The following is a 50,570-nucleotide window of genomic DNA, read 5'->3' as shown; positions in this document are numbered from 1 at the left end:
TCTCATCTATATATATATATATATAAAAGCCTAAGTGACCGTTATGACTGAACAACGACTAGTCGCTATGACGCACACTGACCACTAGGGGCAGACGCTTAACACAGGAGCTGCCCCCTGGTGGTCAGTGCACTCCCACAACCAACCTCCCATGGCCAGCCAACCTCCTGTGGCCCCTCCCCCTGCCCAGCCCCCCCATTGGCCCCAATCAGGGGGGCCGGCCAGCCAACCTCCCACGGGCCCTCCCCCCTCCCAGCCGGCCAACCTCCCGCAGCCTCTCCCCCGGCCAGCCAGTCAACCTCCTGTGGCCCCTGCCCCTGGCTGGCTGGCCCCCTGATAGGCCTCAATCACCGGCCAGGCCAAGGGACCCCACCTGTGCATGAATTCGTGCACCAGGCCTCTAGTCACATGTGATACATGCTTTAAGAAGAGGAAGGAACACTGCCTTATGGTTGCATTGGGTGATTATGTAATTGCCTCTACATGTTGGGAGACTACTGTATAGCACATCTCTTCTCGTTGAACAAAACTGCCTTGCATCGCCAAAGCAGCAGCCCCGCCTCTCTATGATCACTCTGCTCTAGTTGTTAACGTCCTGATTGCTTTTGCTTCCCCTTTCAACATCCCAATTAGCTCTGCAGAGCTCCACACAGGTTCTCTTCCTAAAGGTCAAGTATCATTCTGTGAATTTAAGAACTACCACATATTCATTGGTTCCAGTATATCCGAGTACATCTGCCTTTACTTGTGCTGAGTTTCATTCCTTTCCTTTCTTTTCGTTGGTCAATTAACGCCTTTGTTTCCTTCTAACCATTAATCTGAAGTATCTCCTTGTTATACATCATTAGATTTCCTCTGCTTTATCTAGAATTGTTACTTGTCTTCAAATATTTAGAGGGTGGTTATGTGATCGAAAAACACAAATTATTAGGGATAGCTCTCAGGGAAGAATTGCAGGAACTAGTCACTAGAAATTATAATGAAATAGATGTTGGTTTATGTTAAGAAAGACTTTCAAACAGTGCCCTTCAGAGGTGGAAGAAGCTGCCTTACATAGAATAATTTATTAGAAGTATTTACACAAAGGCCAGGTGGTCATCGATTAGGAACAGCATTATAAATAGAGGAAATTGCATCACTAAACAAATGGTTGGGTCAAATGATCCCCTAGGATTCTTTCCTTTCTAAAACCTATGATTCCAAGTCATATGGTATATTTCTTTAAATGTGTTTTTGCTTGTATTTGAGACTTTCTTCAAATTTGCAATGCCTCTTTAGATTCCACATATGAATGAAATCGTATGTCTTTCTCTGACTGGCTTATTTAACTTAGCATAATGCTCTCGAAGTCCATCCATGCCATCGCAAAGGGTAAAATTTCCTTTTTTTTTTTTTTTTTTGGTCAAGTAGTTTTCTATTGTGATGTACCACAGCTTTTTTTTATCTGCTCATCTACTGATGGACACTTGGTCTGCTTTCAAATCTTGGCTACTGTAAATAACGCTGTAATGAACATAGGGACACATATAGTTTTTCAAAGTAGTGTTTCTGGTTTCTTCAGATAAATTGCCAGAAGTGGAATAGCTAGGTCAAAAGGCAGTTCCATTTTTAATTTTTTGAGGTAACTCCATACTGCTTTCCACAGTGGCTGCACCAATCTGTATTTCCAATAGTGCATGAGGTTTCCTTTTCTCTGAAACCTAGCCAACACTTGCTGTTTGTTCATTTATTGATCATAGCCATTCTGATAGGTGTGAAGTGATATCTCACTGTGTTTTTTTAATTTGCATTTCTCTGATGATTGGTGATGTTGAGATGTTTTCATATATCTATTGGCCATCTATACGTCCTTGTTAGAGAAGTGTCTATTCAGGGCCTTTGCCCATTTTTTTAATTGGGTTGTTTGTTTTTTTGGTGTTGAGTACTGTCATTTTTATTCAGTGTGAGATTGTCTATGAGGATGCCTATGGAATTAGAGTTGCATTAGTGAAAAGGATCATGCATATATGTAACTGATGTGCTAAGATTTTTAAATGATCAATTATCTTGTGACAATACATGTACTATCAGGAGCCTGAGTAAAATATGTATGATACTTGGGTATTAGCTAATCTGCCCCAAAGAAAATGTGAGATACAGCAAGTCGAAACCTTAGCACAAAGAGCTAACTGCAACCAGGGGACTGGAGGGGAAGGAGCCAAGAGAACAGATGGGCAGAAGAAGCAACGAGGTGAGCAACCATTTCTGTGATGGTGAGGCTTCTGCAAGTGATGCCACCATTAATGCTTGCCACCGAGAAAGGCTCGGCGTTAGTGTGTATTAAGGTTAGTTCTTGAGGTTATATGTCACATCACCATAAGTGATCTAGTTCTACCATTATTCATTTTACTTGGAATGCTATTCTAGGTGCCTAAATTTAACTTAAGAAATTTAATATTAGGGAACTTTCTAAACCATGAACAATACTCAGAGAAATGCTTTATTGAGTGAATTATTCGATTACCCCAAGTGCATACACGTTCTATATGGGCCTGGCATAAGGAAGAGGAATAGTTCTTGTGGTATTCGTTAAAGAGAGTTCAAGGTGTCTAGAAGCGAAAAACTCCAGGGGAAAGCCTACTTTAAGAACTGGCGTCTCTGGCAGAAGTCTCACCATCACAGAAATGGTTGCTAACCTCATTGCCTCTTCTGCCCATCTGTTCTCTGGGCTCCTTCCCCCTCCAGTTCCTGAGTTGCAGTTGTCTCTTTGTGCTAAGGTTTCAACTTGCTGTACCTCACATTTTCTCAGAGACAGACTAGCTCAGTGGTCGGCAAACTCATTAGTCAACAGAGCCAAATATCAACAGTACAATGATTGAAATTTCTTTTGAGAGGCATATTTTTTAAACTTAAACTTCTTCTAACGCCACTTCTTCAAAATAGACTCGCCCAGGCCATGGTATTTTGTGGAAGAGCCACACTCAAGGGGCCAAAGAGCCACATGTGGCTCGTGAGCCGCGGTTTGCCAACTACTGGACTAGCTAATACTGAAGTAAAACACATTTTATTCAGGATCCTAGTAGTACATGTATTGTCACAAGATAATTGGTCATTTAAAATTCTTAGCACACAGTTATATATTCATAAGCCTTTTCACTAAGCAACTCTAATTTCGTAGGCATCCTCACATTGAATAAAAATGAACAGTACTTGTTTCCTGTCTTCCGATCCTTTTTCTCCCATTGAACATACAGTAAAGGTAAAAAACCAACCACTTACAAAGCTAGCATGAAAGGGTTTGGACTCAGAAACCTCTAAAGCTACAGCAGCTCTACCTTCAGATCCCGAAACTATGGTAACCAACCGCCACGGTGAAGACAGCTGCCCGTACCAGTCTGTTTTCTAGGTCTTTACAGCTGAGGCTTGAATCACTGCTGTCCAATCAGCCAGTCCCACAGTCTGCAGTGAGCTCATGGCCCTTTATGGATACGACTGGCATCATTAGTTTCTAGATAAATGTGCACATGCGGCAACATTGTGGAGAGAAGGGATTAACTTTATGCTGTTCTGTTTTGCTATCATCGTTGTGTGACAAACTATGGCAGCACTCTCTATTTTATTATTTTAATTAAATTCCCAGGAGGCAGAGAAAAATGAGAAGATGTAATGTCCTGAACATAAAAACAGATGCTCTTATTTTTTTTCTCTCAATATGACATTTATATTTTTTCTCATAAAGGAGTATCCCAGAGATCATCTGTCTCATGGACTATAAATAAAATAAAGAGTAGGCTTCAGGATCCAGTATGTGTGTATATGTAGGGGGATTGTGATAAAAAGCTAGAATTATTCAATCAAATACCATTGAAATGTAGAAGTCAGCTTTATTATTTGGATGTTCCACATTTTTAAATGTGTCATTAAATAAGCTACACTAATTTGCATGTAACTCCTTCATTCATAGCACCTGAGATATTTAAAGAATAGAATGTAGTCGTTTAAAGAACCAATTCAGGAGTCAGACTACCTCATCTGTGCAACCTTGGGCAGGCTGCTGCTTATCTCCACCATGCCTCAGTTTCATCATCTCTAAAATAGGGGTAATGATAGTTTCTATTCCTTTAGACACTTACGCAGAGGAAATGAGATTGAATATATAATTCATAAGTACCTAGAATTTAGTGTTTCATAAATATTAGCTATTATCAATATAATTATCATTGTTTCCCTATTATTGAACTATTTGATATAAAATTGGATTTCAAAAATAGAAAGTTAAATAAATAAATACTAGAGAAAATGAAATAGGCACACAATTATTTCAAGTAATTAGGAAATAGAATTGTTGCCTTTGTAACGAGAAAGGGTCTTAGAGACCACTCAATGCAAATGCCACATTCGTTGTACAGCTGCAGACACGGGCACAATGGGAGCACTCGCTAACCCAAGGTCCTGGAGCTGATCTGGGGTATGGAGGCGGGTGGGGAGAGGTCACTGATTCAAATTCCTAGTCCATTTCTACCCCATTACACTAAATGCCTTTATGATTCTTATACTACAGGTGAAATCTGTTAAACACAGCTTTTGGGAAATATAACAACCTGTAAAATTAAGAAATCTAGTAAACAAGGTCTTCCTGTTACCTTAATTTTAATTTCTTAAAATTAAGAAATCTAGTATATAAGGTCTTCCTGTTCATGTGTGTTTACATGCCTGAGTGGGAGTGGGAGTGTGCACGAGTGTGTACATTGTGCTATTTAATAGGTGAATATGACAAAATAACTTCTTATCTTGATAATGTGCATTATATGTTTCAAAGGTATCAATAGGTGCCATTTCAGAGGCTAAGAGCATCGGCTTTGAAATCTGATCTACCAATATTCGAGTCTCAAATCCTGACTCTGCATTTTAATGATTGTGACTCAGTTTTCTTGTTTATAAAATCAGGGTAATAATAATTACCCTCATGGCTTTGCTGTGTGGGTAAAAATGAGATAACAGAGATGTAGTCCTTATAATACCTGGCAATAAACAGTAACTGTTAGCTATAATCATTATTGGTGCAGAGGGCTTCTGAACACAGATCTGTTACTAAACGATCTTAGTGATTTTCCAATATTTCTACGCACAGTGTTTCATTACTAGCTTTTCCACATGACTGGGGCCAAATCAAGAATACTTGTAAAGTCTAAGCCAGTGGTCGGCAAACTCATCAGTCAACAGAGCCAAATATCAACAGTACAACGATTGAAATTTCTTTTGAGAGCCGAAAACCGACTTCTGCGCATGGGGCACGAAGTTTCAATCGCACTGTACGTGCGCGCCCACACGTGGTATTTTGTGGAAGAGCCACACTCAAGGGGCCAAAGAGCCGCATGTGGCTCGCGAGCCGCAGTTTTCCGGCCACTGGTATAAGGGATTTTGAAAATACTGGACTTTCTAGAGATCTGTTCGCTCCTGAACTTCTCCACACCCCTGGTGTCTACGTCAATAGCAGAGTGCCTTCCTTGGCTGCATGAAGAATCACCCCAGGGAACTTTTAATTTCAAGTCCTCCTGCCAGTTACATTGGAATCTCTGAGGTGGGACCCAGGCATCAGGAGTTTGTAAATCCCCTTGGGTTTCCAATGTGTAGTCAAGGATGAGAACTGTTACTTGATATTAAGTCTGATTACAGGTTCTTTGCATGGCAGGACAGAACACAAATGTGCTCAGAAAGATGAAAAGCAAAGCTCTTTTTCACTTACTGCTCCAAATGAGAGAAGGCTGCCCTCAAAGCCACACAGGGGTTGTCCCCAGTGACAGGGTAATAGTAGCCTGGAACTGTAGGAGGTTTATATATGGCAAGTGAGAGAAAACAATTCCTTACTGTAACATTTGTGGGAGATGAAGATTGATTACTTCTCATATGTTAAAAATTAAATTGATTGGCTGTTTGGCTAGTTTATTTTATTAAACAGATTTGTTCTTTATTCAGTACATCATGGAAGCCTTTTAAAAATACTGTAATGCTGCTCTCAGAATTAAGGGTGGAATATGAAATAAAAAGCTTCCAAACCAAATATGAATCTTGAGTAGGGCGTAATAGACAGAATTTCAAGATGGCCCTAGGATTCCCAGTCCCTGGCATTCATGTCTGCCAATTATTCAATCAAACAAGAATCTAAGTACTGCTGTGAAGGGGCTTTATAGCTGTAATGAAGATGTCCAGTCAGTCAACATTGAGATCAAAAGATTATCAGATGGGCCTGATCTAATCACCCAAGCCCTTCAGAAACAGAGCGTTCTCTTTGGCAAATGGCAGAGGAAGAAGTCAAAGATCCGAAGCATAAAAGGATCTGGCCAGTTTACCATCGCTATCTAGAAGGTGAAGGCGACCACCCAGCAAGGCAGGCAGGTGACATTTAGGAGCTCAGAGCAGCCCCTGGCTGACAGCCAGCGTGGAAATGGAATCTCAGTCCTACGGATCAAAGGAACTGAATTTTGCTAATGGTTACAAATGAGTTTGGAATGAGATTTCTCTCCAGGGCCTTCAGATGAAACCTCTATCTAGTTGACATCTTAGCTTCAGCCTCGTGCCATCCTTGGCAACAGTCCAGCCATGCCACGCCTGGACTTCTGACCTACAGAACCATGAGCTAATTGATGGGTGCTGTTTTAAGCCACTGAGTTTAGTAATTCATTACACAGCAATAGAAAACTAATACAAGGAGTTTTTCAATGTATTGACAAGTGTTCTGTATTATTTTTTTCTTAACTTCCTTCTCTTTCCTCTGTGCACCTGGCTCAGAGAGTCCTTGTTTTTGTCATATTAATTGAAAGTACCAATTTTATTTATTAGAAAATTTATTTTACAGATGCCAGGGGTGACTCCTAAAAAAGCAATAGGACTTCCATACACGTATCTCCTTGGTCTCCACCATGCCAGCTCCCAGCACTTCCCAACTTGGAACCATAGTGACTCAGAATCATTAAAAACGTACCGAAGGTAACACAGTAAACAATGGAAGTTGGACTTAAATATCAAGCTAAATTTAAATCCAGCTCTGTCCCTAAATCATTGTTTGACCTTGTATAGATTTATTTTTCTGAATCTGTAACAGGGATTCTCAGCTGCACATTAGAATCACCTGGGAATTAAAAAAAAAAAAGTTCTTCCCAGGGGCGTGGCTCAGTGGTTGAGGGTTGACCTATGAAGCAGAAGGTCATGGTTTGATTCCCGGTCAGGGCACATGCCTGGGTTGCAGGCTCGATCCCCAGTGTGGGGCGTGCAGGAAGCAGCAAATCAATGACTCTCTCTCATTGATGTTTCTCTCTCTCTCCCTCTCCCTTCCTCTCTGAAATTAAAAAAAAAAATAATAAGTTCTGATAGCCAAATAAAACCCAAACATTTGTAATCAGAATATCTGGCTGTGCGCCCAGACATTAGTAATTTTTTAAATTCCCAGGTGATTCCAATGCACAACCAGGTTGGAAACCATTAGTCTGTAATAGAGAACTCAGACTAGATGACATAAAAAGCCTCTTATAGTTGTAACAGCCTATGAGTTTATGTTTAATAAATGGAAATAGAAAGAAACAAACAATATTTTAATGATGCCGAGGAGAAAGGGGTCAATTAAGGCTACAAATTTCAATCCAGAGAATGCCTCCATTTTATTATTTTAGCAACCATTTTATTAAGACACCTTAGATGTAAACGCTAATCTTCTATGTATATGACTTTGAGGAGGGTAGAATACATAACAAAAGGGAGAAGACTAAATGTGTATTTGTACTAGTGGAGATGGTGTGGGGGTAGAGGAAAAAGAAATGCAAAAACATTATATATGTATATAAAAATAGAGAGAGAGAGACAGAGACACAGACAAAGAGAGGCAGAGAGACTGGAAAGTAGAGAAATAGACAATGACATCTCCCTGATAGTGAATTGAAGGACATTGCAATGCTAAGATGTAATAGTAGCTGTTCATTGTTCCAAACCTTACATAAATTTGACTATTACATAAAGAGCCTTGTGGGGATAGGTGTGTTTTAGGGAAATCAAGAAAAAAAAAACAACTCTTGTTTTTCTTAGCTTAGTAGGCACAAGGCAGAGAGCAGAAAACAGCTCTGCGAAAGGAAATGCTATTGACATTAAGATTTTTGCAAGAAATATAAAATTAGACTAAAAAGTTACCCTCAAAGATTAAGCTCTTTGGGATTTCTGGAAATCTTCAGAGGTCATTGGCATCTCCTCTGAATATGGGCTGAGGGATCTAGACTTCATGTCACTCTTGGTGTCCTAATCTGTAAAATGGATTCAATAATGGGACCCACTTCATGGAGTTTTCTGAAGAGAAAATGATTAAATAGTTAGAAATTACTAAGAATAATAATTGGCACATGGTGTTATATAAATGTTTATTAAATTTAAAAAAAATAAACAAGCACAAAAGCTCCCTTCTGATTTTTCTTCTCATTTCTTGGCAGACTAAAGCTGTGAAAAGGAAACACTGAGCTCACTTTTTTCAAATTGACCTCACTTTTTCCTTCTCTCAGGCATTGATCTAGCTAAATAATGTATAGGTGTGTGTAATTGAGTGTATGGATTGTGAGCTCTGAGCCCCCAAGCTACATATTTCAACATAGAAGCCCGGTGCACGAGATTGGTACACTGTGGTGGTGGTGGTGTGTGGGGGGGTCCCTTAGCTCGGCCTGCGCCCTCTTTTATTATATAGGATTATTAAGGTCCTCAGCTCTTTCCATTGCATTGTCTTGTAGAGTTGCCTTTAACTCTATCTTTAGAGTTGAAAAACTGCCGTAGACACAACTACCATCAAGACATATAGTTCTGTGTGATATATCCCTGGTCTAGATGTTTTCAGTCTGTTTAATGCTGAGATGTTTTAGTGTGTGCAGTAAACACTCCTCCTTGCACAGCCTGGCTTTTTCTAATGAAGGGCAGATTAAGCTGTTAACTGGACAGTTTAAACTGGCCACACGTTTCTGGAGCTACAGGCATTCAGTTAAGCGGGGTTAGTGGTACCCTGAGATCATCTGCCCCCAGCCAAAAGGATCCTATACATTTCTCAGCTGTGGCACGCAGTAGTGATAGGGAGGAGGGGTTCGGGGAGGAGGCTGTCCAGTTAATACATTTTCAAGTCTATTAGTAACTCTCTAGGCTACTACACTGCATTTAGAAAATGACTACATATATTCATTGCCAAAGACAACATTATTAACGACCCATTTGGTCAGAAAACCAATCCCAGGAAGAAAGTTTAATTGTGTCACTTTTGAAACAGTCACATCCTTTCATGTACATGATGAAATCAAGTAAAAGCCCAGCTATTTCCAAGAGCTCCGGGAGGCATCTTGCCTTGTAGGCACTAGGCTTATAATACTGTAAAGAATGAAATCACTGTCGTTTGTTTTAGGGACAAAGCCTGTGAATCTTTGCAGGGTATACTTCCATCACCGTACAAAGATTACATTTTAAATTGTACCATTTAATAATTTTTTAGAGATTCTTGAATTTTTGCTGTTTGGCCTGCTTGCTCTCTCACCTTTTTCTATCCCAATATTCTCCCACTCTCACCCAGGTCATCTGCATTGACTGTCACAATAAACTTAATACAAACACCTTTCATTCAGAGCACGTGAGGCTGCCGTTTCCAGGTGTGTTCCCTTCTCCTGACCTCTTAGTGCCCCCTGCTGGACTCCCTTGGGAATGCCACCTGCCCTTAGACGAGCTTCTTGCATACACTCACAGATAAAACAGTGTCTAACGCTATGATCCCAGAAAATGGTTTTCTCCTTTTCCTTGGTTCACAGATTGATCCAGCCTATAAAAATTTACAGACTGGCGTTTTCTGGAGAAGCTTTTTTCTTTCTCAGTGCACCGGACTGAATGTTTGTGTCCCCCCCCCCCCCCCCCCCAAATTCAAAGGTTAAAGGTTAATTCCTAGTGCGATGATCTTTGCAAGTGGAGCCTTTGGAAAGTGGAGTGGAGTCCTTGTGAATGGACACTTGTAAGAAAAGACAGGGAAAGACGATCCCGCTCTTGGCCATGTGAGCACACAGCGAGAAGGTGGCTCTCTGCACATCAAGACATGGGTCCTCACCACGCCGCAGCTCTGCAGGCATTTCGGCCTTGGACTTCCAGAACCATGAGAGATAAATGTTTGTAATTCTGTGATGTCAGCCTGAATTAAGACACTAGTTAACTTGAATGAGTATCAAGGGATTGAAAGCAAGTTTCTGGATGTTGAAGTCATTCTTGTTTATCTTGCAGTGCACAAACAGGCATGCCTGAATTATGCCTGGGACACTGTAATGGCAATAACAGGAATTGTAACCCCACCAGGGAACTCCATGGTGACCGGTGGGGGTGAGAGACTGCTCTGTATCTCCTCTAACCCAAGGAGTGTGAGGCCCCTGTCTGCCCCTTCCACCTGAGATCCCAGAGTAATCTCTTCGAAGCTGAATCTTACCCCATCCACTTTTCGGTTGCTATGACATTTGCTCTTTTGATTTCTCCTTCTTGTTTCTCCTGCCTCCTCTATTCTTAACCCCCAACCCAGTTCATGGTGGGTTCTCTTTAGTTTATTAAATAGCTGCTCAGAGAACCTGGTATCATTTATTTTCTCCATATGTTCATGCTGCAGGTTGACTAAATTCCTAAAGATCCTCACCATCATTTATTAAAACTTGTCATAGAAACAATGAAGAGTTGTAAGACGCTTTTACTAAGCACAGGTGGTGTGTCTTGCTCTGTGCTAAGTTCTGTCAGTGGATTAAACATGTATCGATAGAAGGCCTACTCCATCCTAGACGCTGCAGAGAAATCAAGAGAGCATGCAGCAGTAGGTTCTCAAAAATGTATAACTCCAGGGAATGGAAGAAAGAAACTAATATTTATTGAACTTCTAACACATTATCCTCACAATGAACCTATAAAATAGTTATTATTGCTCTCATTTTACAAATAAAAAGAAATCTCGGGAGGTCAAAAAGATTAGAAAACTTGCTCCTCAACAGACTTCTCATGCCCTTTCAAGGAACTAACTACCTTCCAGGTATAATTGGTGCCGCCATTCAACCCTCTAACACCATAGATTAGCTTTGCTAATGCACCTTTAAATAGAAATAACTCTGTCATTTTATATGAGTCATGTCATTAACCATTTGATATTAAAGCAAATACACAATAATTAGAGGTATTTGGTTTCCTAAGATATTCTTTAGAGTATCTGTTTTTCGGAAAGTATTTTATTTTGAATTATCAAGATCTGAAAGATGACGTTCCACCAGAAGGTTCTAAAACGGAAAAGTAATGATGCTGAAAGAAGTCACTGTGTCAGGGGAGCAAGAGCATTATCACTGCACCATGAAATACTTCATGGCATCCGCCACAAACTCAGGGCTCACTTCCCTTATGTGTAACACAGTAGTATTTTATTATTATCAAGGAGAAATATAACTTTGCCTTTAGCCATCTTCAAATCTTCTGAGGGAGGACTATATTAAATATATAAACAGATGAGGAATAAACTTCAGCATTGTAATACATTATGAATATATTGGAGGCATAAAATCTATAATAAATGGATAGAAGCAGTACATTTTATATTTAAAGAGTGCCTGGTAATACTTCATTCTGGCTGTGCAATTTATAGATTTGGGAGTTGTTTTCCTTATCCTTCACTCAAAGGGTCCATCGATTTTCATGTTTTTTAAAAATATTGGATGATGAGTTTATCAGCGCCTGTTTCGTCTTCTTTAAAAGTTGGATGATGAATTAATCATATTTCCCTATTACCAACTTTTTTCCCCAAGGCAGAAAATGAGAAAAATAAGCTGATCTGTAAATCTAGAGTCCTCTGATTTATAAACCGTCATTACCCCTTGATAGTTTCTCCCATGAACCATGGACCCTGATAAGCACAGTATGAGAAAGGGGGGGGGGGGGATATTCTTGCACATATTTATTAAGAAATTGGGTGGATATGGCACTTTACTGGTAGCTGGTCATCTAATAAAATAAATATAATTCTGCCTTGTAGGAACTTAACATTCAAAATTAAATGTATCAAGCTTTTCTTCTATGGTAAACCCATAGGCAGCCACATTTACATTTGTGTAAGAATGGAAGGGAGCAGCCACAGGGATAGTTCTGAATGGTGGATGTTACAAAAGATTTTCTCATTGAACCTGCTTTTGCCTTCATTATATGTGATCCTGTCTGTTACTCTAATAATTAAGTAACAGACAGGATCACATATCCTACCTAATAATAGAGTAATATGCAAATTGACCGCATCTTAGCTACGCCTAAGCCACACCCACCAGCCAAGCCACGCCCACCAGCCAATCAGGAGCAAATATGCAAATAAACCCAACCAAGATGGCTACAGCCACTGAGAGCGGGAGGGAGGCTTGGGTTTCCGCGGTAACAAAAGAAGCCATCCTGTTGCCGACCTAAGCCTCCACTCAAGGCTACAAAGTTTCAATTACAGAAGGTGAATTAACGCCAACAGAAATCGCTGCTGGCCGAGGAGCGAGCAGCAGGCTTGGCTTTGCTCCAGGCTACAAAGTTTCAATTGTAGAAGATAAATAAATTCCAGATACCAGGGCCTCCTCTTGGGTCGCCAGGGGATGTGGCTGGCCTGCAAACCACCACAGGCCCCTCGCTCAGGCCGCCCCATGCCCCAAGAGAACCCCCACCCTTCAGAGCAAACCAGCTGGCCCCCACCCCTGTACCAGGCCTCTATCCTATCTAAGAGTAATATACAGATTGACCATCACTGCAACACACAATATAGCTGCCCCCATGTGGTCAAAGATCCTGCCCCCATGTGGACACAAGATGGCCACCACAAGATGGCCAGCAGGGGAGGGCAGTTGGGAGGCACCAGGCCTGCAAGGGAGGGCAGTTGGAGGCGATCAACCCTGCAGGGGAGGGCAGTTAGGGGTGACCAGGCTGGCAGAGGAGGGAAGTTGGGGGCAAACAGGCTGGCTGGGGAGCAGTTAGGCATCAATCAGGCTGGCAGCGGAGTGGTTAGGGGGTGATCAGGCTGGCAGGCAGAAGCGGTTAGGGACAATCAGGAAGGCAGGCAGGTGATCAGTTGGGAGCCAGCAGTCCTGGATTATGAGAGGGATGTCCGACTGCCCGTTTAGGCCCGATCCGGGATCGGGCCTAAACGGGCAGTCGGACATCCCTGGAGGGGTCCCAGATTGGCGAGGGTGCAGGCTGGGCTGAGGGACACGCCTCCTCCATGCACGAATTTCATGCACCGGGCCTCTAGTAATTAATAATTAAGTCACAGCACTTATATCAAAATAATAAAACAATTTTGGAAAGACCTAACTCATCAAGCGGAGAAAGTAACCACCACTTCAAGCAGATCCAACCTCAACTTCTCCCTAAATCCTACTTCAAGCTGATGTATGTAGTCACTTTGCTGACAGGTAAAAAGAAAACAGCTTCCCTTTCCGTCAAAGCTTTCACTCAAGCAAGGAAAACAAATGCTGTGGCTTCAAATTATTTATTTGCTATGGTGCAGGAATAGGATCAATAGAAGAGTAAAGCAAAAGGAAAAGATATTCATGATTAGAGTAGTTGCTGATTCTTAAAAAGAGCTGGATGCCAAAATTTTAACACAGTTTACCTCAAGACAATAAGAAGACTGTCAGGCTTATTTTTAAAATAAATTTCTTATCTGAAAGGCCTGGGCAAAGAGGAAAAACACAAAGAGAAAACCCAAAGGATAAAAATAAAGTTTCATAAGAGTGATGATAATCCAAGTTGAGGCAGACCTGATATAATCCCTTGAATGTGTAGCTAAGGCAGTTTTTGCTTTGATCCAGGCATGGTATCCCGAGGGCTGAAATTTACTACTGGAAAGCAGTGGTTCTCAGTGTGTGGTCCCCAAACCAGCAGCCTCAGCATGACCTGGAAACTTGTTAGAAATGCAAATCCTCAGGCTGCACCCCAATTAGAAATTCCGGGGGTAGAGCCTAGCATCCTCTTTTTTAAAAGCCTCCCCAGGGTTCTGATGCAAGCAGAACTTTGAGAACCACTGGTTGAAAGCAGAGGTCCACAAACTTCTGCAAAAAGCCAGAGAGTAGTTGCTTTAGATTTCCAAGTCCTGTTAGAACTACTCCAAAAGCTGCCAGAGGCAATCTGTGAACTATGGGGCATGACGGTGTTCCCATAAAATTTTGTTCCAGAAACTTGTAGCCGGCTGGATTTAGCCAAGGGCCTTTGCTGAGCCCTGCATAGGAAACTGGTGGGAGGAGGGAGCAGCAGGTCGCTCACTACGTCTCCTTTCTCTCCTTTAGCCTTTTGTTGGTCCTGACACCTGGTGATGAGTCCAGATGGCGCCAAAGTACCTTCCACTTGAGAACTGGAATGTGCGTGCACATCCCTGCTTCCACTTGAGAACTGTGCACGGGAAGTGACTGTTCAGGCACAGCAAGGAAAGCAGTGGGAAGGGGATGAAAACAAAACCACCTGTTAGTCAGTAAAATCCGGGCTAAGAAAGATAGTGGTTGGTGGTCTGTATTGTATCACTTGCCCCAAATGTATCCATTTTTTAATGCTAAGACAGGTGGAGTCAGCTCATGGTACAATGGCCTCTATTCTCTTTCCTGGTTCCACAACAGAAATTAGTGATCGATCATGGCCATCCGCTCCCCCTGAGCCTGGGCATGGCCTCCGATTCCTTTTGTGCATAGCCCTTCAGGAGGCTACTAGTAATAGACAGGCACTGAGCTTCACATAAAATCTACTGTGCTTCCTTGGCCAAGCTATTGCTGCTGGGTAGGTTTTATTAATATATAAATATGGAGCTGGAAAGTAGCTTAATGACACTGTCATTTTATTTAGTTTGTATCTTCCATAGTAGAACCCCGATAGAACAGGATGTGGAACAATTTAGTTCTCCTAAGATGGAGCCAAATGTGGGGAGAGATTATTCAAGGCAGTAGTTGGTACCTTTATGTTCTAAATGTATATCTCCAATCTGAATCTTTTTCCTGAGCTCCAAACTCACCTATCTAATTGCCTACTTGATATTTTCACTACTTGCATGTTCAAGAGACACATCTCAAAAATTTAAACCCCCTAGGGACTTCTTCTTCCTGTCCAGATGAAATAACAGGGGTTGGATTTAACCAGCAGCAGCAGCCCAACATTATACAACTAGCAAGCCAGACAAAATCCATGAAACAAGTTTTCAGACCTTGGACATGTATTATGTATAATGTGTTTACTGTCTTGTCTCTCTCAACTAGTACATTCGTTCCATGAGGGAAGGAATACTGTCTTTTGTTTTTACTGATGAAATCCCAGTGTCTAGAGAGCAATGGCAGGCATGTACTAGACCTCAGTATAAGTTTATTGAATGAATGGAGGAGGATGTGCTTGGCCAAGTCCCACAGCTGTAGTACATGCCATCTGTCACCAGAGGGCAACACAAGAGCATTAAGTTTTAATGATGGAACCCAGAGACACTGAAACCCAGATGCACACAGAGGAAATGAGGATTTGTCAAACCCAGGTCAAACCTAGTTAAACAAATCTAGCGGATTTTTCAAACCCAGTAGAGCCTGAATAACAAGAGAAATCAGGAATAATTGAATCAACCAGTGTTTTGCTCTGAGTGATTTTGAACGTCACTTCACAACACTTGGATTCACTTCTGGCCCTTTTATCCCATGATTCTAATTCAAACAGGGCCCCCTCTCACCTACCCCAACTTTAATTTCATATTCAGGCTAGAAGGTAAGGCAATGCATTTCCCCCTAACGTTGTATTTGAGCTCCCAGGATTCAGCTAACTACCCATAAGTTCAATAGAAAGACCCTTTTGTGTGACGTTAGACTATATCCATGAGTGAGCTTGACTCAACTTATTTATTCCCACATCTATTTTTTTTTTTTTGAATGAGGCAGAGTAATACTTCTGGAAAGGAAGAAAAGTTAATACCACTCAGGGAACCCCAGGGCTCGAAGACAGCGTCAATTAAATGCTATCGTTTCTTTCCTCGTTATTACTTTGGGGAGGAAACTAATGCACAGCAATTTGAGACATATCTGATATTGCCTCCCAGAAAAGAGACCATTTAAATGTATTCATCTGAGGAAATGACTAAATTTCTTTTCTGCATGATGGAAGAGTTTAATTTTTCCTGAAAGAAGCAGCATTTCTAAAAGAGATCAGGGGAGGGCAGTAAAGAGTTGCATAGGGGTAGCCAATGAAGTATCCCTACAATAAAGAATTATGTTTTAAGCTAATTTACTTTTGTTTTACTGTCCCCGAATACAATTATTCACCATTTTGTTGGCTTGAAAAAATTAAAGTGTCATAAAAGGGTTTATGGATATTAAGTTTAGTCATTGAGTTAGCATAGGACCTCAGAATGAAAAAGTCCCTGGGTTGCATGCTGCCATTGACTATAGCTTACTGCCTTATGCAAGATAATTCTTTTTTTTTCTTTTTCATGATTAAATATTTAAGTGACTTTAATGAAAGACATCCTTTTTATGGGAGCAAATGTATTCATTTCTATTTTAGGGTCATTTCTTTTCCAGTCCTGACATTTGACTTATTTTAGAATGTCTAATCCACATTCATGTCTCACAGAATTTTATTTTCTCATTGAAACAAACAGATGTGAAGAGATATAGGTTGCACTTCTCAGTACTGATTATTATTTTAAAGCAGAATCAACCTAGGAACTTGCTTTCTTTAATCTAACTCCATTGATGTATGTGGGTGTCTCTTGGGGAAAAAAAAAAAAAAAAAAATATATATATATATATATATATATATATATATATATATATCCATGCCATTTACTTGAAAAGCATTACATAAACACATCTGATTGTCTAATTCTCTGACAGAATAGAAGGTCAGGGTTTCTGGAATGAATCAAGGCATCCACCCAAGCTAAGATCCTGACTACCTTCTCATAATATCTAGTAATTTCCTTTGTAGCACTCATCAGAACTGTAATTACTTAATGATTTGTGGTTTTTGTTCTCTATCTTCACCACCTAGACCTGTACCACACCCTCGGGCCCTTTCAAATCTCTTCCCATTTATGGTTGTATCTCTGACAATGCACACAATGCCTGTTCACGTGGTAGGGCCTCAGTAAATATTTGTGAGTGAATAAATAAATTCTACTAGATTATAAACTCCAAGCACAAGAATGGTCTCACAGTCACCTTCAAATCCCTAGTATTTAGCACCTAGCATGATAGAGCCCATTTCTTGAATAAAGAGTTGTCTAATTTATTTATTCTCTCTACAGAATGCCACAGTGAACAAAACAAGTTTCATGCTATCATGAAAACATTCTAGTAGGAGGCAAGGGAACAGAGGTAACAAACATGTATGCATAAATAATTAAATAATTGAAATGTCAGACAGTGGTACGTGTGCTTATTATCCTCTTACAACAGGTGAAGAAAGCCTGCCTTGGGAAGCTGACAGCCAAGAGCAGAGCTGAAGGCGCCATTCTCTGAAGAGCAAAAGGAGTCTCCCAGGCAAGGGGATAGCTTGTACAAAGGCCCTGCGCAGGCGTTTGGCAAGTTCAAAAGGTCAGTGAGGCCAGAGGAATCACTGAAGGTGGACATGGCCATCCGCCCCTGCCACCTCTGCAATGGAAACTGAAGAAAAGCGGCTTGGAAAGCATGACACGAGGAATGCAGTGACAGAACAATCATCTAGTAGCAAACACAAAGGAATCCTGTCCTAAGCACCCAAAGGCAAGGTGTCCAATACTTTTAGCATCTGGTTTTGCCGCATTAAATGAAGAATCCCTCATCAAAACTTAGGGAAATATTATGTTTATAATGTTAACTGAAATATCAGGATACAAAATTGCTTAGACAGAATAAGTGTAACCAGCCAAGGACTATGCAAAGAAATAAGACAATGTTCATGCTCATTTCTTAAAGCATCGTTTAACAAATATTTAGTGAATATCTTCTGATGCTGGGCATCATTCTTGGTGCCGGGGTTACAACAGTGAACAAAACAGAAACACACCTGTCCTTGTGGTGTTTGTGTATATTACCAAAAGAGAGATAGCCAAAAAGTAAAAATTACACAGAGGATGGGATCATTCAGCTGTGACAAAGGCTCTGAATGAAAGATGTCAGGATCAACTTGGATGCCTTCCCAGGTCACCTTCACAAATAATCTGTCAGCCAGCCAACAGAGCAAACATAAACAGAGGTTTCCTTTAAGGGGTAAAACGATGAAACAATTTTCTTTTTCTGCATTTTCTTAATTTCTTTTGCAATGAGGATGTTATTTTACTTATGTAATCAAATTAACAAAATTTATTAAATAATACAGAAAGATATTCTCATTAGAATTGTAGTCACTAAAGATAAAGTTAGGAGCTCCTATTACCAAAGGAAAGAAGACAGGTATAAAGTAATATTATAAACTAGAGGCCTGATGCACGAAATTCGTGCAAGAGTAGGCCTTTGCAGCCTACAGATTCGTGCACAGGTGGGGTCCCTTGGCCTGGCCTGCGCCTTCTTGCAATCCGGGACCCCTCAGGGGATGTCGGATAGCCAGTTTCAGCCTGATCCCCACAGGCCTGATCCAGACAGGAGGGAGCCCAATCCTGTGCATTGAGCATCTGTCTCCTGGTGGTCAGTGCACATCATAGCAACCAGTCAACCTGTCGTTTGGTCATTTGGTCATTTGGTTGCTTAGGCTTTTATATATATATATATATATATAAGCTTTATTAAAAGTAACAGATTTGAGCCCTGCTTGGTTTGGCTCAGTGAATAGAGCATCAGCCTGCAGACTGAAGGGTCCCAGGTTCGATTCTGGTTGAGGGCACATGCCTGAGTTGAGGCCTTGATCTCCATTAGGGGGCATGCAGGAAGTAGCGGATCAATGATTCTCTCTCATCATTGATGTTTCTCTCTCCCGCTTCCTTTCTCTATGAAATCAATAAAAATATGTTCTAAAAAAAAAGTAACAGATTTGAGGTCTGTGATTGGATACCTCTGCTTCATAACTGGTACAAGTTTTCTCATAAACAAATCTCTCTTCCCAGAAGCATAAGAAAGCACACTTTATTGTTTTTAACACAGATGCTTTCTCTTATGATTTGTAAGGAGTCTATCACCAGAGATACTATTGTTAACCCAGTGATCAAAGACATATTTCTGCCATTCTATCATAGAGAAGCAGCAAGAAGTGCTTTCAGGAGTTGATCCACCTGTTATGGGGACATTAGTGGACCTCAGCAGCACGAAGCTCCTTATTTCTTTTATTGATATTTTTATTGATTTTAAAGAGAGAGAGAGAGAAACAGAGAAAGAAACATCAATTTGTTGTTCCACTTATTTATGCATTCTTTGGTTGATTTTTGTATGAGGCCTGACCGAGGATCGAACCTGCAACCTTGGCATATCTAACAACTGAGCTACCCAGCCAGAGCCTAAAGGCTCCTTATTTTAAAAACCTTCTTCATCTCACTCATTTATGGAATATAATGAACAACATAAACTGATGAACAAAAACAGATCCAGAGACAGAGAAACATCGATCAGACCATTAAACCTCAGAAGGAAGGTAGAGGAGGGTGAGGGTAAGGGAGAGAGATCAACCAAAGGACTTGTATGCATGCATATAAGCCTAACCAATGAACACAGACAACAAGGGGGTAAGGGCATGGGGGGGGGGGGGGCTGAGGGGGGTAATGGGGGAATAAGGACACATATGTAACACCTTAATCAATAAAGAAATTAGGGGGGAAAAAAGAAAAAGAAACCTTCTTCATCAAATGTTCAAACTCAGAGTCAAAACACTCTTGACTGCTGCAAAACCAACTGTGGAAATGGGATCAATAGTGACTCCAATCACTTCAGCAGGACATAGGGCAGATGATCGCTCCCATGTCTGAGAAGAGGAACGTCAGCCAGTAACCCTGAGAAGGGTTACATCCTCAGCATCCGGAAAACCAGCGTGTCACATGACTGTCAGATCCACCTCCCGCCAATACCTGCCTGACATTGAGGAACAAAACAAGTGAAGGAACGGGGACCAGCCACCGTTTACTTAACCACACGATCTGCTGGAAGCAATGTTCATACGAGGTCTGAAGGGAGAACGCTCAGAACCCTAAGAGAACAGGAAGAAACATACTATTTAATTTGATCAAAACCAAACAGAAGAGCTATTTTCTTTGTCTGTTAATGCACATACACATTCCTCGATAAAAATTAATATAACCACTAGAACAATGGGGAGGGTGTATTGCGGGGGGGGGGGGGGGGTTGTCAATACATTACCTAAACAGATAACATTGATATACTGGACCTAACTACACTGTAAATTGATTTTGCCTAAATTTCCTGTCTCTCTTTACTTCCCCCTCCTATTTTAGAAATTCAGTTTTAAAAAATGTTATAATGAATAGCATTCAGCAAGTCTCAAGGAAAAGCATCTCTTGCTATTTTCCCAGGCTTCCTTCTCTTTCCTTGAAAGACAAAAGACAAAAAAAAAAAAAAAAAAAAAGCAACAAGGAGAGACTGTTCGGCGCTGCCTGCAGGTTCCCCATGGTGCGATGCTGATGTAACGGGCCGGGGGCGCCCTGACTGGCTGCCTGCGAACTGGTCATGTCTTGGGTGGGGGAGGAGGACGGGGGGCTGGGGGGGGGGGGGCGGCAATCAGCTTACAACGAAATCACATCTGAGCACATGCTGCTGCCACAGAGGCCACCAAAGAGGCAGCCTTCAAAGCCCAGGAAGAGGAGAGGAGACCCTGGGGCCGCTGGAGGCAGGGGCTGCCAACATCCCAGCTTCTCTGTTTGGGCATCCTGCAGACCAGGGAGGGGGTTGGCTGATGGGACACCCTCGGAAGTGCACACTGGGAAAAAGCGCATGTTTAACATCAGGAGCGGGAGGCAAGTGCCAAGACACGGAATAAAGCCAGTGAGGAGATGAAGGGACAGAATAAGAAGGGAAAGGCAGGGTGATGTGGTAACACCAGAACTGAGGCTTGTTACCCGCCTCTCAGGCTTCCGGTGACTGAGGTGTAAGAATACCGCTCACAGCACTATGTACAATGGCAAAGCACTGGGAACAACCTAGCTTTATAGGGTTCAATACAGGGGTAAGTTGTTGGTTATATTATTCATTCAACTGCCGTGCCAGAGATGCCCCATGTGTTCGAGGACATTCGCTGGGCTACCCAACTCCCTCAAGAGACTGTGCCAATCAGTCTCCCCCAGCTGTGTGCGGGGTGGGCTGTCCTCAGCTCCGTGATCAGCTCTCAGCCCCGTGCCATCTCAGGCTGCTGCCTAGTCACATCCCTCCTTTCCTACAGTGACTCGGATTTGCATGTCTCCTCAAACACCATGCTGCAAAACCAGGCTCCTACGCCCTCAGCTGCCTTCCCTCCTCCACACGCCTCAGGGGGGAGTGAGGTCCTGAATCTGACAGCTGGTGGTACGGAGGGACCAGTGAAGGAGGTGGGGCATGTCATTTGGAATCCATGCAATATTTGGCTGTTTCAGAACCAGACTCCAGCAGGGGTTCACTTTCGGGGGGAAAAGCTGGCCGTGTGGGGGGGCAGAACCCCACTGAGGAATAAGGATTGGTCCGGAGGGATTCAAAGCAGCTGCTTGATGTTAATGATCTAGCTGTGTTATTTTTAATAATCTAGCAATATATTGAAAGCAAAGAATTAGAAAGCACCTGACTTATAAAAGGGTTTGTTATGCCGTCATTAGAGGTATCCACTTTCTCGACATTGTAATATTAAAATGTCCCTTTATTTTTGTCTCTGGGGAATTTTTAGATGGGTGAGAAGAATGCCTTTCTTTGTAAAGTGGGAAAAGGGTGGTTATGAAGGGGCAATAGAAGAAAAACTGGATCAATGCTTTTATCATAGGTGCTTCCCTCGATAGATAAATTTTGGAAAGAGTACACCTGGAAAATCCTTGTAAGCATTATCTGGGGCATGTAACTATACTGTCTTCAAGGGGAAAAAAAAATCAAACCATTTCTTGGGTTTTGGGGCCAGGCCCCAATTTCTTATTACAAATCATAAAGGTCTTTTCATGATTACCCCCCATACCAAAGAGTTTCTTCATTTGCATCATAAGCCAGATTTTCAAACCTCTCCTCCAAATATGAGAGTGCAAACCACTATTTAATTATATAATCAAGATCTTCAAAGAGAAATACAATCAAAGGGAAACATGTCTGAAGAACTTTAATAATGAAAGAGACACCGTGGAGCTGGTTAAGTCTGCCTTGAAAACCTGCCTCGGAAAGCAGGTAGGACAAAAACCCCCTGCTGCCAAATTACTGTTGTTCTCTCAGTGCTGATGAGTTAACAACAGCAAGAAGCACACCAGGAAATGATAGCAAAATCCCTGTCACTGATATTATAAAAATACTCTTTGCAATGCTGCTGGAGAAGTTCTTTTATTATAACCTACCAGATCTTAATCAGTAACAACTTTAACATTTTTGGACATATAAATGAGGGATTTTGATTGATTTTGCATGACATTAGGTCATCACAACCACACACACAAAAGAAAGCTTTATGTTTTCCTCCTAAAACTTCAAAGGAGAGCATGAGAGTAGTGCCCTTTCCCCAGGGAGGTGTGGCTTATAGTCACATAGCTTCCAGCTACCCAGAGCTGAATTAATATATGAAAGAAAGAAAAGTTTTCTTCAGGACCATCTAAATGGAATGATGAGAATGCCTTCAAGAGATGTTGGAAATGGAAAGAAGCCATGCTCAAACAAGATTATTCATTTTAAAGGCTCAGGAACAAACAAACAAACTGAAAATGGCTGTGGGAAATTAAGAATGGTTCATACAGATCTTGAACTTGGCCTTTGGGGAGAACAAATATATTCTACCCTGTGCTTACAGCATCCAATCGCCATCACCTCCCTAAGAAAGCCTGTCATGAAAGCCGATTACCTCACAGCATGCCACTAGAAAGAATGATCTATCTACTTTCCATTGCTTACTGAGGTACAAGGGGTTACCAGGGTCCAGGCAGCCCCATCACAAGCAATGCCAAGCACGCAGCGAGTGAACGGAGATTACATAAAGGCGCGGGGAGGTGCTATAAACAGCCAAGAGTTCCTTGTTACAGAGCAACAAAACTGCCTGCCTAAAGGGTGAGTGTAGCAGGACAGCGAGAAAGTTCAAGAAAACATAATTAAGTTGCATTCTATGTAAAATTTCATAAGCTACCTAAAACAATTAAGAAGTTGTTTATGACACTTAAGTAAAAAAGGCATTTTAAAGAATAAGAGGAGTGTAAATAAAGCATTGCCCAAACCACATCCTGTAAGAATTACTTTCACTTTTGTTGTTTTTTTGTTTGGGTTTTTAGCTTGGAAATTGTCTTGAACTAACTTTTTCACATTTTATTCTTTAACGTTTTATTTTATATGTACGTATTTGTATCTGTATGGATACATATGTGTGCATATGCGAGTTTTTTTTTTCCTGAACTACGTAACAGTTAGTTGCAAATATCATGCCCTTTACCCCTAAATATTTCAGCATGTATTCCAAGAACAAAGATATTGCCTTACCACACACGATTATTAAATTCAGGAGGCTTCATGTGAATGCAATGTTCAACAATATACAGTTTATTTTCAATATTCATCAATTATCTAAAAAAAAAAAATGTCCTTTGTGGAAATTTTTGTTCCAATCCAGGAATTTGCATTGCATTGACTTGTCAGGCCTCTTTAGACTCCTTTAATCTAAATTAATTCCTCACTCCTTTTTCTTCAATGATATTAACCTTTTCAAAAGTTATTTGCCATTCGTTTTATAAAATGCCCCCTCAGTGAGTCTGATATTTCCGTAAGTGTATGTTTATTTTACACATTTTAGGCAGGAGTAGTATATCATCAGTGCATCACAACAGGAAGCTCAACTGCTTGTGATTTTTACTGTAAAAGCTTGGTTAAGATGGCATCTGCAAAAGCCTTTCTCCCAATGGTGTCTGGCAAGTCTGACCCATTAATTCCTCCGGCATCAAAACTTTCACCCAAGTTTTAGCATCCATTGATGATAATTGCTTAAAATAATTAGTATGGGATGTTTGAAAAATCATTTCAGTATCTTTTGAAAAGGCTATATTATTAGAAACTAAAAATGAGTTTTGAGTTTTGTCATGAAACGGAATTCTTGGACTGGAACCCGGATTCTTTGTCTGCCAGAATCAAAGAATGAATCCACGGACAGAGGGTAGTATAGCAAAGGTGGAGATTTATTGAAGAACAAGTAGAGACTCCCATGTGGGGAGGGGGAAAGAGTCCCACAGAATGGACTCCCACGTGGGGAGAGGGAAGGGTCCCACTGACTTCCTGTTTCCATGGTTTATAAAGGCTGCAGTTCCGCCAAAACCGGTTTGGCTCAGTGGATAGAGCGTCGGCCTGCGGACTGAAAGGTCTCAGGTTTGATTCCGGTCAAGGGCATGTACCTTGGTTGCGGGCACATCCCCAGTAGGGGGTGTGCAGGAGGCAGCTGATCGATGTTTCTAACTCTCTATCCCTCTCTCTTCCTCTCTGTAAAAAAATCAATAAAATATATTTTTTTTTTAAAAAAAAAGGCTGCAGTTCCTGTGTCCTGATATCCCCTCTGATTGGTCAATATTCCCTTTGAATTGGTTACTATAGTGACTCCTAAGGCCCTCCTCCCTCATTGTCCTTCCATTCCTTCTGGGCTTTCTTCCTTCTTCTTTATTTTGTAAATATAGACCTTTTTGGCTACTTCTAGCTCCTCGTCTTATGGAAATATACCTGTTGCTGCTCCCTTGTCTTAAGGAAAAGTAGCTGCACCTGGCTTCCTTGTCTTATGGAAATGTACCTTCTCCCCATCTGTAGCCCTATGTTTTTTTTTCCCATGGACCCCAATTCTAAAAATTCCCTAAATCTGCCTATGTTCCCCTAAAATTCCTGTTTCAGTCATTTCTCATGTTTATGTTTTTAGATGTATGGAGAGATAGATACTTGTGCAATTTGATCAAGCCTACAATTTAACTGATTTCTTAAGACATATAGAAATCTTTCTCTCCTACTGGCATTTTGAGTGAAAAGCCTTCCTCTCATGAGACAATTTAATGTGTGCATAAGGGCATGTGCATGCAGCAGTTATTATGTATTAGTAGCCCTGCGCACGAATCCGTGCACCAGTAGCTCTCTGCGGGGCCTGGCCACTCCGCGCCCGCTGCCCAGAGGCTCTCTACGGCCCAGAGGCCCATCCATGGCCGGGCGCGGAATGCTTGCCTCATCGCGACGACGCAAGCACCTCCCCGCACCCCAACCCCAGCCGCTCCATGCCCACTGCCCAGAGGCCCTGGTCAGGGGTGGAACACTTGCCTCATAGCTGTGGTGACAAAGCAAGCATTCCACCAGGCTGCTCACGCTGCCCGCTCTTAGCGGCCGCCCCCCCGGGACTGGGGGACTCTGACGGGGCTGCCATCTTGTGGGTATGGGCGCCACCATCTTTGTTATGGAGTGATGGTTAATTTGCATATTACCCTTTTATTAGATAGGATTGCTTCCTAAGAAATTTCTGCAGCATAATACTATGTAGGATGTATTGGTGTGTTTTTCACAATACAAGTCTCTTTTTTTCATGCAATTGTAGGATTTTTAACTTTGTAATCAAAAGGATTGGTGGATGGATGTCAAAGGAATGGCTCCTCTTTTAATATCAGATGCTCTGAGGGCCCAGAACCAGTGCTGAAACTGGAAAACCATTCTATAAACTGAAGTAATCAGGTACATAGACACGAAGCTTGTATCTTGCATAAAACAGATGCACAATAGACCATGTTAAATGGAAAATTGACTGAACTCCATTAAATATATAGTGAGTTCTTAAAAACAAAAGCTTTCTAGCCCTAGCCAGTTTGACTCAGTGAATAGAGCATCATCCTGTGTACTGAAGGGTCCAGTGTTTGATTCTGGTCAAGGGCATGTACCTTGGTTGCAGGCTCGATTTCTAGCCCTGGTCAGGGCACCTACAGGAGGCGACCAAACCAATCGATGTGTCTCTCTCACATTGATGTTTCTCTCTATCTGTCTCTCCCCCTCTCTTCCACTCTCTCTAAAAATCAATGAAAAAATATCCTCGGGTAAGAATTAACAAAAAATAAAAATAAATGAAAGCTTTCTAGCAGCATATTGAAAGGAATAATGCATTTAATATGTAAAAATCAAAATTGAAAAAAAGTCTCTTATACTTGAAAAGTTACATTTTACTTACTCTAAAGTAATAGAGAAGAGGATAAATCCCTTTTTGCATAATTCTTAAATTATGTCTTGGTCAGGAAAAAAATACCTGGAAGTTTCAGTTTAATAGAAGGTCAAGACAACATCATGTAGCCTCAGTGTTCGTTGTGTTGTTTTCAATTGATCGGTGACAATCAGGTGAGTTTCCCCATAAGGAAGCAAGTAGCATCAGGTGAGTGGTGATTACAAGCTCTCAGAACAGGCAGATTTCAACAGGACAAAGAGGAAAAGAGGCAGTTGTGTTTACTAAATAAACACAACGTTTTTAAATACTAACAGGCAGTCTTGGAAAAAATTAACTCAATTGTGAAACACATTAACAAAAAATGGTTTTGGTAGAAGAGTTTATCTCTTGCCCTGTGAACCTGATGAATTATACATCGATGTGGAAAGTGCTGAAAGCTGCAAACTTGACCAATATAATGGAAATAGCACTGAGCTTGAAGTCAGAGGCTAGGGATTGAGTTACAGCTTCTTTCCTTAATTAGGCATAGCCCTTAAGCAGGCTACTTAATCTTTCTCAGTCAACTTTGCCCATAGACATGTATTTGATAAATAAATGTACAGACCCACTTTCCATTTCTGTAAAATAATTACTGAGCATATGAGTAACTTAAACACATTGTGGCTTCTAAACAGAGGATCCCCCTATTTAATCTCAGATGGCTTATTATTCTCAACTGAAGATGAATAGCTTTTTAAATATATTCTTATTGAAAAGATCATGTTTTGCTTCTAAAGCATAAAGATTCCAAATGAAAGATTTTAGTTTTCCCTGGTGTACCAAATATATCCATTAAAATATAATAATGAATAAATGGTAATTTTTAAAATTTTAAGTGACATTTTTAATTTTCAAAGGATTTTAATATACATAGATTCTAAACTTAATGCTACTAACCTTTTGCAAACAAATACAGGATTGTAAGAAACCACATATATTTCAGCTAAACTGGGTTCCAGCTAGATTTTAAGAGAAAAGGTGATGATTAATGAATTTCCAGGTTAACAGAAACTACCTCAGGCTGCTGCAATTGTCTTTGACACCACAGGGCAGTAATTTGAGGTATTAACAGGGAAAATGACAAATGAGTTGTTGAGAAGGTGTCTTCATCGGGACCCCTCTGCCTGCCTGACCCCAACTCCAGCATTAAGACACTCTTGGATTAGCAAGTCTGTACCCAGATCTCTCACCACTGAGAAGGTGTCAGGCAAACAGGTAGTAAATCCTGCAAAAGCTTTCCAGCGATTGGGTTCCAAACTGCCTCTAGCTATTGGCATAGCCAATAAGCTTAAAGCTAACTTAATGTCAGGTATACCTCTGCTCAGTGTGCTGCCAAAACTGATTAGCTAAGGGATGTACATGTATGTATTCTTAATTACCTTGCAAACCTGGAAATGGGAAAAAAATAATACAAGCCATTGGTGGATATGCTTTTGATAGACTAGATTTCTTTAACAAGGCAAAACATTTTTATATAACTGCAAAAAGAGCTCTTTAAGAGCTAATTATCTAACCAGCTTGCATTGGCCATCCTGGAAAATACTGTTCATTAAATGACATTTTCCCCCCACAACCTTTTCTGATGTTAACAATGAAAGCAAAGTCCCATAGATTTTATTTAGCAAGCAGGTCCAGAAACAGTCACATTACCTCTACTGTTAGCCCAATGCAGTCCCATCTTTCTTCTTTTTGGCATAAAGCTCACTGCATAGAAGAATCACACAAGGCAGATGTGACAATATTCTTTTTATTTCTTTTGACTTGGAGTCGACTCTTTTTTTAATTTTATTTTTCAGTTATTTATATTGAATATTATTTTGTATTCATTTCAGGTTACAACACAGTGGCTAAACAATCATATACTTTATAAAGTGTCCCCCCTTATATTTCCAGTACCAACCTAGCATCATACATATCTATTACAATATTATTGACTATACTAGAGGCCCGGTGCACAAAATTCGTGCACTGGGGGGAGGGGGGCATTCCCCTCAGTCCAGCCTGCATCCCCTCCAATTAAGGACCCCTCAGGGGATGTCCGACTGCCGTTTTAGGCCTGATCCCCGGGATCGGGCCTAAACCGGCAGTCGGACATCCTCACAATCTGGGACTGCTGGCTCCTAACTGCTCACCTACCTGCCTGCCTGATTGCCCCTAACTGCCCCCCCTGCCAGCCTGATCACCTCTAACCGCCTCTGCCTACTGGCTTGGTTGCCCCCAACTGTCCACCCCCTGCCGGCCTGGTCGCCCCACGCAGCCTGCTGTTCAGTTGTTTGGTCGTCCCTCACTAACCCCCCTGCCGACCTTGTGGCCCCACACAGCCTGCTGTTTGGTCATTACTGTTACTGTGACGGTGTCCCAGACAATTTGCATATTCCTCTATTATCAGTATAGATTATCTATGCTGTAACTTACATCTGGTGACTGTTTGTAACTACCAACCAGTGTTTCTTAATCCCTTCACCTTCTCCCAACCCCTCTCCCCTCAGGCAAATCAGTCAGTTCTCTGTATCTATGTGCCTGCTTCATTTTGTTTGTTTGTTTACATTCTACATAACAGTGAAATCATAGTGTTTATCTTTCTCTGACTGAGTCATTCAGATGTGATAATATTCAAGAGGCAGGATTCAGCTCATGTTTTAAGAGTTTAGAATAACAGAATTTTCTCAGGGGTCTGGACACAGATCAGAGGGTATCCTAGGGCTGCTGAATTTATGAAGATTTCCCCCCATCATTCAAGATGGGAGATGGCTGTTCAATTTAGCCAACACATTCATAATATGTGAGGATATTAGTATTAGAAAAGTAAAGAATTCATTTGAATAGATATTTCCTAGTATATATTAGTAGGTATGTTTTGCCCCTAAATCTCTCTACCCACCTAAACCAGTGGTTCTTATTAAGGACTCTTTCCCATTTCCCTCACCTTTACTCCCATTCCTTCCTATCCCTGTGTGGCTAAATGTTGAAACAAAACTGGTTTTAAAGTATCAAAAAATAATCTAAACAAGGTATATTTTATAAATTTGCCAAAGCACTATCAATAAGCAGAAGCAAATCAATCAAGTTTTACTGTGGACATAACTTTTTTTAAATAATTGAACATAACCTGAAATAAACCACAATAAATAATAGTAACAGCTCTGATGATAGAATTGAAACATTCCTTTGACTGCTGATAATGTACCTAAATGTTACTCAAACTTTGAGACCACTTATTTCTACTTTAAGGTAAAAGTAACTGAACACAAAAAGGTAGCATTAAAAAGTTTTTATTGTAGAATAATGTAGGAAGGACCCTAAATGTTCACTCCCCAAGTCCCCAAAAGATGCAGAAATTTCCTCCACAATCATCCTGCAAGCCCAAGTGTGTTCACCTCCGGTGCTAGGACTCATTGTCTGAGTCATCTCCCGCCATCTCTGGCTTTCAGCAATTTTCCTGATACGGCACAAGCCTGTTTTCTTAAAACATTTGCCCGTTAAGTATAAAAATATATAAATACATGATGTAGTCATTTGACAATACTAGCCCTAAATATAATTGCAGGTAGGATGATTTCTAAATGATATGATTTTATAAAAATAAATCATTGCTTTGTTTCAGTATTCTCACGTCTAAAACATACTAATTTATTTTTAAACCTAAAAATTTTAAAAAAGTTTACCTAACAAATATTGGTACTTTCTTAGATATAATATTTTAGTTTTGTAATATTCACCTCTTGGCCCTCTGGAAATTAAGATTAATTTGGTCTCATTACGATGAGATCTTACTTCTACCTACAAGTCATTTTTTACATGACGTCAAACCAGTCACCAGGATAATGAGTTTCACTCTCCTTATTGATTGACCTAAGGCTCCTGACTGTATGTATTCTCCAGCAAACCAATGTACTGGGGGTATTGGGGTGTACAATCATCTCGTCCCCTAAATTTCTCAGCCTCAGCCTCTTCTCTTCTACTTTAATCCCCCCACTGAGCCTGGAAACAAGCAACAGCTTGAGAGAAGCTGTTGAGAAGCCAACAACCACGGGAGAACCCTAAAAACAACCCCCTGAAACGAAAGCTCATTTTTATCCTCTCTCCGAACATTGGAACAAAGAAAATGCCACTGCTGCATCCCCATCCACTTCTTTGGGAAATATTCGCACCTTTCAGTTCATTTCAACAGTTATTTACCAAGTGTCAGACACTGGACGAGGACCCAGGCCTTGTGCTTGTACTGCAGTTACAGTAAGTCTAACTTGTGACATTCTCTCATTAAAAGTTAGCAGTACTGCCCTAGCCAGTTTGGCCCAGTGGATAGAGCGTCAGCCTGCGGACCAAAGGGTCCCAGGTTCAATTCTGGTCAAGGGCACATGCCTTGGTTGCAGGCTCTTCCTCGGGCCCGAAACCTGGTCAGGGCTCATCTAGGAGGAAACAAATCGATGTGTTTCTCTCACATCGATGTTCCTCTCTGTCTTTCCCTCTCTCTTCCATTCTCCCTAAAAATCAATGGAAAAAATATCCTTGGGTGAGGATTAAAAAGTAAAATAAAATAAAAAAGTTAGCAGTACTGAAGAGCACTCCCCTTCACTCACAGAGTGAAGACAGCTAGATACCATGTGTCCGGTGATGTTTCATAGACTCAGAGATGACCCTCATGAGAAATCCGCGTTTTCCCAAGAGGAGGCGGTGCATGTAAATAGTGTTAACCTCAGTTTACACATGAGATTTAAACAGTTTGAACTTCAGCTTACACATGGGGTTTTAATAAGAGTGAATCAATCAAACTGAAAATTATCTTTTGAAAAATAATGTGTCATTCGGAAGAAGTTGTTTCCTTGACTATAAAAACGGCATTGTCTCAAGAGTATAAATTAGATATAATTATATAAACTGGAAGACAGAAAATGTATATCTAAACATCATTCTAGTGGGCAGTTTATATATATTCAATGTAACAAAAATTTGGAATATTAAAAATATCTTCATTTGGGCATCATAAAAAAGAAAGCAAAGAAAGGAATTCTGTTTGCCCACTCAGTAACTCACAAAGATTGACGTAACAAGTCCCACAAACTGATCTCAGAAACAGAGCAATGTTGCATTTTCTATGAACACAAGGTTTGAAATACTATAGATTTTGCTTTATATAATAATGTTTGAAGCAATCTACATAGGAATTATGATCAAGATTCATAATTGCACAAATTTGAAAGGCCTTACATAACTCATTGCAAATTACATTGCTGTCATAACTCACAAAGTAGTAATTATAGTATTTTATAAATTTCTTACTGTCTAGGGCTGCAAATTCTTTAGCTAATCCATACAAACTTTTTGGCTGCAGATCTTCAATGTCATAAGCCTGGGTCAGGGTGTACTCCAGCTGCCAGTTGGATTCTCCTTTTAGATTAGCATCTGTCAGGTTCAAGTAAAACTGCAACATATCCTACAGTTAAATACAGTAAGAAAGCCTGGTTCATTCGGGGGTGTACAAAACACTGCGCAGCAAGAAGACTCCTTCCTAGGATTAACGTGACACTCCTGAATTCAAGTTGTAGTCATTTAAAAAAGTGAGTTGATTTTGGAGAAAGAGTCCAACTAGAAGAGCTATATTACTTTTTCATTTTAAAAACAAATGAAAGAACATAATACAAATTAATATAAACTACATAAAGAGATGTACAAAATAGAAAGCCTTCAATTCACACACGTCAGAAGTAACCACCACTAATGATATTGTACACATCAGTGGTGTGCTGGAGGTGGCTGTAACCAGCTCACAAGAGCCGATTGTCAAAATTTCAGGAATCTTGCCAGTTAGTTGATATTAACTTTGGCAGCTTGAAATTGGCCATGATGGGAGTATTTACATCATGGAAATCAGCAAACACTATAAATCAAAGTGTGTGTTTTTTCTCCCAGTGAACAGGTTGTTAAACATTTACCAACACTTTCGTGTTACTTGTGTTGTTCTAGAGTTTATGTATGAAACAAATATAAGTATTTAGAAAATATACACCTATTTCCTATTTTTGGGCTTTTTTATTTATTTTTTAAATATATTTTATTGATTTTTTTACAGAGAGGAAGGGAGAGGGATAGAGATTTAGAAACATCGATCAGCTGCCTCCTGCACATCCCCCACTGGGGACGTGCCCTCAACCAAGGTACATGCCCTTGACCGGAATCGAACCCGGGACCCCTCAGTCCAAAGGCGGACACTCCATCCACTGAGCCAAACCAGTTCGGGCTTTTTTGGCTTTTTTAAAAAATGAAGTCACACTATAAAAACTTTTGGACTTTTAAAAAGTATTGAATGCTATATCAGGGACATCATTCTACGTTAGTACATATATACGCACATACAGATACATATATGTATGTATGTGTATCTGAGGTTCAGATTGAAAAATAGGCAACTGATAGTTGTAAAAAAGATTCCTTTGAACTAATTTATCTGCCAATTTTTTTATTTCCTCATTCAATCTAATATTTGTGGATTAAACCAGATTTCCTCTGCCCTACCTCCTTTATAAAAACATGTTCTAGGAAATAAAAGAACTACCTCATATTAAGTTTATCTAGGAAAAAATATATAGTTACATCAATAGACACTATAATTGAGAAATTCTTTCCCAATTAATTTGTTGAAAGGAGTACTACCCATAAGGTAAATGCTCAGTTTTTCTATGCTAAATTTATCTACAGCAGAGTCATGTACAAGCTCCAGAGAACTTTTATCACAAAAATAAATGTTCAGCTCAACTTATTTCCTTTACAAATTGTTTTTGCCAACATTTATTGAGCACTTAATATGAGCCAAGCATTTCCTTAGTGCTTTATATATATAATCTTCACAGCAACTCAGTGAAGGCAGTAATATTTTAATCCCCATTTTACAGAGGAATAGACTCAGACGGAAAAGTGAGGTGATACAGCTCACAAGACAGTATGGTTTCAGAACCAATATTCTCCTTCATAGCTTTATTCTAAAGAAGAGTAATTAATAACAAATAAGGCTTAGTGAACAGTTTCAACATATATACAAGTCCATAGATAAGACACTACCTAATGAAACCTTCATCTAATTGAATGTGAATTCTTTAGAAGTTTTAGAGAAACAGCCTCCCAAAGGTGACCGCATAAGCCCACACTTACAAATGCTGACATTCCAAATTCTATCTAACTAGTGGCCCAGTGCATGAAATTCATGCATGGGGGTGGGGGGGAGGGGTGTCCCTCAGCCCGGCCTGCACCCTTTCCAATCTGGGACCCCTCAAAGGATGTCTTACTGCCAGTTTACAGGGATCAGGCCTCAACCAGCAGTCAGACATCCCTCTTGCAATCCAGGACTGCTGGCTCCTAACTTCTCACCTGCCTGCCTGCATGCCTGATTGCCCCTAACCACTCTGCCTGCTGGCCTGCTCACCCCCAAATGCCGCCCCCCCCCTGCCAGCCTGATCACCCCCAACTGCCCCCCGTGCCAGTGTGCTCACCCCCAAGTGTCCCCCTGCTGGCCTGCTCACTCCAAACTGCCCTTCCCGCTATCCTGATCACCTCCAACTGACCCCCACTGATGGCCTGCTCGCCCCCAACTGGCCCCCCTGCTGGTCTGCTTACCCCCAACGGCCCTGCCCCCCACCAGCCTGATAACTCACAACTGCCATCCCATCCTGACCTGATCACCCACAACTGCCTTCCCCTCTTGGCCTCTAACTGCCTCTACCTCGGCCCCACCACCATGGCTTTGTCCAGAAGAACATCTGGAAGGTCTCCTGGAAGATCTCCCAGTCTAATGAGCATATTACCCTTTTATTAGTATAGATAGAGGCCTGGTGCCCGGGTGGGGGCCAGCTGGTTTGCCCTGAAGGGTGTCCCAGATCAGGGTGGGGGTTCCCTTGGGGCACAGGGTGGCCTGGGTGAGGGGCTGAGGGCTATTTTCAGACTGGTCAAGCCCCCCAGTGGGGACCCTCACCCCATGGTGTGTGGCCAGCCTGGGTGAGGGGCTGAAGGCTGTTTTCAAGCTGGCCACACCTCCTTCAGGGTGGGGGTCCCCACTGGGGTGCCTGGCCAGCCTGGGTTAAGGGCTGATGGCTGTTTGCAGCCTGGCCAAGCCACCCAGCGGAAACCCTCACCCCATGGGAGTATAGCCAGCCTGGGTGAGAGGCTGAGGGCTGTTTTCAGGCTGGCCATGACCCCTGGTGATCCAGGCTCCCAGCCCCTCCTTTTTTCCTTTTCTTTTTTTTTTTTTTTTCAGTGCCTCCTTGAGCAGAGGCCAGGGCCAGCTGGAAACAGGTATCTGGGATTTATTTATCTTCTATAATTGAAACTTTGTAGCCTTGAGCAGAGGCCAGGGTCAGCCAGGGCAGGTGGGAAGCTTGGCTTCCTCCATCACCAGGGGTAACCCAAGCCTCCTGCTTGCTCCAGCTCCATGGCTGCTTCCATCTTTGTTGGGTTAATTTGCATACTCACTCCTGATTGGCTGGTGGCATGGCTGGTGGGTATAGCGGAGGTATGGTCAATTTGCATGTTTCTATTTTATTAGTGTAGCTAAAGAGGGAATATGCTAATTGACCCTCATGCCATTGCAAAGATGGTGGCACCCACAGCCAATAAGGAGGGAATATGCTAACTGACTACCCTGTCCTCAAAGATGGCAGCAACCACAGCCAATAAGGAGGGAATATGCTAATTGACTGCCATGCCCTCAAAGATGGTGGCGCCCATAGCCACAAGATGGCGGTGCCCAGTCCCCTCAGCCCCGCTGTGCACCTGCATCCAGGGTCCCCCAGTCTCCTCAGCGCCCAGTCTCCCAGGGCCAGCCCAAGGTGCAGGCAAGCCTCAGATGGTGGCTGCCCGGCTGCCCAAGGCTCAGGTAACCAGGGCCGGCTGAGGCTTGCGCTGCTGGCATTGGTAGCAGCAGAGGTGTGATGGGGGCGTCGCCTTCCCCTGATTGCCAGGTTGCTTACAGCCCCTGAGGGCTCCTGGACTGTGAGAGGGGGCAGGCTGGGCTGAGGGACCCCACCCTCCAGTGCATGAATTTTCATGCACCGGGCCTCTAGTATAAATATAAAAAGGAAAGACATTAGAGTTTAACATAAAACACAGCACACACAGCTATGCTAAAAACATTCAACTAAACTACTGGAAATGTGAAGACATGTATAAATATGGGGTCAATTCTAAAATTGTACCAACTTACCAATAACTTATAATCATGAGGATCATACTGAAATAGTCTGACTCCAGGGTTGTTGGTCTGTTTCTGTAAAGCGCCCTTCACTGGGGTAACAGCAGGAGCCACAAATGCAGAATTTACTGGACTTCCTGGACAAAACATGTGCACATAAAAATATTTTTTTAGAGACTGAGTTTAACTATATTAAAAATATGAACAAGTTCCAGATTAAGAGATTAATAGACATAATATCCCAATGATATATGATCTTTAATGGATTCTGACTTGAAACATCTGTCAGAAACACTTTTGAGAAAATAGAAACCTTTCATTGTGGGATGGTATTAAATGATAGCGAAGAATTATTATTAATTTTGTTAGATAAATTAAAGGTATTATGATTATGTAAGTGACTCATGTATTTTAGCAATGTATAGAGCAGCGTGTAGGGCTAAAACATCTGATGTTAAGGTTCACTTTTAGATAATTCAGGAAAAAAAATTTAAAAATGGATAGGTAAAGCAAATGTGGCAAAATCTTGATAGATGTTAAAATAAATGATGGTACGTGAGTTTGTTTTATCATTCTCTCTGCTTTTGGATATTTAAAATTTTTCATAATAAAAAATTCAAGTTATTACAAGTACACACACATGTCCTGTACCTCTACCTGAAACAATATTCCAATGACTACAGAATAAATATTTGATTTAAGTGTCACCATGTTTTATACATATCCTAGAACTAAGTAAAAAATACTGAGTAAAAAAACTAGCAAATTCTAAAAGATTCTCATTTTTACCAAGAACACCCATTCCAAATAAAAGAGGTAAAGCATTTCAAAAATATTCCCCAATTACTGAAAAAAATACATATTGATTTTTCTCTATACTGACTACTATAAAATCAGAAGTCTTGCTTTGTTAACTCTCAAGTTTTCTACCCTCATGCCCAAAATAATTTTTTAAAATACATCATCATTGTTCAGTTTGATGCTAGAGTTTCTTCTATTTTTTTCTTTTAATGCTGAGTCATTAACAATGCATATAAGTATTTAAAAGTAAGAGTTTATTATGTTTTACTTTAAACCAATGGTAAATTGCCCTTTGCTTTTTATATTAAGTAAAATCTGGTACTGGATTTAATGAAACATTTAATTTGCTAAATCAGTAAAAATTACCAGAGTTTTGATGCTTTGCTTTAGCATCTTGGATTGGGGAGATACAAACAAAAATGTCATATTACTGTGACAGGACAGTAAGGAGCTAGGAAAATTCCAGAGCAAATGGAATAGGGAACCTGAGACAGGAGAGTTAAAACAAGGCCAAACAGTGTGAGCAATTTGCAACCGGCTTGTAAATAACAACCCATTATCTTCCCCAGCCAAGGACACCTGAGAGCTAATTGTTCAAATCCTCCCTAAGGAGAGAATGCAGAAAAGGAGGGAGGAAGAGGAAAGCAAAAAAAAAAAGGCAGTTTTACTCCCTAAGCAGCGAAGCCAGCAGCCTCAAGGCTTGGCAAGATAAACTTGCCAGGTGCTTCTCACGAATTCTGGGGAGGACACAACAAGATAGAAAGGGACCTTGAGAATGAATCTGTACCGAAATATATCAGAGGGATTCTGAAGCCTATAGACAGGAGGGTATATAATGCCTCAGACCCCCACCCAACTCACTCTTCAGATTAGCTGAGAACTGTGTTTCATAAACCAGATGTATAGATATGCTTGCCTTGCTTCTTCAATAAAGGTGCATGCTTTACTTGCTTTAATAAAATTGGCTTCGTCACAAAGCAATCAAGGTCTCTTGTATAAATGCATTTATATGAAAAGACAAGAATTGAGGTTGGGGACAGCCCTCTCCCTCTGACCCAGGGAGCTGTCTGATATCTGTAAGAGGTGCTTCTAACGTTACCTTTTTCATCTGAAAGAACCATAATGCTGTCTTTGTGAGTGTGTCCATAAAATTGTCCTGCAATGACACCGCTGTATTTTCTAAAAATACCGATCAGTTTCTCATTATAGAATTCTCTCATGGCTGTAGTGCCCATTGAAAAGGGCAGATAGCCCACTGGGATATGTGCTATGATGTACACCTGGGGAAAGAAACAGAAGGACTGATGAGAATCTTTCTGCACATTTGTCGTAACTAAGGACATTTAGATACCCAAGATCAAAAGTATATTAATTAAAATTTAGAAAGCAAATATACCATCTCTCCTTTTTATTACCAAAAAATATAAAATTAGAAAACTATTTATTTCGCTATATTTGTTCTTATCTCATTTAAATTACACTGCTGCCCTAGCCAGTTTGGCTCAGTGGATAGAGTGTCAGCCTGCAGACTAAAGGGACCCAGGTTCGATTCTGACCAAGGGCACATGACCAGGTTGCGGGCTCGATCCTCCACCAGTATGGCGTGTGCAGGGGGCAGCTAATCAATGATTCTCTCCATTCATTGATGTTTCTCTATCTCTCTCTCCCTTTCTCTCTGAAATTAATTTTAAAAAAATCTATACTAATAAAAGGATAATATGCTAATTAGACCAGACATCTTCTGGATGTCCTTCTGGGCAAAGCCACAGTGGTGGGGGCCAAGGCAAAGGCGGTTAGGGGTGATCAGGCAGGCAGGCAGAGCAGTTAGGGGCAATCAGGCCATCAGGGGACAGTGGTTAGGGGTGATCAGGCTGGCAGGGGAGAGTGGTTAGGGGCGATCAGGCCAGCAGGGGAGCAGTTAGGGGCATCAGGCAGGCAGGTAGGGGTGGTTAGGGGTGATCAGGTAAGCAAGCAGAGGGGTTAGAGGTCATCAGGCAGGCAGGCAGAGTGATTAGGGGCAATCAGGCAGACAGGCAGGTGAGTGGCTAGGAGCCAGCAGTCCTGGATTGTGAGAGGGATCCCGGATTGGAGAGGGTGCAGGCTAGACTGAGGGATCCCCCCTCCTTCTTCCCCACCCCCGACCCCACACACACATTTCATGCTCTGGGCCTCTAGTTAAAAATAATAAATACTACACTGTTGCATTAACTGTGACATTGGTCACAATTTTTTTTAATATCAGCCTCTTTTTATATGAACTGATGTCAATCAATCCTCAAAACTTTAAAAGCAAAACAAAACAAAACAAATAACAAGAGATAAATTATCATGCATTTCATATGAAACATCTTCAAATTTTACTATTTTTATTAATACCTGATACATGCCCTCCCCCCCCCCTCAAGTTTAATAAATACACAAATTTAGCCCTCCATTTATCCCCTTATGATTTGGGTCTATGAAATCTACCTTCTCATTATTTTGCTGAGAGATATTCAGTGTATTTTCTAGCCATTCAAACTGATTTGCTGGGTCACTCCTATTCAGAGTCACAATATTTGGGCCGTAATACAAGTTTGTGTTTAGGCTGATGATCCTAAGGTTCGGATTAGTTGAAACTTTCTGTGAATAAAAGCCACCTATAAAAACAAATTTAAACACATTCTAGAGAAACACACTCACAGATATGCAGTCACTATGAAAGCAAATTCTTCATTAAGATTTTTTAAAAAAGGATTTACATACCAGCCAGGATAATTATATTTATACTAGAGGCCCGGTGCATGAAATTTGCGCACGGGGAAGGACCCTAGGCCTGACCAGCAATCAGGGCCCATCTGTGGGGCGACCAATGGGATGATCGGGGGCCCCCATTGGCACCCGCTTTGGCCAGCCTGACACTGCCCACTCACTGGCCCAGCCCCTGCCCCCACCACCAGTCACCTCCCTCTGCAGGGCGACCAGTGGGGCGATTGGGGGGCCCCCCGCTGGCACCCACCTTGGCTGGCCTGGGGCTTGGGGGAAACTCCTGCATTGAGCATTTGCTTCCTGGTGGTCAGTGTGCATCATAGCGACCGGTCGTTCTGCCGTTTAGTCAATTTGCATATTAGGCTTTTATTACATAGTATCTCATTGTTTAGTTTGTATATACATAAGCCAGCATTAGATAAGAATCAGTTTTAACAAACATTATGGAAAACCTACCATGTGCCGGGTCCATGTGTTAGCTTTCTATATACAGAGGTAACAAGAGTTGTTTCCAATATTCAGGTGAAAATAAAATAAATATATTGGCACTAGACGATGAGGTACTGAACTTTGTAAAAGAAATATTAATATACCAACTCTTACTCTTGTATGATTGAGGAAGTTAAGATGAGAATTATTGTGAAATACAAAATCCAAAGAATGGGGAACACACATGGATCTTGCCAGAGACCACTGAATAAATGGCAGACAAACCAGAGATGCTACATTCCCCATGGAGATGAAGCTTAAAGGCATAAGCCCACTGATGCCAGCAAACCAGTGGCAACAGAACGCCCAAGAGTCTACTTGTCAGAGCTAGTCACTGAGATGCTGGCTCTGGGCCCACTCACCATCCATGCCTCTCTCTCCTCAGCTTTCAAACATGATTTGTGGCCTCCAGAAAAACTGGGTACAGAGGCTCTTCATTGGCACAGCCAAGCAAATATGAAAGACCTAAGTCTAAACAACGTTAATAAAAATAGAGGCAAAATAGAGATGAGTAAATCTTTCACCTACCTTTCTTTAAAGTCTGAATAGCTTCTTCATCTAGCCATGGTTTCCAGAGGTTTGCTACTGCATTGTACACCTTGCTGGTGAATACAGGCAGTTGATCCTGGCCATAAACAATATAATTCACCATTGAAACTCTGAAGACTATGCGGATCAATTAATTAAACATTGCTTGAGTGTTTACTACTACGTTAGGTATCTGAAAATGCAAAGATGAATACTAGATAGAGGTAATCTTCAAGGAGTTTATAACTTAGTTGGAGAGATGGGACAAAATACAATCAATCACCTATAAGATAGTGCACTAGGTACTAATGCAGAGGCTCTGGGAGTATAGGAGCAAGAAGAATCAAATCTGGTCCAAAGAGTCAGCAGGGAGAGACAATAGAGCATTTGAACCAGGCCTTGAATAATGATTCATCAAGTTGACAAAAAAAGGACCCGACAGAGAAGGGAAAATGCCTTATGATTTCACTTATATGTGAAATCTAGATCTCTTACCCTCTGAGACAGCATGGAGGGACCTGGAGAGTATTATGTTAAGCGAAATAAGCCAGTCAGAGTAAGACAAGTATCACATGATCCCACTCATATGTGGAATCTCACTCACATGTGGAATCATAGCATGTGGAAGAAATGAAAAAAATTAGAATAAGTCCTCTGAAATGTTAACACTAGTAAAAAGCTTCTTAACTTCTTAAAGATTTATAACCATACAAATTTGATTTGAAGAAGTCTCTTATGTCAGCCTGAATTTTATCAAAACATGTTGATTTTTAATGGTGTACTAGATGTATAAAACATTATTTTTATTATCATAAAGTATCTTTTATCATCCTATTTATCATATTACAATGATGTATGTTTATGATGACGTAAGCTCTAGGGGAGAAAAAAACAAAACTTTAAGAAAGTAGATACTGAATAGAAACCCAGAAAGCATTTGTAAAATTGGGTAATTACTCATAGTTTTGTCTTTAAAAAAGTATAATAAAAAACTGATGCCATTTTATTCACTATCCTCATTTCCTTCTGTATAATAGTGATAGAGACCTATTTCTTAAGGAGTTTCCTTGTCAGTATTAATTAAAATGCTTAGTTATTTCTCAAGATGATACCTGAATCACATTAGTTCCTAATACATATGCCTAGTACATAATGAAAGTATAAATACATTCAGAGCAAGTAATAACCAAATAACTTGTTTTAACTGGAACTAATTATCCAAAGCATATTTTTAATTCATATCAGAGATCAAAGTCACCTGTCTGAAAATTACACAATGGCGTAGGGTAGGCCAATATGGATTCTGATTTAGAATTAGTTGTCATTTCCCTGGCCGGTGTGGCTCAGTTGGTTGGGCGACATCCTATGTACCAAAAGGTTGCAACAAAAGATTGACAGTTCCATTCCTGGTCAGGGCACATGCCTGGATTTTGGGGGCGATCCCTGGGGGGGGGGGGGGGGGCGGGTGTACAAGAAGCAGCCGATCAACTTTGCGCTGTCATATCAATGTTTCTCTCTCCCTCTCCTTCCCTCTCTCTAAATATCAATTTAAAACAAAAATTAAAAATTTGTCATCATCATCAAAAAAAAAGCAACTAAAGTTTCAACCATGTGTTTACTTTGAGATGGAAACTAAGATACTAACATGGTCAAGTGGAATCTTAACATTATATAAAAAGCATTCTACACTTTTCCACTTTAAATATGAGAAATATCAGCACCAGAGGACGTAGGTGATTTATCCAGGAACAACTGGTCAGTCACAGAGCTGGATCTAAATCCCAGGTCTTTGTGCCATCACGCTCACCTCCACTTATCTACTGGACCATGCTATCATCTCAGTGCGTCTGGGCTGTGACACGACCACTGCTGAGAAATGAGGCGTTCAGTGGGACCCACCCCTAAGTTTCATGGCACCCGCCTTACCAGTTTAGGAGTAAATGAGGACCCCGGCCCAGACTGCTTTCTTGGGCGGGGGGCCACTAGAAAGAATCCCCGGGCTGCCCACACTCACATCAACTTCTGATGGAATGGGTGGGGACATGCCTCTGTATGTGTATGACTATGTAGCTTTGTTTATGTACATGTTTATGGGGTTTTAATGGAAATAACACTTGTCATCTTTATTTGTTACTAACACTCTCCAGTATTCCATCCCAGGTATCAGTCTCTAGTAATCTTGATGGGAGGCTTTCATGTTACATTTGACATTCCTGAAGTGTTACATGTGGGATGGAAGGATGGGAGTAGAATAACAAAAAGATTTTAAAATATGAAGTCATAAGCTAGAAAGAGAAGAAAATTAACTGTTAAGGCTGTCCAATTTACCTTAGCTGTACACGTATACAGTTTAGAAGTTGGGGGGTACCTACATCTTTGAATTATTATAAGATGTGACTTCATAAAAAGAAGACAAAGGAGACATCTGTAATATGTTCAACAATAAAGTTAAAAATAAAAAATAAATTAAAAGAAGACAGAGATAAAAGTAAAAAGAAAAAAAAATCCTCAAAGGAGATAGGACAATGTATCGCATGCCACAGCTTAATGCTATAACAACCACCACTCCACTTACTGAGGGCTTACTATGGGTAGGAAGGTAGGAAGTGGTAGGTAGGAAGTTGTGCCTTTTCATAAAGTGTCACTAATTCTCACAAAAATTCTGCAAGGAGGGTATTATTGCGCCTATTTGCAAATGAGTGATCTAGGGCTCAGGGACATTAAGTGAATTATCCAAGTTGGTCAAGCTATTAGAAGCAGGGCGAGATGAGGATTTAAATTCTAGTGAATGTGACTCTAAGCCTCACTTTTCCACCGTTACCAGTCTGCCTGTCACCTAATAAAACAATGTGTGTAACCTCTGGCTCCAGGAGACTGTCATCCCAGAGCCTCTGCCCTGTGTGTCTAACATCTCAGTGGTCACAAAAGTTGACCACTGCTTGAGAGGCCAACTCACAGAAACTCACACTTCATTCATCACAAGACCGGAGGCCAGTGCCAAGAAGTCACTTGAAACTTACACTCGTCCCAGAGTAAAACTTTTCAAAATCACTCTATTCAGGTTAGATGAACTAATATAATCAAAACCCTCATGAAGCATCCTTTTGACATGAGATGGAAAAGATATTCTAAGCAAAAAGAGAAATGTAGACAAAGAGAGGCAGGAAAGTGAACATCATAATCCAGAGATGTTGAGTATGCTATTCTGGCAAGAGCAAGGGATATGTGAAAGGACATTGGTCTAATTGCACACAAAAGACCCAGGATGTGGACTCCGCCCCTGAGTGATTGTGAGCGCTTAACAAGCAACTTAACATTTCTAGGCCTGTTTTCTCATCTATAAAATGAAGAGTAGATCTAGATCAGGGTCAGCAAACTTCTTCTACAAAGGGCAAAATAATAAATAGGTTAGGCTAGCGGTCGGTCGGCAAACTGTGGCTCATGAGCCACATGCGGCTCTTTGGCCCCTTGAGTGTGGCTCTTCCACAAAATACCACAGCCTGGGCGAGTCTATTTTGAAGAAGTGGCATTAGAAGAAGTTTAAGTTTAAAAAATTTGGCTCTCAAAAGAAATTTCAATCGTTGTACTGTTGATATTTGGCTCTGATGACTAATGAGTTTGCCTGGGTTAGGCTTATGAGCGATGCAATCTGTCATAGCTGTTCTGCTCTGCGGTTGGTGCAAAAGAAGCCATAGGCAATACAGGAAGAATAGGCATGGTTGTGTTTCAATAAAACTTTATTTAAAACAGGCGGCAGGCCAATTTGGACCAGAGGCCCTAATTTGCCATGCTCTGGACTAAAAAATAATCTCTGAGTTTTCTTAAATCTGTACAAATTGAGAGTTCTACACTACTATAAGACCCCGAAACCAAACATGGTATTAGCGGTTACACACAGGCTGCTTAACAAAGAGCTGCTCTGATAAGTTGAAGCTCGGCTGTATCAGGCATTAAATATTCTGAATGCAGTCTCTGCTTTGAATCACATCTTAATTAATAAACTGGGCTTGAACATAAACATGGGCATGATAGTTTGCTATGTTTTTAAAGTTTCCGATCACAATCTAGCTTAGATTAGGGTGTGGTGAGCTTAGTATGCCAAATTGAAATTCTGAAAAACATAAACATTTGTCAACGTTAACCTTCCTCCCTAACTGAATCATGCAAATATGAATAAATGATAAAATTACTCAAAAGAAAGGCGAAATAAAGGAAGATTATAAAGAAAAACAGAAATTAATAGTTCACAAAGTAGGTATGTGCTTTCACACACTCACTATGGACATAACATTTTACGAATTATTAAGAGTCATTTTAAAGTCCTCGAAACACTCGTCTGGCCTTCCTTGATGGTTAGCATTAAGAGCACACTCTGCCTCAATGAGCCCCACTCCCACAGATGACCATCAGCCAGTTATTGTCATAATTTTTGCGCCACTGATGGGAAAAATCCTTTAAGCATTTCTGGAAGTTAAGGTCAGATTTACCTGTGGCCAGTAGTCATGATTACCCAGTGCAGGGAAAACCTGGAGATTTGGAAAGAGGCTCTGGACAGTGGTTGTCATATTAGCAATCACTGCTATGACTGTGTCTGTTGAGAGTTCATACACTGGAACATGAGGTGGGCTATCCCTGAAAATAACAAAGAATCACAGAGGACAAAGTCAGTTTACATAAAGAATTCACGAGACTTGTGCACAGTGCCTTGCTGTGCACTGTCTTTTCAGACCTCCACCATAAAACAGCAGATCTGAGAGAAGAGTTGATAAACTACTCTTCATTTACCTTTCTCCCACAAAGAATATCATTTTAAAAATGTGTGTAATCACAAAAGATAAACTAGAAATCTCAGCCTGTTTTACTGCCTGACTGCAGATTTTTGAGAAATAAAAAATTTTAGTAAATTAAAAGCACAGATTCCAGAGCCAAAATGCCTGCATTAAAAATCCCAGCTTTGCCACTCACTGGCTGTGTGCACTTGGGCAAGTTACTTAGATGCTCAGTGCTTTCATTTCCTTATATGCAAAATGGAGAAAATAATAATGCTGTTTCAGGTACAGGAAATGCAGGCCTCTTCGCTCTATCATAATGGATGGAATTATTTCATTATACCGCCAGAGGATGCTGTTTGCAAAATTGCCTTATCACAGGTTAACTCCCATTTTTGCCATTTGTTTTTATTATTTAATCAAGACTTTTATCACATTAATAAGTGATAAAATATCAAGACACTGATATAAGTATGCTGCTTATGGATTCATGCCTTTGCATCAACATATTTCTAGAGTGTGTACTCTAAAAAAAACACAATTCTAAAAATGTTATCTTTAATAATGTTGATTAATTTGAATGACCTAGAATTTCTTAAACCGAGTAATTTTAAAACATAATTAATCTTATGGAATTCAGCAATCTAATGAAGCTTAAGACATTGAGTAACTCATGGTATTTATATAACACTAGAAGCCCGATGCACGAAGATTCATGCCAGAATGGGGCTTCCTTTCCCTGGCTGCCGGCACCACCTTCGCTCTGGCTGGAGCCACCTTTCCTCCTTCCTACACTGCTCAGAGGCCCGGAGCAGCCGGTGGTGGTGGTGGTGCGGAACGCCTGTGTCTTGCCCTGCCCTGCCCCCAGGCCACTCAGCCCCGTTGTATGCAAATTAACCTGCCATCTTTGTTAGGTTAATTTGCATACTCACTCCTGATTGGCTTGTGGGCGTTGCGAAGGTAAGGTCGATTAGCATGTTACTCTTTTATTAGGTAGAAACTTACCCTGTCCATATCATGAAAGATGCTTCTTGTCCTGAATTTTTAATAAAATCAAATGCTGACAAGATAAGGTAATATGGAGAATCACACATAACATCTCCAAAAGGGCCAGGATTGGAGGCATTTGTGCCTTTGGACGAAGCACACACTTTTGTGTGGTCATCAGTGATGTGGTAAGTAGGGTCTAAGTGTAAGTCAGTCACATGCCAGAACTGTCCTGTTGATTAGAAAAGAAATGGTGTTAAATCTAATTCTTTTTTTTTTTTTTTTTTTGGTCTTTCTACGTAAATATTCACAGTCGGATGACAGGTCGTTGCTCCTCCCTGTGATATCCCTGTCTCTCACTCACCTCGTGGAAAATGGATGCTGACACCTACTGTGATTAAGGGACATGAGATTATAAATATACCACACTTTTGTAAACCAAAACTGGAAACACATTAAGGACATATCCATCTTATATAATTTTATACCTAGATTTATATATCTCTAGCATCTAGAATATGTCTGACCTATATTAGGCCCTCAACAAACATTCTTTAATTAAGCACAGGCAGATTTCAGGATTCCCTCCGGCAATGAAAGCTAAACTGGAACCAGTTTCTCCGGGCTTGCAGTCCAGTGTTCTTTCCACTACACTGGATTCCCAGACAGGTAAGTGAGGGGTAATTACTTAGATGCACTGGAGGGTGTCTTTAAATAGTAGCTAAGAATGTGCTCTGACAGGCTCTTAACCTGAGATTTATGAATAGTGAATCTTAGGAGGCCTCACCTTCCACTTCTAATAAAATTGTATATAAAATGCTGAGTGTGCATATGTGCGTGCGCACGCGTGCGTGTGTGTGTGTGTGTGTGTGTGTGTGTGTCCCCAAGACGGTAGACCTGGCCTGCGGCAGAGCCCACACTCCAATTCAGATTCTCTGGTTATCAATCCAAAGTTCTTTTCCCTACACCACAACTACTTTCTTTAAAAATATTTCCACAAATATATGTGTGTGTTGTCAACCTAGGTACATAAATGCTCAAAATTATACCCCCCAAAAACGTATTTATCTTTAAATGTTTTAATAAACTCATTAGTCAACAGAGCCAAATATCAACAGTACAACGACTGAAATTTCTTCTGAGAGCCAAATTTTTTACACTTAAACTTCTAACGCCACTTCTTCAAAATAGACTCGCCCAGGCCGTGGTATTTTGTGGAAGAGCCACACTCAAGGGGCCAAAGAGCCGCATGTGGCTCGCGAGCCGCAGTTTGCCGACCACGGTTTTAATTTATCCTAAAGGATCTGGTAAACCATGTCTGGACATATGCCTGTGTAAAACATGTGCTTCCGTTTATTTGTTTATGTCAGGTCCTACCAAATAGTCCAGCAGGTCCTGACCTCCCGAAGCTAAAGTGTTGTGGCTAACCACACTCTGGAGGGGCTTCCCTGGGTTTTTGAACTCTTGACCACCAGGACTTGGACAGGAAACTGAGACTGGGCATTTGCATGCGTGTGCGCACACATACACACACACCAAATAGTGAGCCAGAGGCCGTCATGGTGGGTGTTGTAAGGAAAGCCAAACATTTTGGGTTGGGTTGGGGGTTTACATCAAATGAAAAAGTAAAATAATATGTCCAATGTGAAAGTGCTGAGTCGACACTTAAGCAGCTCTTTGAAGTTACCTTTCCCTAGGGCAGTGGTTGGGAAACCGCAGCTCGGGAGCCACATGCGGCTCTTTGGCCCCTTGAGTGTGGCTCTTCCACAAAATACCACGTGTGGGCGCGCGTACAGCGTGATTGAAACTCCGTGGCCCATGCGCAGAAGTCGATTTTCCGCCTGGGCGAGTCTATGTTGAAGAAGTGGCGTTAGAAGAAGTTTAAGTTTAAAAAATTTGGCTCTCAAAAGAAATTTCAATTGTTGTCCTGTTGATATTTGGCTCTGTTGACTAATGAGTTTGCCGACCACTGCTCTAGGGGATTCAACCTTGCTGATTTCCTACCAAAACGCGGAGGTGTGAGTGGAGATTCCTAGACCCCAGCACCCTGGCACTGAAGCCTTCAGCAATCGGATTCTTAAAAGCAAAAGGTGAACTTGCTATTGGTTCGTCCCATGCAACCCGGGGGCCTTTTATCTCTGAATCCTGCACAGCCACCTACTTAAGGGCTCCAGCTTGAATGAAAGCAGAAGCCCGCAGACAGAAGTGTTTTGGAACAATCTCTTACGACTGGCAGTTGGGAAACCGTTCTCGTTTTCCACTGCCTCCGAGCTGAGTCATGAGGACTTGGCTTTCAAAGAGGAGGCGCTTTTCGCACTGCGTTTCCGAAGTCCCATGAGAAAGGGCGACAGAAAAGACAGGAGGTGTCAGGACTCGGCACTGCGCTGAGTTTCAGAGACATCTATGCCCCCAAACACCTGTCTAACGTTCCCCTCTCCAAGTAACAGAGCAAGTGTTTGTCAAGGGAGTCCAGGAGGTGTGGGCACCTCGACCTTGGGAACGGAAGGCTCAGGTGGCATTGTGAAACCGCCCATCTCGCATGTATCTCTTTGGACCCTTGGTTCTCGCACTGTAGCATCTATCAGAGTCACCAAGAGAACTGCTTCCACAGATCCTTGAGCCCCCATCCTCGGAGTTTCGGGCTCGACAGGCGAGGGTGGGGATCGAGAACTTGCATTTCTAACAAGTGTCGGCGATGCCGATGCCGGCGGTCCCGGCCCACACGGTGAGAACCAGCCCCGGAACCGGCACGGTGCCCAGTGCTGAGAATGCCTGAGACCGTCCCGCCCGCAGCCCGGCACCCAGGCGGCGTGAAAAGAAGGTCCCCACGTAGACCACGGACTTCGGGTGGGTAGCCCCGAGGCTGTGATCGTACTCTGCCTGGGGGAGGGGGGAGAAAATGTCGCCAAAAGGTGGCGGGGCCCGAAGATCCTCCGCGTCCCACTGGCATGTACACCCTGCGGCGCGGCGGAGAGCCCTCGGCTCCCCTCGGCTCCCCCCGGCTCGGAGCGGATTCGGGGCGGCGGGCAGTGCGGGACGTGCGGGACGGCCAAGTCCCAGCTGTTCTCCTACAAGCAGCCAGCTTTTCCTCCCTTCCCCGGGGGCAAAACACCTGGAGGCACGACGTGCAAACCGCTGCCAGGAGCGGGCTCCAGCCGCCGCGCGCCCGCCGGGAGCGCCCTCGGGCGCGGGCACCGCCCCCAGCGGAGCCCGACCTCCCGGCGGGTGGGCTCGGCGCTCGGGTCCCTGCGTCGCCCTCGCCCTCCCGGCGCTCAGCTCGCCAGGGTGCCGGCCCCGGCGGCGCTCGGCCCGTCCCCGGCACTTTTCTGACTTGGAGCGGCGCTTCCGCCCCAGCGCTCCGGGGCCCCTCGGGGGAGGGAAGGGTCACGGACGACTCACCAACCGCCGGAGCGGGACTCGGGCCGCGGGCGGGCGCCCGGGGCAGCGCCAGGCCGGGGTGGCCGAGCCAGACCACCCACAGGCAGCAGAGGAGCGCGTCCCGCAGCGCCATCGCGGGCACAGCCTCGGCCCCCCGGAGACTGGAGCGGTCCTGCGGCTCCACTCGGCCCGCCGGGCCCGGAGGTGGAGGCGGGAGGAGGCGGGGGCCGGGGAGGGTGTGTGTAGACGCCCAGCGGTCACGTGCGAGGGCAGAGTCTGCAGCCGCTGGGGTTAGCCTGACCTCGGGGAGCTGTCTAATGATGACTTGCCTTTTGGCTGCTTGGCCTCAGCGATCGATCGCCCTGGGAAGGAATGTGTTTGGGCCAGGCCGCCTGGCCCTGAGACCTGAGGGCCTCCTCCGCAGAAGGGACGCGGGAAACCTTCAAGTATCCGGATTTGGAGGAGACCAACAGCGTGGATCTCGGGGTGGTTCCCTGAACTGGCAGCGGCAGCACTACCTGGGAATTGGGGTGAAAATGAAAATCCCCAGGCTCCACAGCGGGCCAACTGAATCAGAAAGTCTGGGGTTGGAGCCCAGTAATTTGGGTTTTTTTACAAGCTAAAGGGATGGTGATGGGCCATGACCACTTCTCAATACCCTAGGTCCGGGAGTCTTGTTTGTTAAAAAAAATAAATAAAAAAAATTCAGCCCTAACCGGTTTGGCTCAGTCAATAGAGCCTTGGCCTGAGGACTGAAGGGTCCCAGGTTCAATTCCGGTCAAGGGCATGTACCTTGGTTGCGGGCACATCTCCAGTAGGGAGTGTGCAGGAGGCAGCTGATCGATGTTTCTCTCTCATGGATGTTTCTAACTCTTTATCCTTCTCCCCTCCTCTCTGTAAAAAAAATCAATAAAATATACTTAAAAAACAAAAAACAAAATTCAACTAAGTACACGTGAAGATCAATTTGGCTTAATTAAGTGATTTCTACATTGGGGAGCATCGCATCTAGCAAGCAGAAGGGCTCTGGAGGAGTTGTACACGATGGAAGGCTTTTATAGGAAGAAGGGTGGGACAAGGGAACTGTTAACAGAAGAAAAAACATTGTGAGAGCAAGACTTCTGGGGAGGGTGGGTAGAGAGCACAAGGGTTTTAATCATGCAGATAGCCTCTTCTTTCTATGGGAGAGTGGGGTGGAGAGAGCCCACATGACCAATTTTTCATTTTTAACATTTTTCTTCTTGTGGCACACATAAACTAATTACTAAAATTCTGCAGCTCTCCAAAAATATATATATTTTTTGCTGATCTGACAAAAAAGAATATGTATAATTTTGATTCATTCACACTGGACAGCTATTGTGTTCGCTGTTGTCATTTGTTTTTAAAGTTTC

The 50,570-nt window shown here is 42.0% G+C and overlaps 1 protein-coding gene across 1 annotated transcript; it reads right to left on the bottom strand.

Annotated features, from left to right (window-relative positions):
* Positions 1–28,454: 28,454 nt before the first annotated feature.
* Positions 28,455–49,413, bottom strand: SMPDL3A (sphingomyelin phosphodiesterase acid like 3A). The gene is made up of 8 exons (XM_079779660.1): positions 49,198–49,413; positions 45,817–46,030; positions 44,530–44,674; positions 40,043–40,139; positions 38,747–38,916; positions 37,377–37,557; positions 35,489–35,613; positions 28,455–31,732 (listed from the first exon to the last, which is right to left on the bottom strand). The coding sequence occupies exons 1-8, from the start codon at positions 49,307–49,309 to the stop codon at positions 31,415–31,417; spliced, it is 1,362 nt and encodes a 453-aa protein (XP_079635786.1). The 5' UTR covers positions 49,310–49,413; the 3' UTR covers positions 28,455–31,414.
* Positions 49,414–50,570: the final 1,157 nt, after the last annotated feature.

Source organism: Cnephaeus nilssonii (genome assembly GCF_951640355.1).
Source record: "Cnephaeus nilssonii genome assembly, chromosome: 9".
In the NCBI taxonomy this organism is placed as follows: domain Eukaryota; kingdom Metazoa; phylum Chordata; class Mammalia; order Chiroptera; family Vespertilionidae; genus Cnephaeus; species Cnephaeus nilssonii.
This window is presented reverse-complemented; position numbering and strand designations above follow the sequence as displayed.

Bases quoted from the DNA above. Each gene is read 5' to 3' on its own strand.
- SMPDL3A (XM_079779660.1), bottom strand. From the start codon at position 49,309: ATGGCGCTGCGGGACGCGCTCCTCTGCTGCCTGTGGGTGGTCTGGCTC. The intron at 44,675-45,816 runs GTAAGTTTCTAC...TGTTATTTTCAG, and splicing joins TCTTTCATGATATGGACAGG to GGATAGCCCACCTCATGTTC. The intron at 35,614-37,376 runs GTAACGTTAGAA...TGTTTTGTCCAG, and splicing joins GGTTCTTTCAGATGAAAAAG to GAAGTCCAGTAAATTCTGCA.